The sequence below is a fragment of the Hypomesus transpacificus genome, chromosome 4 (assembly GCF_021917145.1).
Source record: "Hypomesus transpacificus isolate Combined female chromosome 4, fHypTra1, whole genome shotgun sequence".
NCBI classification, from domain to species: domain Eukaryota; kingdom Metazoa; phylum Chordata; class Actinopteri; order Osmeriformes; family Osmeridae; genus Hypomesus; species Hypomesus transpacificus.
The window spans coordinates 884,184-940,450 of NC_061063.1; the positions used below are offsets into that span (position 1 = coordinate 884,184).

A 56,267-nucleotide genomic window follows, 5' to 3' on the forward strand; every position below is an offset into this window, starting at 1 on the left:
AGATCCCTCCTGGACAGGACAGCTCCTCTACCTAAACCCTGACTGGATCGGGGGCAGTCCTGACTGACACGAGCCAGACAGAACTGATGGACTGGGACCTCCAGGGTGGAGCGGGATAGAGAGGCTGGGGAGGGATGGGGGTAGAGTGGGGTAGAATGGTGGGAGTTTGATAGAGAGGGTGGGTGAGGCATTGAGAAGGTGAAATGGAGTGGACAGAGTGGGGGGAGGTAGAGAGGGGGGGGGGGGGGGTGAGGGTGTTGGTGAGATTTGTTGTGCTCCAATATTTAACCAAACAAGCGTTAGTGTGTCCACCTTCGTAGCACGCTTGTGAGCAGAGAGGCATCCAGGCCCCAGGAGAGGGTGACATCAGATCCAGGCTCCAGCACCGCCATCCTGGCTCACATCCCCCCAGTCGCTCCCTCACACCTCCAGCACTCAAGGTCTCCTGAAGCCTTACGTACATCCAGCTAGGCTGGTGACAGACTGACTGCCTGCCTGGTTACTGGCTGCCTGGTTACCAACTGCCTGGTCACAGACTACCTGGTTACAGACTGACTGCATAGTGACAGACTGACTGCCTGGTAACAGACAAACTGGTGGCAGACTGCCTGGTTACAGACTGACTGCATAGTGACAGACTGACTGCCTGGTAACAGACGAACTGGTGGCAGACGGCCTGGTTACAGACTGGTTGCTGGGCAGGAAAGGACAGGACTGAGCATGCCTGGGTGGGGCTGGACAGGAGGGGGCAGTGGGGAGCAGGGAGAGGCGGAGGGGGTGAGGAGGGAGGGGTGAGGATGAGGGGTGAGGAGGTCTATAGTATGACACAGTCCGAGTCCTTCTCTCGTCTTCTCGATCCTCCCTGTTGACCCGAAGCTTGACCTCTGACCTGGAAGGAAAACAGACACAAACAACCGCGTTGACACCTGTGACAGCATGGTGATGGACCGGGGCTAGTCTTGTGAGCAGTGCTTGTGCTTTGGGGCTTGTTGTTGTTATTATCAGTGACCTATGCACTTTGTAAAGCTCTCTCTTGGAAGTCGCTTTGGATACCAGCTGAATGAATACATGTAAATGTAGTCAGGGAGGTGTCTGTGCTGGGCAGAGTCATGTCTTCACCTGCTGTGTGTGGGGCTGGGAGGGGCCCTGTTGTTGCTGCTGCTGCTGTTGTTGTTGCTGCTGCTGCTGCTGCTGTTGGTACTCCTCCTCCTGCAGCTGGCGAGCTAGCTCCAGGTCACTGAGGGGCCCCGGGGCCTCTCCCTGGGCCTGCTGGAGAGACATGGCTACCAGGTAGTCCTGAACACACACACACACAGGTACGCACACACGCACAAACAGACACGCAGACACACACACACAAGCACACAAAACAGGCAAGCACACACACACACACACACACAGCCACACAAAGTGGCATGCGCACATACACACACCAACACACACACACAAAGAGAACCAAAGAACAAAGGCTGGCGTTATTGTCCTTCTCCTTTTCACTGCTGTCCCATTAGCATTAGCATCACGGTAGCCTGTAGCCTGACCTGGTCTATCTGCCTCTGCTGCTGCTGCGGGCTGGGCAGGGAGACGGGCGGGGCCAGGGGCCGCTGGGGCGGGTGGCAGAGGCGGAAGTCGGAGTCGCAGAAGTTCCCGTCCCCCTCCACGTTGTGGAGGCTCTCCCACACCAGCCCCTCCTCCTGCAGGAAGCCCTGGTCCGTCACCAGCAGGTACAGGTGACCCTGAGGGGCAGGGAGTCAGGGGGGCGGGGGTCAGGGGGGCTGACGCACAAACGCACCCGCCGGGAACATACACGGATACACACACGCACGCACCTTGTGCTTGATCATGGTGCTGAAGTGGTTGTTCCTGAAGAAGACGGAGATCTCTCCCTCGGAGGCGGTGGCGTTGAGCTCACACAGACCGTGGTACGACAGCTGGGTGGCCGTGGACTCCAGGAACTGCTCCGACACCAGGCCTGGGGACACGGGGTCACAGTGATGGGTCAGGGGTCACGGTAGGGTTAGGGGAGAGTCCCAGTGGCGTCAGGATTAGGGCAGGGTCAGAAGGATTTGGGTCAGGATTCAAAGGTGAAAGGTCACCTTCACTGACGCGGTTACTGTCTGTTGAGTGTTTGTAGTCGATGATCTTCTCCACCAGCTGGTTATAGCTCAGCTTCCCCACAGCTGACACTATCTCTGGACTCTGAAGAGAGACAAGAAGAAACAGTATTATCACTCTAGACGACATTTACTGTGAAAAGACAAGAAACGACTGTTAAATGGGAAAATACTTGTAGTGGGACTCTTATTGTGGAAATCCCTCAGGAGGACTCTTATTGTGAAAGCTCGTACCTGTGGGTCAACCAGCCAGCCGTGGTACAGCGGGATGTTGAGCAAGTCAAACACAATGCATTCTGGGGTATACTCGAAGTCAGTAACGCCCGTGAAACGCACGTTGACATCCAGACCTGTAGACAGTTTGGGAAGGACTGCCATGGCATCACTCATGTTCTGGAACACACACACACACCCCAGGTTAACACACACACACCCCAGGTTAACACACACACACACACACGAGGTTAACACACACACACGGACGTTATTAGAGGATACACATACTTCATAAGGATAAGTGGATTTATGTTGGTCGTCTACAGGGAGTAGGTGGGTAACACTGCTAAGTTTGAAAATACCGGAAATACTGTTTGTCTTATCACCTTCACCCTCACAATTTCTACCTCCCTTTCTCTCCCTCATCCTCCATTTCTATATATATTCCTCTCTACTCCCCTCTTCTCTTTCTCGACCTCTCCTTCTCTCGTGTCTCCTAACGTCTCTCTTCTCCCCTTCTGACCTTCTCTCTTTCTCTCACCCCCCCTTCTCTCTTTCTCTCACCCCCCCTTCTCTCTTTCCCTCTGGCTGATTCCGGTCCTATTAACAGCAGAGTAAACAGCCGCTGGTCTGAGTGTTTATGTGTTAAATACCTGCTGGAAGTTCAGCTCCATGCCTTCTGCCTTCTCTCTGGGCTTGACAGATAACACACATTCTCCTGTCACACACACACACACGGTTAGAAATTAAGCATTAACCTCAAAGGCCCACTAACCCCAGTCAGGAATGTGGACTCTTTATCTCCCAGCTGTTGCTAACGGTTTAGTATCAAAAGTGTGTTTAATACACACAAGGCATGTTTCCATCGGCTGAGTCAACCATGACAGAACTGAGCAATCCTGCAGCCTAACCCCAGAGTGAGTCAGAGCCAAGACAACACAGTCCTTCTACTGTTACAGAGGCCACATGGGAGTCAAGACAACCCAAGCCTCCATCTCCGCTCCCTCACCTAGGTGGGCCATCAGGTCCTCTGTGGTGATTACTTCTGTCTGGGCAGGCAGCTTTGCCTGGGAACAGAGCACAGAACACGTAAATCCGAAGATAGAGGTGTGTTGATTCAAGCTATGTTCCACACCCAAACCACTAAACTCCCAGCTTAAATAACTATCCGATAACACTTAGTTTGGGCCAGTCTAAGATGATAGTATATTATTATATTGATACTAGTGATTACATATGCTAAGGATAAGGTGAAAATGTTGAGTGAGAATACATAATAAAGCGTGCATTAAAAAAGTGTGGTAATGCTAATGTTTGATTGTGCTAACAGTAATGCACGATAAAGTGCATGACGATGTGTGATAATGTATTCTACTGATAATGTGTCTGATAATGGTAGCATGCTAATGTTATCGATAATCTTTGATCATGTGTCTGATAATGATAGCGAGTGCTAATGCTAACAATAATCTGAGATCATGTGTCTGATAACTGTGGCGAGCGCTAATGCTAATGCTAGTGAGCGTACCTTCCACCTGAGGAACAGGGTATTCATGATGGCCAGCAGGGGGCAGGGCCCGTTCTCGCTCTGCGTGATGATGGGCGTCTTCTTCTCCTTCCACGTGATCCACTTCACAAAATAGTAGGCAGGCGCAGCAGGCTCGGGCTCCAGGGCAGCTGTGGCACCCCCTGTGGCCGGTGGGGGAACTGCAGGGGCGGAGGTGAACCCAGGTCCTGCCCCCGCCGGGGCTTCTTCCTCCCCCAGGCAGGGAGCGTCTGCGGAGGGGGAGCGCCCCTCCACGCCCAGGGCTGAGTAGGAGGAGGACAGGGGTTCGTCCAGGGAGTTCCCAGGGGTGATGTCCGAGAGCTCCAGGCTAGGGATGGAGAAGGAGGCGGAGTCGGAGGACGGGCCCAGGTCCTGTGAGCCCCCAAGCGTGGTCTGGGACTGGGAGCGCTCCTCCTCCTCCACCCCCTTCCTCTCTTCCTCCTGGGGTGCACCGTTTTCAGACACGGGAGTTGTTGTTTCCTTGGCTGGAGTGGGAGTTGTAGTTTCCTGGGCTGGAGTTGTAGTTTCCCTAGGTTTACCTAGGCCCTCCGCCTCCACCAGAGGGGTTTTAGAGGCCGGGGGCAGTTTGACTGGGTTTTCGTAACCCGGGAGATCCACCAAGGAGGTGGAGTCTTCCGTCGCCGTGGAGACTGCTGGTTGAAGGCTTCCGTCTTTGGCCTGGGTGGATGGCAGTTGAAGGTCCTCTTTGCACACGCTCAGTAACTCCCCACCCACTCTATCATTGCTGGCGTCTGACATCCTGTCCGTAGCACTTAGTTGTCCAGAGATTAAAAATTAAGGCCAAGTCGGCTTCAAAGACTACCCTCTGAGAGCGAATAAAAAGCTGCAAAAACACACAAACTAAACGTCTCTCAGAGCCCTTTACACGAGATTAGTGGCGTTTGGGAGGTGACCTGGCAGTGTCGGACAGGGTTTTTACCTTGAGGGAGCGCTGTTTCTGTCACTGCTGCATTCCTGAGGAGCTCCCTTGTTTGGCAGAGCGAGGGCAGGGCGGGGGGTGACTTGACTTTCGCCACTTCTGGGAGTCACATTAGACAGAGGCTTGTACAAAGGACCTAATACAAAGGCCCATTTGCTCTCAAGTCAAGTTTGGGATCCCAGGTGCCAGAGCTCTCTTTTTGACAGAGAGACACAAGATTCACTGCAAATACAAAAGCAGGTTTGTGACAGAAAAAAGTAGTTATTCCAGAAATATTATCACAAAATATCAGCCTTCAACGAGACAAGGCAGCCTTTTCGTGTTCATGTTACAGGAAGAAGGTAGTTAGGTTTGACTATGCTTAAAGCTCCTAGTCAAATAATGTCGTTCGGTAGCTTCAGGCAATAGAACAACCGAAGTGAACAACCACAAACATGGAATCGGTCAAATGTTGTTTGACCTTGCCAACTACGCAGTCTTCTGTTCAGAATCAAATAACGCCTCAGATGAATGTTAGATAGTGTCTGAGTTTGTTTCGTCAACGCACAGGTCACCGTACAGTGGTGGTTAGTCAGACTCCTCCTCCCTTGGTTTTTACTTCGTGACAGTGATGACTAGGTAGGATTTCAGCAAGTTGCTCAGTGGTGAACTGTTAGCCTGAATTCTGCTTTGTCCGAAGGTGAGAGCTAACTAACAAGAACGTACTTTTCAGGCGTGACCATAATCGGTGATAACAGACCTGCAATGAAAGGCACAACAATTTCAACAATGTAAAATTTACAAAAACGTGATTCTTACTGGTGATTACAGTGAGGTTACAATCCATGAGCTAATTTCAATTATAAATTCAACGCCAGATCGTAGATATACATTTGCTTGACAAAACTACTGTAACAACAACATATAGCAAAAAAAAATTGTGCTACACATTGTTAATGTAAACCATCCCAATGGAGCTAAACCTTACGAAATAAGCATGATGTTCCAACATTACTGATTAGGCAACAGCTGGCAAGCTACCTCCCTGACTCAATAGTTTGCATACTAGCTGGTACTAGGCTAGGTAGAGCTAGCTATCTCTAGCTTCTGGGCTAGCCCGCTAGCTTAACGCTGATGCTGACAGAGAACAACTCACCATAAAGCCACTAGCGACACCGCAAATTACCCACTTGTTTGAAAATTCGCCTTGCTGTTAGCTAGGTTCATCAAGAATAGCATACGCAAAAAAAAAAAAAAGGATCGGACTAACTAGTCCACGTTTTCAAGCTTTGCTGACAGACAGATGACCATGCTATTTACATTCCTCGTTCGTAACATCAAATGCGTGTACTCCACATCCGGAAACCACGGTGGGTAAACAATGATGTCACGACGTTTAACGGCCACTGCAAATGAGCGTGCACGTCAAGTCGTGATTACACTCATCCGATGGCTTTGAATCTACAACAGGGTTGGTCGTACGGACGTGAACGGTGCAGCTACGGGTACATTGTTTTTGGGATCAGTGTTTGGGACAATCTTGGTGGAATATTCACCAGGGGGTGACCACGCCCACTTTTCACACATGATAGCTACAACAGCACCGCAGACGACTCCGTCCCCCTCACCCTCTTCTATCTCCCATCTCTCACCCCGTTAGATATCTGTCAAGTTACTGCAGAGGACTCTCACCGACAATAAAACTGTTATACTGAATATCCCAAGTGTGTCCTGCTCAGGCGAAAATGGAGGAGTTTCTACAGAGTTGCAGTGCTGCGGTGAAGGTAAGGAGAGATGAAACATCAACACTTTGACAAGACTCGAATTGTACAGGAATCCCTTATATGACTTGAGCTCTAGAAGGAGTACACTTAATACCGCGAGCGAGGGCTGTTTGTCACGCGCCAGCCTTGGTGGGTTGCAAACACAAACTGAGAAGCCACAGTGGACGTGCGGATGCATTGTGCAATCTTGGAAAATAATCCTATGTATCCTTTATTGCAAAGTATATCTTGGAAACTCGTCTTACATATTTAGTTTTCTTACTTGTGTGCGCTTCAAACGGAATACTTATAAAGCATGTTATTATGAATGTAGCATGGCTCGAGCTGAATGCTTAGGGCAAAATCGGACTTGGAGCGCGCAGAAGTGCACCCTTCAGGGAGAAGTCAGCGCGAGGAACTAGGACACAGTAGTTGTCTTTTACCGCAGCTAATTGGGGGGGGGGGGGGGGGGGGGGGGGGAGTTGGTAGGATGCAGAGAAAAGCATGGAGAATGTCTCTGTGTGTGTGTGTGTGTGTGTGAGAGAGAAAGAGATAGAAAGAGAGTGAGAAAGTAAGTGTGTGTGCTTGTGTGAGTGTCTGCGTGTGTTTGTGTGTGCATTCAAGCAAGCCCACCAAGAATCCTTAGGAAATTGCACGCAGCCTTGTAACAGCTGCCTGGGCCTCTCATGCTGTCTATACATTTCACTGCACTCCCCTTTACATCAGGGTCATACAAAGAGGTACACGTGGTAGGACTGTTGGATCTGAGAGACAGAGAAGGAGAGAGAGCGGCATGCAGGGGGAAAAGCCTCTTCCAAAGCTCTTGACATTTCATGGCATTTATACACATCCAACTCATCGAATTCTAATCCACCATGATGCATCCTCCACCCTTTCTGTCTTGGCAAGGGTGCAAGGTGTCTCCTACGAGGATGCATCCTTCGAGGAGTGACGCTCTGCCAGCTTCCCTCTCTCTCCCAAGCAGACAGACAGGCAGACAGACAGGCAAGCAGGAAAGCAGGGATGCAGACCCAAGCTTTGGCTTCCAGGATCCTGTGGTCCTACAGCCTGATAGCCTGGTGGTCTGCTGGCTTGTTTGATTGGATACTAGATTGATGTGGGGTTGGGAATAGTGGTAGAGAATTTTTCTACATTTCCCTGCAAAGCAAGAGTTCCAATGTTCCAATCCCTGCTTAATGTCTCATTGGATCTCATTGGTGTTTAAGTTAACAAATTATTATTACATTGCATTATTATTTGTAGGACTGTTTCTATGGGATGACTTCAGAACGATACTATTGCTCTATAGTACTTGCTGTTTAGGTCACCTCTAGTAAAATAAAAAAGCTTTATGAAGCCTTAATGGGAGCTCAATGGAGTCTTTAGCTCAATATTACAAAGGCTGCAGACTGCTCTATGAAGCCTTTATGCTGCTCTACAAAGTTTGTAAACTTCTATGAATTTTCTAGTTAAGGGCAGCTCTATAAAACCTGTAGACGGTTCTATGAAGCATTACAACTGCTCTAGGAAGCCTTTATGGCAGCTCTGTAAAGTGTGTAGGACAGCACTACACAGCTCTGTGAAGGTCTATAAAAGTCAGGGTTCAAGAGCAGGTTTCTGGTTTCACAGTTCTTTTTCTCCATAGTACAGCCGTGGCCATAAGTATTGGGAGCGACATACATTTTGTGTTTGCAAAGCCTGCTGGGCCTTGGCATAAAATGACTGCTAAGATAATTTCAGTAAGTCATATCATCAGCACAGGGAAAGTGTGAACTAGTTCTAGGTGAAATCACTATATCATTCTGATTGGAGTTTAAGAGCAGATTGACTGCTGTAAAAGAGGGTACTATTTGCATACATTGAACATTTTGAAATATGAAATGTGCCATATTGTATTCCAGTGTTCTATAGAAACATGTGAAAATGTTTCCTCAAATACTGAACCAGCAAACTTTGCAAAACACAACATTTATCATTGCCAAAACTTATGGTCACAACTGCAGTCACTCTGTATAACCTCCAACTGTGAACCGAAAACAGACCAAATTCAGTCACTCGTTCTCTACTCAGTCACTCGTTCTCTAATGATATGTACCTACTACCTACTGTCTGTGCCAGACTGGTAAACACTACCAGTCTGGGCTGTTTTGAAAGCCCTTAACTTTCCTGACTCATTCAGGATGATACAGCACTTTGTTGTTGTTGAAATGTGAAGTGCTGTTTGCCCACTGGGAAGGCTCTCTACCTCTCCCCCCGCTGAGAGCTTTTAGCACTACTTAGCCCCTCTGTCCCCTCATAGTCTAAGTGCTGGTTTCACAAGCACAGCACTCAACTGAACAACTTCTTGTTATCCCTCCCTCCTAAACTGGGATTTACTTTTTGATAGGTCTTAAATGAATATTCTGTGTTACCCTTCCTGTCATTGTTCATGCAGGTTTGCAAGCCCTGCTCCAATACTGTAGAAAAGCCTTCCTTCCTTCCTTCCTTCCTTCCTTCCTTCCTTCCTTCCTTCCTTCCTTCCTTCCTTCCTTCCTTCCTTCCTTCCTTCCTTCCTTCCTTCCTTCCTTCCTTCCTTCCTTCCTTCCTTCCTTCCTTCCTTCCCTCCCTCCCTCCCTCCCTCCCTCCCTCCCTCCCTCCCTCCCTCTGTCTGGCTTTTATCAGATGTTTCTGTGTGTTCCCTTATAAAACACTTGTATGTGTCTGGGTCATCACACACACACAGCGGGTCTCTGTCTTCCTGGCCCGTCTCAATTTAGCCGCTACTGTTTTAGACTGCATTAGAGCTTTCTTGCATGGACGACCACTGCTGATGTTGATCTGCAGGTTGCCCTTGACAACGCGAGCGAGCTAACTTGTTGTCTTATCGGAAGGGCGAATCTCCAGCCCAGCGGGCGGTAGACCGTGGTTCATTCCCCCCCCCCCCCCGACAATCTCTGGATCCAAATAAGGATATTAGGGACAGGAGAGATTTACTGTTGTCCTCTGCTCCTCTCCCCTCCTCTCCTCCCCTTCTCCTCTCCTCTTCTCCGTTACTCTAAATCCCCACCTCCCCTCCTCTTCGGCTGTCCGAGCACCCCCACATCCGTCCATCCGTTCGCTCATCCATCTATCTATCCATCCGTCCAGAGAGGGATGAGAGAAACCGAAAGGGCAGGGCTGTGTTTACATCGACCAGATAGAAGATGACTATAAGAGGCACTTAGAGACAAAGAAGTATAGAGACAGGGAGAAACAGATAGAGAAAAGGTTTGAGAGAGACCAGAGAACAAAGGAGAGAGAGAGAGAAAGAGAGAGAGAGGAGAAGCACGTCTTGTGTAAGGAGGATCATTGTTTAAGCGGGAGCGTTCCACCCGAGGGGTCGCAGAACCCAGAAGAGAGGTCTTCTAAATATCTAGTACCCGTGCTCCACGCAAAGGTGCAATGGCTGTACCACGGGCATGCCCTCTACACAGTCCCCCTCCTGTACAAGAAGAGGTGATGGAGATCCCTCCCTCCTCCTCTCCTCCATGTCCCATTTTCATAGTCCCTCCTCAGCCATCCCTCCATACCTCCATCCCTCCACTCTCCCACCAGTCCAGTTCACACACAGGCAAGCTATTTCTGTGTGTTTGTCCTTGTCCCTTAAAATGGCCACAGTAATATAGGACCGTCGAATATTCTAGCTGAGAGAATACTACATTAGTATACACTCCAGCTGAAAGAGTACTGCATTAGTATACACTTCAGCTGTGAGAGTACTACAATCATACTCCAGCTGTTGAGAACCACAGTGTAGTAGATCCAACAGACAGAGATCCGCCTGTCAGTTGAACTTACACTTCAGAGTTAATTATAGCCTAGCAAGCCCGCGACTCTCACACTCACACTCACACTCACACTCACACTCACACTCACACTCACACTCACACTCACACTCACACTCACACTCACACTCACACTCACTCTCACACTCACACTCACACTCACACTCACACTCACACTCACACTCACACTCACACTCACACTCACACTCACACTCACACTCACACTCTCTCTCTCTCTCTCTCTCTCTCTCTCTCTCTCTCTCTCTCTCTCTCTCTCTCTCTCTCTCTCTCTCTCTCTCTCTCTCTCTCTCTCTCTCTCTCTCTCTGTCTCTGTCTCTGTCTCCGTCTCTGTCTCTCTCTCTGTCTCTGTCTCTGTCTCTCTCTCTGTCTCTGTCTCTGTCTCTCCCTCCTTCTCTCTATCTCCATCTCTCCCTCTTTCTCTCTATCTCCATCTCGATCTTTCTCGGTTGCTTGTCCTGTCCATTATTTCCCCCCGTCCCCCCTCCCTCCACATCTCTGCTTTTGTCTTCCTTATTGTTCCCTTGCTCGTCCTATTTCCCTCGTCTTTCTCCCCTCCCTTGCTCCCCTCCCCTCCGTCATGCCTCACCAGGATCTGCTGGCTGCTAAGGCTGATGGGAGGTGACAGGGATGCTCGGACATGGGGAAGGAGAGAGAGGGGAGGAAAAGAGAGGAGAGCAGAGGAGAGCGGATAAGAGGAGGGGGATGTTGTAGGATAGGGGAAGAGGTGAGAGGGAGGAAAGGCATTGAGAGAGCAGGAAGAGAGGAGTGGAAAAGAGAGGAGATAGGAAATAAAGATTGAGGTTGATAGCCTGGTCAGCATTGATTGAGTAGGTTAATGTAAGTTAATCACAGTAGGCTTAAGACTGGGTGTAGCCTGGTTTTGGTTTATCATGTTTTCTTCTTGTGTTCCCTTTTACCTTCTCCCTTCCTTTTTACCACTCCCACCCCTGCTTTCTCTCCTCTAAACACCCTCTGTCCCTCCTCCCTTTCTCCTTCATCCTACTTCTCTCTCTTTCCTCCCTCCTCTCTTCTTCCTCCCTCCTCTCTTCTTCCTCCCTCCCCCCTTCTCCTGCAGGGCAGTTCTCAGGACGGCTCTGCTGGGATCCACGTTGTCCTTGGCAGCGAGTCATGTGACCTGGACTCCATGGTGTCGTCGCTGGCCTACGCCTACTTCCTGTTCCGTGTAAGACCTCCCCCGAACCTCAAGGTTCAGCCAATCACTGCTTCTCAACCCCCAGTTTCAGCCAATCACCGATATGCAACAGTTTCAGTCCATCGTCTCTTAGGGACAAAAACGAAGCTCAAACTTTCAAATGGGCAACAAGCTGTGGTCAATTCAAACTACACTCTGTCTGGGTGTGTCTTAAATTCCAAAGATTACATTCAATTAAATTGAGACTCTGTGTGCCACTGTGTGTGTGTGTGTGTGTGTGTGTGTGTATCTCTGTGTGTGAGTCTGTCTCTGGTTCACTGTGGGATGTGATAATGTAGACATATAAATAGTGGCTGTGGTTCACAGAAGGTCAGTGTTCGGAAGTACTGTGCTCCAAACCATCTAGTCAGCTCTCACAGAACAACACACTGGCCTGGTCCCAAACCCAACAGTCTAGCTGTCTACACTGTTCTGGCCTAAACCCAAACTGAACAGCCCAGCTATCTTCACAGCCTGGTCCCAAACCAAACAGTCTAGCTATCTACACGGCCTGGTCCCAAACCCAACAGTCTAGCTATCTACACGGCCTGGTCCCAAACCCAACAGTCTAGCTATCTACACGGCCTGGTCCCAAACCCAACAGCCTAGCTATCTACATGGCTTGGTCCCAAACCCAACAGTCCAGCCAACCTTTTGTTGCTTCCCTTGTCTAGATGGCAGGAGAGGGTACAACGGACATGTCATTGCGGTCATATAACACAGTGACAACAGGATAAACTTTATGCCATGTGGATAGGTTTATTCCCCTTTCTCTCCCTCTCTCCCTCTCCATCTCACATTCCCCCTTTCTTTCTCCCTTTCTCTCCCTCACCCCTCTCCACTTTCTCTTCGCAAGCCCGCAACTGTCTCTCTCTTCATCTCCTTTTCCACCCTTTCTCTCTCTCTCTCTCCTTCCTTCTCTTTCTATTCCCCCTCTCTCTCCCTCTCTTTTCTTCATCGCCTCATCGATCCAGTCGTCCTCCACCAGTCTTGGCTAGTCTGCCCTTCTTCTTTGCTCATGAAATATTCACACAGCGTCAGATACCCTAGACCCCCACAGGAGAGGGGGAACGACAGACAGGTCGACAGACAGAGAGATAGGTAAGAGAGCAGACAGACAGACAGAGAGAGAGACATAGATAGGCAATGAGAGAGACAGTTGGCTGAGAGACAGGCAAAAAGACAGTTCCCCTGTCTACATCACCTTGATATCATCTATCCTTCTCTCCTCCTCTGCTCTTCCCTCTGCTTTCCTGTCCTTTTTTGAAACCTTTCCTCCATGGCCTTACTCTTACACGTCAACAAACTTGACATCTTCTGTCGCCCCTGCCCCCCCCCCCCCAGACTTCCCCTCGTCCCCATGGCACCCCCGTGGCTGTGATGAACATTCCGAGGGCGGAGTTTCCCCTGCGCTCCGACAGCGTCCTCCTGCTCAGGGAGGGCGGAGTCTCGCCGGACAGCTTGGTGTTCCGAGACCAGCTGGACCTGGCTCGTCTCCATGGGGACAAGCGCCTGGCGCTCACGCTGGTGGACCACAACGTTCTCCCCAGGTCAGAGGTCACCGGTGGACCTAGTCTCTGTCTCTCTCACTTCTATCCCTCTCTCTCTCTCTTCCATCTCTCACTGTCAGTCTTCTTCCCTTCCTTTCGCTGTATCCCTCTCTCTCTCTCATCTGCATCTGTAGCACCTCAACTTCCTTTCTACCGTTTCTCCCCTGCCTCTCTCTCTCTCTCCCTCTCTTCTCTCTTTCTCTCCTCTCTCTTTCTCGCTCCTCTGTCTTTCTCCTCTCTCTTTCTCTCTCTCTCCTCTCTCTCTTTCTCTCTCTATCCTCTGTTTCTCTCTCCTCTCTCTCTCTTCTCTCTCCATCCCGTCTCTCTTTCTCTCTCTAATAGACAGTATTTCCTCCTCTCTCTTCTTTCTCTCTTCTCTCCCTCCCTCTCTCTTCCAGGGCTGACAGGGACCTGGAGGCAGCCGTAGTCGAGGTTATCGACCACCACCACCTGGAGCGGACGCCCTCCACTTCCTGTCGGGTCGCCGTGGAGACAGTGGCTTCCTGCGCTACCTTGGTGACGGAGCGGATCCAGCTGCGAGGACCGGAGGTTCTGGACCCCCAGCTGGCCCTGCTGCTGTACGGTGAGGACAGAATCTGCCCCTAACGAGTGTTCAGATGGCGGATGTTGCCTGGCAACCAAAGAGCTCCGTGGAAACCATCCCCTCATTGTTTTACTAATCCGCTGCCTGGGGCTTCCGGTAATGAATCTGTTCATCGCCAATGACAAAAGTTGTGAACTGCATTTCCCATGATGCACTGGGACTGTGTGCTTCCAGGTGCCATCCTGCTGGACTGTGTGAACATGGTGCCCGCGGCAGGCCTGGTGACAGCCAGGGACAGCCAGGCGGCTTGTTACCTGGAGACGCGCTTCCCAGACCTGCCACCGAGGGGTGCTCTCTTCCAGTCCCTGCAGAGCGCCAGGGCTGAGCTCTCAGGTGAAGACTACTGGAGCGCTGGTGCCTGGGATGCAGAGCCATGGAAAGAGACTCCTCTATGGGACTCTATGGCTATGGTTGTGGTTGTTATCACTACTAGGTCTCACACAAACTGTTGAGCTGAAACTCAACACAAAACTCTGTCCTCAAACTAGGTCTACTGTGTGTGTGTGTGTGTGTGTGTGTGTGTGTGTGTGTGTGTGTGTGTGTGTGTGTGTGTGTGTGTGTGTAGGTGTGTTTGGTCTGGCTAGCTCTGAGTGTGGATGTGTTGCCTTGCCTGTATGTATTCAGCCTGTAGCTGTATCACTGAGTATGTGTGTGTTTGTGTGTGTGTTTGTGTGTGTGTGTGTGTTGTAGGTCTGTCTACAGAGCAGATCCTGATGAAGGACATGAAGAAGATCTCAGGGGAGGACCTGAATCTGGCCATCAGCACCGTCTACATGACGCTGGATGTATGTAACTTCCTGCTTCCTGTCTCTACAGGAAGTTAGACCCGGTCCATTCTCCCGTCCTAGATCCATCAGCATTTACCAGCCAGTATTAACATATATGTCCTACACATCTTACATCTATGTTGTTGTTTATTGTTATTCACTCTTGGTTATTGTTTACTCCTGTTTACTGATGTAAACTTCAGTTTGTTGTTGTGTTACCCTAGATGTTCCTTCAGAGGAGGAGCCTACAGCAGGAGCTGTGTGAGTTTTGCCACAAGCATCGCCTGGGCGCACTGGTTGCCATGACAATCTCCTTCCGTGAGGGCAGCAGCGAGCCGTGTCGCCAGCTGGCCGTGTACAGCGCCAGCACCCTCTACAGGGAGGAGGTGGGTACTGCGGTCTGCCTGTTCTGCCTGTAGGTCTTTCCTGTGGGTGTCTTTTGTTGTTTCCTTTGGAGAAATGATGTGAAACTTAGACTTTGTTCTTAGTGTTTCTTCTAGACGAGGTTTTGAGTGCTTGCCGTTCTTGGATGTGAGAGTTTGCTGTTCTTGGTTGTGAGAGTTTGCTGTTTTAGGTTTTGTGTATTTGTTGTTTTATGCTACTGCTGTGTCTGTGTTCCTCAGGTGAGCCAAGCCTTGGAGCACGCCCACTCCCCGTCGCTCAGCCTATCACCAGTCAGCAGCCCTTATAAGGACGTAAAAGCCTATCACCAGGACAACACCTTGGCCTCCTGTAAGAAGCTCCTCCCCGTCCTCCGAAACTTCCTGCAGGAGTGGGACAGAAAACAGGTGCATTGTGGGGAGGTGGGGGAGGACCTCGACGACAACTTCGACCAATCGTTATCCCCGGGCATGGACGGGGAGCCCCGCCCCCGCGTCTACTCCGCCTGCCGACACCACCGGCGCCGGCTGCAGGGAGCAGAGAATTGTGGGCCGGAGGAGGAGCTGTGGGTCCCGCCCACGCCCATGAACAGCCTGGCGGAGGGTTGCCCCCTGGACGGGGGGCTGGGACGCCTCAACCACGACGCCATCTTGGAAAGGTTCAGTCGACTGGGGCGGGGCGACGAGGAGGAGCAATCTTGAATCGGAAAAAACGTGGACGTTTGTATCCGACTCTTGTTAGGTCACCGGGAGTCTGTGTCTGGGATGCTGACTGTTGTGAGCAGCAGCAGGAACGAGGCCTTGGTCGAGGGATTTCGAGGTGTTCCTCTTTGCTATCTTAACAGAGGGGTTCTCTGTGGGATCCATCCATGCGAGGGGTTCCTCTCCACTCTCCATCTCTCCACGAGACACACAGCAGGGCTAGGGAATGGGAGCGTTCCTCTGGAGAGAACAGAAGATGGAAGGAGGTAGAGGAAGAGAGAGATGAACTGAGAGAAAGGGAGGGAAGGAGAACGTTTGGAGATATTTTACAGACTTATGCATGAAGTTGTTTGCCTTTTTGCGAGTCAGTTGATTCTGTTTGTTTTTTATTGTTGTTTTTTTCCTCCCAAAGTGTCAATCAAAACACATAAGTTCTGTTGAAATGTTTCATGGGAGATGTAGTTTGTGTGATCAATGCAATGGCCCAAGTGATGTCACTATCTTGCCTTCATCAGTTATCTTTTATGGTCACATACACAAACATGCACATACACACACCCATACACACTTTCTCTCACTCACTCACACACACACACACACACACACAGGCAAACACACGTTCTTAAAAGTTGTACCTGGATGTTTCTTTCTCAACCAGTGTCCTTCTTGCAGATTTTGAATTAATGTCTTAAACCCAGAGTTTTTCCTTAGGAACACTTCCTTAGCAACCTCCTTCTTCATAAAAGCTATTGTCTTCTAACAGGTGTAACCATGAGACATACCCTGAGTAAATAATTAATTAATGTTGCCATGTCCTTTCAGGCATTGGTCCTTCCCATAATGCACGGCTGTTTCTCTGTCCCCTGTAAGACAACCAGGCCCCTCCCCCATTCATCAGGCCCCACTTCCCTGTATTAGGCCACGCCTTCCCTGCATCAGGCCCCACTTCCTTGTATTATGCCCCGCCTTCATGCATCAGGCCCCAACTCCTTATATTATGCCCTGATATCAGGCCCCTCAATTTTGATATTAGGGTCCCCCTCCTTAAATCAGGCCCTACCTCCCTGTATCAGGCCCCACCTTCTTATATTTGGCCCCGCCTCTCTGTATCAAGCCCCATCTCCTTATAATAAGCCCCACCTCCCCATGTTTGCACCCCTTCCTGTCTCAGGTCCCGCCCCCTGTCTCAGGTCCTGCCCCCTGTCTCAGGTCCCGCCCTCTGTCTCATGTCCCGCCCCCTGTCTCAGGTCCTGCCCCCTGTCCCGTGTCCCGCCCCCTGTTTCATGTCCCGCCCCCTGTCTCAGGTCCCGCCCCCTGTCCCGTGTCCCGCCCCCTCTCTCATGTCCCGCCCCCTGTCTCAGGTCCCACCCCCTCTAGTATGCAATATGAGCAGTGCCTGCAGTCTGCACAGCCGCCTGTATGAAGAGTCGACAAGACAATATGCAGTTCTAAATAAAGAAGGATTTATAAAGTGTCTCTTGGTCTCTGTCTTTCTGTCATCTCTTTCTGTGGCAGATTCAAACCAACAACCAAACAGCTGGTTGCACAGGAAGCCCCGTGTTCTGTGTCCTTCTTCATAAAAGCTATTGTCTTCTAACAGGTGTAACCATGAGACATACCCTGAGTAAATAATTAATTAATGTTGCCATGTCCTTTCAGGCATTGGTCCTTCCCATAATGCACGGCTGTTTCTCTGTCCCCTGTAAGACAACCAGGCCCCTCCCCCATTCATCAGGCCCCACTTCCCTGTATTAGGCCACGCCTTCCCTGCATCAGGCCCCACTTCCTTGTATTATGCCCCGCCTTCATGCATCAGGCCCCAACTCCTTATATTATGCCCTGATATCAGGCCCCTCAATTTTGATATTAGGGTCCCCCTCCTTAAATCAGGCCCTACCTCCCTGTATCAGGCCCCACCTTCTTAAATTTGGCCCCGCCTCTCTGTATCAAGCCCCATCTCCTTATAATAAGCCCCACCTCCCCATGTTTGCACCCCTTCCTGTCTCAGGTCCCGCCCCCTGTCTCAGGTCCTGCCCCCTGTCTCAGGTCCCGCCCTCTGTCTCATGTCCCGCCCCCTGTCTCAGGTCCTGCCCCCTGTCCCGTGTCCCGCCCCCTGTTTCATGTCCCGCCCCCTGTCTCAGGTCCCGCCCCCTGTCCCGTGTCCCGCCCCCTCTCTCATGTCCCGCCCCCTGTCTCAGGTCCCACCCCCTCTAGTATGCAATATGAGCAGTGCCTGCAGTCTGCACAGCCGCCTGTATGAAGAGTCGACAAGACAATATGCAGTTCTAAATAAAGAAGGATTTATAAAGTGTCTCTTGGTCTCTGTCTTTCTGTCATCTCTTTCTGTGGCAGATTCAAACCAACAACCAAACAGCTGGTTGCACAGGAAGCCCCGTGTTCTGTGACCAGATACATATGTTAACGACACACACACAGGTACACAGGTACGATTTCTGGCTCGTGAAAAGCCTCGAAAGAAATTTGAAAACGCCACCACAACCTCACAGGCTTGGGGAGAATGGTATGCTCCAGAGGGCTGGAGGCTGGAGAGCTGGATGTGTTCTGATGAGTCTGTCAGCAGCCAACACCCCTTCAGCCCTGCCCGCCGGGTGTCATTTCACACAGGGCGTGGCCTACCACTGTTCCAACTGTACACCGTGAGTGTGTGTGTGTGTTCTGGGACGTGTTGTGCGAGCACTTGTGTTTGCGTGTGTGTATCTGTATGTGTCTGAGTATGTTTTGCGATTTTCCTGTTCATGTATGAGTGTGTGTGTGTATGTGTGTGTGTATCAGCCCATCCCTAGTCATGCCCCTGCTTGCTCTGTGATTCCATCTCAGGGAGAGAGCGGAGCCGTCAGACTGGCTGAGTGAGTACGCTCCAAAGGTCTTCCTGGAGCTGTTTATAGGAGCAACAAAACACTCCCGTGACTATCCAGTTCCACTATCATACTAAGACATGGACTACAATGTTGCTGAGGGCAACAGGAAGAAAGGTTTTCCCCACTTCCTGTCCAGAATAGGACCCCTGTGACACTATCGTCTTTGTCTGTCTTATATGTCCTGACTCAGACAACATGAGTTCTCAGACATACCTACCTGGCTGATAATTGACCTGTGTGTGTATTTAGTGTGTGTGGTGTGACTATTATGGTCTGGTGTATTTCCCAACCAGAAGCCCAACAAAGCGCAGATAGAAATGTGTTTCGAAATGATGCTTCCAAAGCGTGTTCCCAGACTACGTTCCTGGAGCGTGTTCCTTGTACATGCAGGCCTCTCACCCCCCCCCCCCCCCCCGCCAACCCAACTGGCAGCCCTTGTCCGGGCCGGGCCACGTTGCCGTGGTTACAGGGATAGGCCGGCGCACGTTGACGGCGCACCACACCCCCGCCTTCAGGTGTGTCGCCCGTAACAGCTCACCTGCTCAGCCGCCGTCCTCAGCCTGTCTGGATGGAAGCTTCTCTCTCACCTGAACTCGTCGATCCAGAAGGCACGGTTTCCACGGAGACGAGACCTCCGTAGGGTACGACCAGACAGACCCCACAGCCCGAAGCCCAGAGAGGTAAAACCACCAAAGGTTTCTTGTTCTCTACCGGAAGTCACATGGCTCCCAGCAGTTGATTGTGTCACTGCAATGTTGTGGTTTTGAATGTCCGAAAATACAGTAAGTCATTTCCTTAAGCTGTGAGAAATGGTTGAACATTTGTAGATGACAGGAATTTGACTTTGAAAACATATATGGCCGTGTTGTTGCTGTTGTTAAGCTTTGTGTGTGGAAGGTTCAAGACCACAGGAGTGTCTGTAACCTGTCTTCTCAGGGGAGAACATTGACACCTCAAGGCCACAGGGGGGCAGCAGAGATAGCGTCTGTGATTGTAAATACTTTTCTTCAGATCAGACAGGAAAGTACAACAACAGCCACAACCAAAGCGTCCCCATGGAGACCGGCGGACAGGCCGAGCACAAGGACGAGGAGGACACTTCCAGGTTAGAGGTCGATCCCCATAGCAACGTACCGGATCATCAGATCAACTAACTCAAAACAAAGACTGTGTTATGTTCAGACTGTGTTGTGATGATCAGTTCATAACACCGTCTGTAGTCTTTTGACGTACCCTCTGATGACCAGTGATCCTGTCTCTCTCCCGGTCCACACCTGCTCAGTACTGCTTCCAGTACGTCAGATGAAGACTTGTCAGATGAGACCTTGGAGAGGAGCACCAGGGCAGCAGGGACGAAGCCAGGTAGTGACACGCACTCTGGCAGTCTGACCTCCAGACCCCTGACATCTGCTCATGTTTGTCTATTGAAAAACATATTTGTATCTCAATGAAAGATTTGATGGCATAACCAACTGATGAAATGTCAGTGTAAAAAAAGACATCAGCTACAAGGGAAAACGTAAACTGTCTGTATCGGTAAATAAACAAATGAGACAAACTGTCCGGTTTCATCCACGCTAGCCTTGATCTGAGGTCAAATAAATACAAATACATAGTGAATAATACAGAGGAAAGGTAAATATTGATGATGTCATGGTATGAAGCCCAGATGAACACTGATGATGTCATCGTAGCCCCTCCCAATAGCCTTGCGCTGGGGTCAGAACCCAGGAAGCGCCGCTTGATGGCCCCGGCTCTCAGCCTATCACTGGGCAGGAGTGAGTCCGTCGTCTCGGAGGAATTCCTGTCGGCCGCCATCTCACCCTCCATCGACGAGGAAGGAGACCTAGCGTTGGACCTCGACCTGGACGCCATGGAAACGCCCTCGGACAGCGAGTCCCTCCACTTCCCCTCCCATGACCTGGACCTGGAGGGTAAGGAGGGGGGTGGGGACGGGTCAGAGGTCAGTCTGGATAAAGGCCAGACTCCGTTCGCGACCTCTTTTCCTCATGGACATTTGATCAAACATGGACAATCATCATCAACTCCTCCTCCTCTCCTTCTCCACCTCTTCTTCTTTCCTCCTCTTCTCCTCCTCCTGTCCGCCTCTTCCTACTTCTAATCTCCCGCTCCTCCACCTCTTCCTCTCCTTCACCTCTCCCCCTCAACCTCTCCTCCTCCCCTCCAGATGACTTCCACAGGCTGGGCGTGGCCACGGGTCGTCCCAGGGTGCGTTCGCCAGTGGCGGGGCCGGAGGGCTCTGAGGTGGGGTCCCTGGAGCAGGACCAGACTGACAGCCAGGGCACCAGGTGGCGCTGTTTCACCACGGGAGACCCTCCTCAGAAGAACCGGGTCAACATGAGCGTCCTGGAGCCCTACCTGAGGGTGCTATCCCACGGAGGTCAGCACTGGGTCTTAGTGCCCTACCGTTTTACAGCAGGGCTGGGTCTGGCCTATACTGTTGGCCCTGGGGGGGGGATGAGTGTGTGTGTTTGTGTTTTTTTGTGTTTGTCTGTCAAGCTGTGTATTGTTGGGTGTGTGTTGTGTCTGGGCTAGATCCGAATACACAACAAGCCTTCACTTTCCAGAACCAGGAGTGTTCTGTCCACCTTTCACATGCTCCTCTGGGTCGCCCTCCAGGTTACCATGAAGACGGGCCAGATGACATCATCGTCTTCTCCTCCTGCTATCTCCCTGACAACAGCGTAGAGAACTACCAGTACGTCATGGATAACCTCTTCAGGTACGCCTCGCTCTCTTTCTCTCTCTACTTCTCTTTCTGTTTGGCTCTCTTTCACTACCTCTCTCTCTCTTTATCTCTCGTTATCTCTATCCTCACACACACAAAACACAACCACTAATAGTATATTAATGATTAACAGACTTGTTTCCAGATATCAATGTACAGCCTTGGCTATAAGTTTTGGCAATGACAAATGTTGTGTTTTGCAAAGTTTGCTGGTTCAGTATTGGAGGAAAAAGTTTTCACGTGTTTCTATAGAATAAAGGAATACTATAAGGCACATTTCATATTTTTTTAAGCTTTTTTGGGGGCGAACATTTTCAATATATGCAAATAGTCCCCTCTTTTACAGCAATCAATCTGCTCTTAAAATCCAATCAGAATGATATAGTGATTTCACCTGGCTAGAACTGGTTCACACGTCCCCCTGTGCTGATGATATGACTTACTGAAATTATGTTAGCAGTCATTTTATGCCGAGGCCCAGCAAGCTTTGCAAACACAAAATGTATGTCGCTCCCAATACTTTTGGCCACGGCTGTAATCAAAATATCACATTTGAATCCCAGTGTCCTGGGTATAGAGATGTACATGGTTCTAATCTCCGTGGGTCCAATTATATGATGGAAATGGTTTGACAACACATTCAGCAATAAGATATTACATTAAAGTTACATTAACTACCATGTTACTGTATAGCAGCACTTTATTTGGGGGATTTGGAGGATTTGGGGCTAATTTGGGCTTTCCAGGGGGAAGTGCATGTCAACACTCATCTTCTATTAACGTGAATCTTCAACTGCCTCTTTACAACATCCACTTACCCCTGACACCCCTCCCAGAAACTCTGCCTCCTTACACTTTCGTACTTTCGACCTAAACCGCAAACACTGAATACCATTTAATTACATTTCAATTCCCATGTAGCTACAATGTTGTTACTATACAGGTGTATTGTTGTGTGGTTACCGTCACATGACATCTAACGGTTGCAGGTACGTGATTGGCACGTTGGAGCTCATGGTGTCTCAGGATTACGTTATCGTCTACCTGTGTGCTCTGACCCAGAGGAACAAGCTGCCCGCCATTGGCTGGCTCAGAGAATGCTACACCGCTATCGACCGCAGGTAGGATCTCATTGGACGGCTGAGGGACAAGGTAGGCTGTGATTGGTTGGCTGTATCCATTGAGAAGATGCTTGATGTGACTGGCATTGGGTCAGAGACAAGGACGTACCGGTATGCTCTGATAGGCTGACGCAAGGTTTGCTGAGTTGTCTAAACCACTTCCTGTCTGTTGTCTGAGAGGCCCCTGGAGGATGGGGAGGGTGAACCCTTACTCAGCGTTTTGGATGAGGTCACACAGGCAGTTAGGGAAGACGAAGCTCTCTAGAAGGAGGAACCTCTGACAGACTGACTGACCGTGTGTGTGTGGAGCATGTGTGTATCTGTGGAGTGTAGGTATATCTCTGTGTCAGTGTGTGTGTGTGTGTAGTGTGTGTGTGCTGCTACTCAGCATTTCTTGGATGTTCCCAGGCTCAGGAAGAACTTGAAAGCTCTGTATGTGGTCCATCCCACCTGGTACATCAAGGCCCTCATCACCATCATCAAACCCTTCCTCAGGTCTGGACCATCACTATCACCATCACCACCCTCATCATCACCATCACCATCATCGTTATCGTGCATCTGTATTATTCTGTCGTTCATACATCTCCCCTCCCCTCCCCTCCCCTCCTCGCCCCGCCCCTCCCATCCCCTCCCCTCCTCCTCACCTCTTCTCCCCTCCCCTCCCCTCCCCTCCCCTCCCCTCCTCTCCTCTCCTCTCCTCTCCTCTCCTCTCCTCTCCTCTCCTCTCCTCTCCTCTCCTCTCCTCTCCTCTCCTCTCCCCTCCCCTCCCCTCCCCCCCTCCCCTCCCCTCCCCCCCTCCCCTCCCCTCCCCTCTTTTCTCCTCTCCTCCCCTCCCCTCCCCTCAGCTCTAAGTTCAGCAGGAAGCTCCAGTTCGTCTCCAGTCTGGAAGATCTCTCCCAGCACGTCCCCACAGAGGGGCTGCAGATCCCAGACGGTGTCCGACAGTGAGTATCCCTCCTTCCCTCCCCCTCCATCCCCCTTCCCTCCCCCTCTCCTTCCCTCCCCCTCCTTATCCCTAACCGCTAAGACCCAACCCTAACCCAGACTAACCCTAACCCTGTCCCCCAAATCCCAACCATAACCCCTTACCCCTAACCCATAACCCCTATCCCCAAACCCCACCCCTAAACCATGACCCTAACCCAAGACCCAACCACTAACCCCTGACCCTAAAGATAGTGTCTAACATTGACCCCTGAACCCTAAACCCTGAACCCTAACAGGCTGTGCTCTCTGCTCTCTCAGGTTTGATAAAAGCATGAGCAGGTGATGCTGGACACCCGTGCAATCAGGAACAGTCACACAAAATGGTAGATGGAATCGCCCACCTCTGACAGCCAATCCGATGGCAGGACACATGGCCGACAACCAGTATCATAAGTCCAATGTCTACAGAGGCTGGTCCCTCCTGCTTTCAGCTCGTACTTAGAAGACCCCTCCCCTTCCGCTTCAAACATTCATTATATAAGTTCCAATATGGCTGTCGTTACCATGGCATCGGCCTGGCAGAGTAAACAGGTTCCTACCTGAGGTTCCTCTTGTTCCTACCCGGTAAGAGTCTGATAAGAGGTGCAGAAACAGCCCATGTGTTCTGATTGGTTCAGGTGCACTTTTTCCTGGCAGTTCTGTCGTTGTTTTCATGTTCTATCTTTTTCATCTTCTGATATCTGTTATCTTCAGACTGAATGTGACAGACAGTTCCTAGTTTGGGCAACCGACAACGCATTTTTTCTTTTGTACAGTCTCTTTTCTTCGGTCTCTCCATCACAGTCTTTCTTTAGATCTTAGTCTTTTACGGTCTCTGTAATACTCACCTGAGGAGGGAGCGGCATTTCAGTTCCTTGTAAAGGCGTCTCGCAAACAGAGATAACTTATCTCAATGTGATTAAGCTGTATAAAAAAATAAATGTTTAATAAACTGTCCACTCTTTGTAGTCTGACACTGTTTCACGAAAGTCACCCTTTGGAAACATGACATCACTTATGAATCCAAGAAACGTGTTGGTTTCTTACATATCTATCTGGTTGTTCCACTCCATATTTAGGGAAGGGTTGTGCTGGCGTAGCACATTAGCGTTCACAATTTATAGATTTTTCTTCAACAAATACGCTGTTGTTTGTCTACTTTAGTACTGAAAGTGTGTGTCCTCTGAAGAGGGGGGAGGGCGGTGGGCATCAACGAAAAGAACGACTAATACTATCTTCCTTCTCACGGACGTCTTTATCGTCCTTGTGTTTATGTCTCGGACAACAAACAACTGGAAATAAAAGCCCAGCCTCTTCTCCGATGAAGTGGCCTATGAATAGCGACCTGTTCCTTGGTAAGCGGTTGCAGCGTATGAATTAATGCCTTTGTTTGGTCCTGCACTGCACGTCACAGGCTGTAGCTGGTGCTTGGTTGCCACACACACACACACACACACACAGGTTGTTTTTCCAGAGTGTGTGAAAATGGATTGTTGTTGTTGTGAGGTGCTCTGAGGAATGAGGAGTGGCTGTTTGGCTCCTCACCTCGCTCTTCATCAAGACAGGGCAGCGAGGGGGAGACGGGGGGGGAGGTATGGATGAAGGGGGAGTGGGTGAGAGGGGATGGAGCGAGAGGCGGAGAAGACAGAGACTAGAGGGCGAGTACGAGGGTTGGAGGGATGGGGAGAGAGGAAAAGAGACAGAGAGAGGGGTAGAAGGAGAGAGCGAAGAGAGGAGGGAGAGAGAGGGAGAGAGAGGGGGGGAGGTTCATGTGTGAACCTCCCAGGCGAACAGGAAACGGACCCTGACAGAGAAAGGAAGTGAGGTAGCAGTGCGGAAACTCAATAAACAGGAAGACAGAACAGAGGCTGAAGTGTGAGGCTGGGACCTGCACTCTATTTATCCAGGACCGACATGCACACACAGTCGTTTACGGTTATTGGACTTGGCATGTCATGCAGTTCCGTGTTGAGTTTGGTCACTTAAAACTCTGTGTTGTGAGACTGCAGAGAGGTGAGCTAAGTGTTGCTGCTGTGGCCTGTGCTCAGTCAGTCAACCAGCCAGCCAGTCACTCAGCCAGCCAACAAAGCAGTAAAGAAGCTAGCCAGTCAGGACACCAGACTCAGGTTGTGCATGAAAGTATGGAGCTGGAGAGGGCTGTATAGTTATGTATGAACGTTGTGTTTTAACCTGCTTGGTGCTGGCGGAGGCTGACAGAACCTGTGATCTGGTTCCAGAGCTGATGTTATCTCCCAGCAGCCCTGGCTGTAATCAAGCAGCACAATGGGCCTCAGATTTCCTTCATGAAGCCCTCAGAGGTTTCACTGCCCTCTGCCAAGGACAGACCCTGGTTGTGTGTGTGTGTGTGTGCGGTGCTGGACCATGCCCAGTGGTTTATATAGGAACTAAGTCCATTGTTAAGGAGGAAGTGGAGTGTTTTGGAAGGTTTAATTTCCTCTTAAAGCAGAGAGAGAGAGCACCTTTGTATTAATAAAGAACTGAGAAAAACCCCTTCAACATTTCTATGCACAACACGTGTGCATGTGTGTGTGTGTTTCAGTGATGAGCTTCGAAAAAACAGATGAAAAGAAGTCAGACAAACACACACCTACATAAAACATGACTTGTATTTTCAGAAGCAGGTAAAAAGACTCAACGCAGTCTGTGACAGTTCAGAGACAGTTCAGACCCTCCATCCTCAACTCTGGGAGCTGAGGAAACAGACTTCCGGGTTGCAGGACTGTGACATATAGTTGCCATAACAACACCAGCAAGATGGAGACAGATAGCCTGGTCCCAGTAGCGTGTCCGTTAAGATTATGGAACATCCCTGGACTAGACCAAGACAAGGAATGTGATAACACAACCCAGCCTCGTGTCTAGACTTGGAAAGAGATGAAACCTGGGAAGTCTTCGGTCAAGGAAAACATGTACACAAAATATAAAAAACATCTAAAACCAAAAAATTCATTCCTACTGTTCAGTCAAGTCAAATAACTGTTCACTGAACAGTGGAAATAAACAATAAAAACAAATACACTTCAAAAATACAAAGCCGGCATTCGTTGTGAACTTGCAGAAGAGCGTCTAAATCTAATACTAAAGAGAGAGATCGAGATCTAACAGACGGTCCAATCAGAGACCAGAAGGCCAGGGGCCATGAAACACAGTCACCCTATCATGTACTACATCTGGCGGTCCCTCCCAACCTCACTGGTCCGCCGGGTTCACCAGAGGAATCACAAACAAGCCCCCACCCCCCCTGCCAACAGACTCTCCGGAAGCGGTGTTTCTCAAACCCTGCTGTTTCTTACAGTAGGTTGTCATAGAGACGGCTGGTCTCTGTGACCTGTCCAAGGGGGTCACGTGACAGGGGGCCGGTCTCCAGGGTCATATGACTCAGACGGGAAGAGCTCCAATGGACTGTAGTTCAGGGCGGGGGAGGGATATTACAGTTGTCTGTTAAGAACGATCCTATGTGATCAAAACGGAAGGCTGACAGTCTGATAATCGAGAACTGCTATCCAGGGCAGGCATGTGTCTAATTGAGGCTCATCGTGTTTACGCATGTATGAGAGAGAGAGTGACGGACACACAGAGCCAACTCGCGTCCACCACCCAGGTCTCCTCTAAACCTGTTACTCAATGGATTCTAGGTGGAGCAGAGCGTGATGCCATATCCTGTCCCTGCATTGAGCAACACACACACATCCAACAGCAGCAGTCTATCAATCGGCCATGTAGCACAACACTGATGTGTTGCCATGCTGCGAGAGAGGGGCAGTGTGAAACGTCTGGACGTCTTCTGGATGGTTCCGCTGGATTAGGTAGGACGGCACCATGTAGTCTAGAGGGAAGAACACAATCCTGGGATACAGAGTCCATGGGGAAGAACAGGATGCTGGGATATAGAGTCCATGGGCAGAACAGGATGCTGGGTTATAAGAGTCCATGGGCAGAACAGGATGCTGGTATATAGAGTCCAGGGGCTGATGTGATGAGGCTGGGACTGGGGATCAGGCTAGGGCAGGAGCTTGGAGGCTAGGAGTGGGGGTGAGGCTGGAACTGGGGGTGAGGCTAGTGCTGAGGATGGGAAAGGGGATGAGACTGGTTCTAGAGGTTTGAGTGGGGATGAGGCCGGGACAGGAATGGTGGTCCTAAGTGCTCTCTGTGCAGGAGGGGGGACAGGCTTGCTTGATGCTTGACCAAAGGCCAAGGGTCAGGGGTCAGAGAAGAGGGGCCAGGGGTCATCAGGTGAGGCTCTGGTTGGGCTGTGCTCCTGAAACAACAGGAAATCGTGTCAGACAGGAAGGTTACTGCACAAGAAGTTTAACAACAAAACCAGCCCCTCTTCGTCAACTGAACGAGGAGAGATGGAGGCGCGGAGAGACTGAGAAAGCGTCACGGTCAGACTGCGTTGTCAACACTCAACAGGAAGTGAGAAAGATCCCGAGACGGCAAAACCACGCATCTGAACACCCAGCCGGCTTCTGAAACAAACTAACTTCCCAGTTGGAGTCAACTGACTCATCTGACTGGTCTCCATGGCGTTTACGGCCAGACGCTGGTCAGAACCCTGACCTCATCCTGCTCTCCTTCTGACGCCAGGTAAACACTGGAAAGCACCCCTCACATGACAGGAAATGGGCTTCGACATTCTATATGAACATGTTCTGAGCTCCTTTTGTTATGAATGCTGTTTGAGTGTGTGTGTGTGTTCTCACCAGCTATAAGAGGCTGTTCCTGCCGTTGATGCTAGGTCCTTTAGACCTCATCTGTTCCTGGACTGGTCCTGACTGGAAAAACAGGAAACACACACGTTACATGACCACAACCTGCTCAAACTCCCTGGAAACTCTCTGGACTGAGTCAGACCAGGCCAGGCCAGACAGAACCAGGCCAGACAGACAGAACCAGGCCAGACAGAACCAGGCCAGACCAGGAAAGGCCAGTGAAGCTACAATGACAACATGCCATAACCAGGGTGATGGTCTGTGGTCTATGTAGATCGATCTAACCCCGGCCCCTCCTCCAGGTCACCCCTCCTGTCTGTCTGGGGGGGGCGGGGGAGGGGGGGGGTGTCGCCAGGGCTCTGGGAGGGGGAGGGGGGGGACAGGAAGAAGTGACCATAGTCACTTCCTGTGCTTGGTGACAGAGGGGATCCTCTGTGATCAATGACACACACACACACAGAGGGTCTTTCATGCGTCTGTCAAGGCCTGCAGCTGGGTCTGTGTGTCGGCCCAAGTCTTCATCTCAGAGAGACACAGAGAGAGACAGAGAGAGAGAGGACACGTTCCCGACCGTGCTTCCCTTCCTAAGTGACATGGCTCAGTCCTCCCCCATATGACCTGGTCGGAAGGTAGGCAACAAGGAAACAAGGTAGGAGACAAGTTCCTGGAGTGAAGGATATGTCCTTAACGGACGGATGTTATTGCTGGGAGGGGGGGTATGGAAGTGTGTGTGTGTGTGTGTGTGTGCACGCGGTCTGAGGGCTGGTACAGACTAGGCCTTGTTCCTCAGTGGGCCTGCAGGTGGCTGGATGGAGGAGGGAGAGAGGGATAGTGAATCCTAATGATTTCCCCGACTCACTGAGTTGAAGGAACGGTCAGGGTCTCGTGACAGCACGTAGTCCTCACATCTCCATCACTCACAGAGCGTGAGGGCGAGCGAGGGAGCGTGGGGAGAGAGAGAGTGAGGGAAGAGGGTCTGAGGGGAACGTGAGGAGGAGTGAGGCAGGGTGTGAGGGGTGTGTGTGTGTGTGTGAGGATGTGAGGGAGAGTGTATGTGTGTGAGGATGTGTGGGAGGGATGTGTGGGGGTGTGTGAATATGTGTGTGAGGGTACATACAGGGGGCAGTCCTTCGGCCATCTCCCCAGAGCCGATGTGAGTGAGGTGCATGAAGTTGGTGGGCTCTCCGATCATGGTGCGGTCAATCTTCCTCCTCTTCCTCTTCTGGAAACGCAGCACACATTCAGGGTCAGAGGTCACGCAGCAACATGCTTTAACTGTGAAGACACCTACTAAGACGAAGCTGAGGAAAACACCTGGTATACCAGCTTGTTTAAGGTTGTTGTTTTTACTAAGGTGTGACTGACATATCCTGTATGCTGCTGGAGGACAAGGAAGGGGTGGGTTTTTTGTGTGCGCATGCGTTGGTGTGTGTGTGTGTGTGTGCGCGTGTTCAAGCAAGAGAACATGGGCGTCTTTCTGCCATGAGGTCATGAGCTACTGAGGATGTGTTGATGCATGTCCACATACTCTCTGACTAACACACACACACATATTTCAACATAGTCATATATAAACCCATATCACTGCTGCATGACACGTTGTTTCTCTACACTCTGAAGTTGATTTGCAGCTAAGACCAAAACACGGTTCTATCTGAGGAACTTCCAGACCGGGGTCCTCAGAAACACATTAAGCCGAGCTGGAAGGAGAACCAGAGAAGTGTTCTGGAAGCGGTCCCGGAGTTCTAGCACGTCTTGGCCACCATTGGAGAAAAACCATTCTGTTTCCAGAAGCTGCTGTACTTTCCCTACTCCAGTACTCCAGTATGGGCCAGGGAGAACACAACATTAGAGATAACTTCTTAAAGAAACAAAGTGCAGTCTTACTTCATCCTATGCCAGCTTGCCAAGAAAAAGATACTTTAAAACATGTTCTAAACTGTCTCTGGTGTTCATCCAACAAGCGTAGAACCCAACTCTACCTTACCTTTATATCAAACAGTAAAACATGCAAACTTGCATCTTGCTTTGATTTAAAACGTTAGAATATACTGACAACTATTCTGCTTTGATGTAAAACATGTTAACAACTATCAAGCCCTGATAAAACATTAGAATGCGTGAACAACCCTAGCCTTCCCTGATAAAACAATAGAACAATTCTATCCTGCCCAGCTAAAACACCCAACCCAAATGCTAACATGCTAACAATGGCGTCATGTTTTGATATAAAACATACCAAGATGCTAGTAACTCTAGTCTTACTGCTAACATGCTAATAGCATCCTGCTCAACTGGGCGGCACCCACAGTGATGGTACGCCAGCCATGCATGACATCAGTCACAGCTAAACAACTCAACACTGCCCATAACTCAACACTAACCCCACCAAGAACCTAACCCCACCAAGACCTAACCCCACCCAGAACCTAACCCCGCCCAGAACCTAACCCCGCCCAGAACCTAACCCCACCAAGAACCTAACCCCGCCAAGAACCTAACCCCGCCAAGAACCTAACCCCGCCAAGAACCTAACCCCGCCAAGAACCTAACCCCGCCCAGCACCTAACCCCGCCCAGCACCTAACCCCGCCCAGAACCTAACCCCACCCAGAACCTAACCCCGCCCAGAACCTAACCCCGCCCAGAACCTAACCCCGCCCAGAACCTAACCCCGCCCAGAACCTAACCCCGCCCAGAACCTAACCCCACCAAGAAGCCAACCCTGCCCTTACATGGAGGACCAGTGAAGATGGAGGACTGGGAGACAGGCGGCCCTGAAGAAGCTGAGGCTCTGGGACATCGGCTAGCTGAGAGATGGGCGGTCATCTACGTGTGTGTATGTGTGTGTGTGTGTGTGTTTTACGCTGCCTTCCACACAGGAAAAAATTAATAAAACCTGTCTCCGAGCAACTTATTCTGGGTGATGCCATTAGTGAGAGTTGCCTTATGTTAAGTAATGACATGCAGACCCTCTGTACTGGTGTGGGTGTGTGTGTGTGTGTTTGAGTGTAGGGTGCTCATGAGAACGCTCTGGCAGGGACCCTGTACTGTTCTTTATTAGCTAGAACCTCGTTATAAAGTCTTTAGGAACACTCGTAAAAACGCTGGGCCAACATGTTCACTCCAGATGGAGAACAAACTCTTCCCACCAACTCACCCTGATCCAGCCCAGGACTGCCAGTTCTGCCCTAGCTCTAACCCCAGCCCCAACCCAAGCCCCAACCCCAGCCCCAACCCCAACCCCAGCCCCAACCCTAGCCCCAACCCTAGCCCCAACCCTAGCTTCAGCCATGTTTTACTCTCAACTGCTTTTCTGTACGTGTGTGCGTGTGTGTGAATGTATGCATTAGAACACGTGCATGTTTATTAGAAGCGGCGTCTCTGTGTATTGTTGCTGCCCACAATAGAACAAACACAGACCCTAAAAATAAAGGAGGGGAAGAAGGGATGGAAGAGAGGGTCCCTTGGGGCCTAGAGCCAGCACACTCCCTCTCTGTGTCTCTCTGTGTGTCTCTCTGTGTGTCTCTCTGTGTGTCTCTCTCTGTGTCTCTCTCTGTGTCTCTCTCTGTGTGTCTCTCTCTGTGTCTCTCTCTGTGTCTCTCTCTGTGTCTCTCTGTGTGTCTCTCTGTGTGTCCCTGTGTCCCTCTCCTGAGCTGTGAGGTTGTTGGGGTGGGGGTCTGTCATTGTTGACTAGAGGGAACCGACACAGGCCCCAGTTACGCAACGCCTCAATCCCTGCCACACCATGACCCCTGAACCAGGAAGAGGCTTGGGTCAAGAAAAGAGAGAAAGGGAGAGAATGCGTGAAAATCTGTGTGTGTGTGTGTGTGTGTGTCTTACCGGAGGAGGCTTGGCCACCACACAGCAACCCATCTTGTGCCAGAAGTGGCTCATCCCCGGCCCCGACGCGTCCAGCCCCCTGCTCTCTGTCACCGCCCTGCAGGACCCCCTCTGTCCCTGCACCCTGGACTGGTCCTGGGGCATCCAGTTACGCCTGCCGTCCAGCCTTCGTCCTCCGTTCCCCCGGGCCCTGTCCCTCACAGTCTGCTCCAGGGAGTTCTCAGTCCAGATCCAGTCTCAGGGAAGATGTTCTGATGGCAGTCTCTGGTCCGTCCACACACACACACACACACACACACAGATCAGTTATTCAGGTGATCCGAACAGCCTTGGATGTCCCGAGGAAAAAGTTTTGTTTGAGCGTTCTGCATGTTTGCATTTTCTATCACATAGCTAGCTGGACAACTGAGGCAGCGTTTGCCGAGATGATAATCTTTCATGAAACTAGCTGAACAAGGCTGTGTGTGTGTGTGTTCCTGCTATGGAGGACTTTGCTCTTGCAGGGTTTACTAAGGTATCTCTGCCTGCCTGGCTACACCACTGGGGGCTACTTAGGCAGAGATTAGAGAACTGTAAAGTATTCTAGAACCATTAGAAACCTTACTGAACTGTATAGCGTTCTACAACCATTAGGAACCTTACAGAGCTGAGAAGGGTTCTAGAACCATTAGAAACTTTGCAGAACTGTGGAGACTGAGAAGCCAGTGAGGCTGGCTGAGGGATTCTCTACCCAGCAGACAGACCAGCCTCATGACCCATCTCCCCATGACTGCAACCACAGACAGGGAAACAAGGAGAGGGGGAGTAGGAGGAGGAGAAGGGAGGAGGGGGGAGGAAGGGGACGCACAAGAAGGCAGCTTAAATGCTTGTCCCGTGAGGTAAGGATTAACGGAAACTCCCGCTCTTAACGGGACGCTCCTCATCCAGTATAAATAAACTAGGCTCCCTGGAGAAGCTGGCCAGACCGGGTCAGTCCACTTTAGGGAGCCCCCTCTTGACCCTCCACCCACAACTGTGGACCAGGATGGTGCGGTCCAACTGGCTGGGGAAGGCCAGAGAGTTCGACTCTGTCCCTGCTGACGTCACGAAATACAGACGGGTAGAAAGAGTGAGTCAGGGTGCCGGCCACTCTGGATCAGGTCTGTGAGACAGAGGTTCTCTAGATGAACTTTGTATAACACACAGACAGACCCTGTACTCTCTGAACTCATGATCAGCCGGTGATCAGCTGTTATCAGACTTTGGTGAGGGCAGGGGGGCAAGGTAAGAACAGACTACAATGGCAGCTCTGTCAACTCACAATCTTCTGCTTCAGCTCATGTGTGTGTCATATATGATGTTGCTCACACACACAAACACACCCACAGCCTTCCAGTGAGCAGGCTTTGAAGGCTAAAGTACCTCAGTCTCGTAGCTAACAGCTCCCCAAACACATTAGCATGAGGCTTTGTATTTAAACGAGACACTTGGCCTGACCAATGAGAAGTTTGTCTTTTTGAGAGATGCACCATTTTAGCACAAACTTGAATGGTTTCGTAGTCCACACAAACTTAAAATGGGGCTAGTAGTCCACACCTGCAGTTTAGCACGATGATTCAAGCCCACAAGCTATACTCTGCAGCTAAGCTAATACAAGCACCAACACAAGTGTTAAACCCTGAATATTACACTGTGTTCATCCATATAAGGCATTGTTCTGAGCTTTTTGATATCCAAAACACCATGAGTCATGGTCAAGATCTGTGTTGCCCAGCCCTGTTCTTGGAGAGCTAGCAAGCATCCATGTAGACTTCTCTTCAACCTTAATCGAGCACACCTTTCTCATAATGAGCTGGTTGCTAAGCATGAATCATGTTAAAAACAACTGGGGTTGGAATGTACACCTACAGGAGGGTATCTCTCCAGGAGCAGGGTTGGAATAGGCTATGTGACTGGGGAGGAGGAGGGTTCACAATGGGCCCTTTAATGCAAGGTCTCTAGGTGGGAATGCTGGTTAACGGCACCTTTAAAATCATGGCAGGTGTTAGAGTTACACCAACCCCTTGGAAAACAGGCGCAGGAGCAGGACACGGATCGGGCAAGACTGCATGGGGAAAGTTTGGGATTAAATAACGAAAACAATGAATTGGTGTGTGTGTGATGGTGATCTGCAGGCCTTACAGCAGAACTCAGACCTGTAGGGCCTGTAGAAAGAGCCTGATGTGCATAGCTGTCTAAACATAAGTGGTTACAAAGGGGAAGCACAGCATTGAGACATGCAGATTCACGTACAGACACCCCAATGCAGTCATTATGACTCAATGCTGCTGACTTTTCATTTTGGTCTATTGTGTGTATAGACAGTAACCTAGGGACTTCCAGAAAAGCAGGAGGTGATATCCCTTCGCGTGACCCTCCGACGACCTGTTAAAGAGCCAAGGTCTTCATGAAGACTCCCAACATCATGTGTGGTGTACAGTATAGCAACCATAACTAGACCCGATAGTGGGAAAACCAAAACTAGTTATAGCTCTCAAAGAGCAAAATGGAGACACACACAATTACTAACCCTAACTAAAAACGGATCTTCCTGACATAGACCAGACCACAATGATGACTATCCTGCTGTAGCCGCGGGGCTTCCTTTCAGAGGCTTTGAAACCCGCAATATGTAACCGTCGAGAGGGTTTGTCACGTCATACATGGACTATGTAATTTGGCACAGAACTTGTGACAGTATCTTAAAACACAAATGGTTCTACAATAGAGAAGTTCCACTATATACGCACATGTTCTTCTCTGAATGTAACTCTGCCGTACAAGGCAACAGCTTTTGAATTGGGTTTTAAATTGTGCAACTCAGAAGTATGTTGTATAAATATATAGGCCTATTTTACAGCAGTGTTTGCTATGTGGCCAGATCGCGGTAGCCTAGTGTTTTAGATTGGATCCCATCGGACACAATGGAGTCAAATACTTACCAATATCCCTCAAGGCAAATGAGAATAGTATCACTCATGACCGCATTGTATGGATCTCCGAGAGCAAAGTTAATTCAAACATGTCACCATAAGGATCTTCATACACAATTCCCGAGTCATGAAACGTAGCCCACTTTCTAGGGTAGCTTATAATCAAGTGAGCAAACTGATGTTGGAAATACCGGAGAAAGAATAATGAACTTCTGAGACTTGTTGTAGCATATGAAACTAAATCAGTAGTAGGGGTTTCCAGGGAATAAAACTGCTCATTTAAAGCGTTTTGACTCAACACTAACCATGCGCTCTGCCTGTCTGATAACTGCCGACCGTCTCATTCAATTAATCTCATATTTGAAACTTTGTTGCTAACCTCGATGAATAGAGAAATTGGCGGCTAACTCACCTCCGGTTTAGTAAAGAGTCCAAACTACTTTTATGGAACAGCAGTGAAAGTATCCGTTTGACATCTAAACTCCTCCAAAGTCCAACGCACTGAAGCTGTTTAACGCCGTGTTTGAGGTGTGGTTCTATTTTCTGTCTTACAATGAGGAAATTGTTGGCTTTTACACCGCTCAGACCTCGGGAAACTTTCTCACCCGTTAAAGTCAAACAGCACCCCTTATGGGCTAAGATGCACTCCGAGTCTTGCAATTACAATAATATAAGAAGTGTTTCTACCGCCATCTCCTGGAGTTATATTATATATATTTGCTGCCTGTTTTTTGGTGTTTCATAAACGGATGTGCTGGATTGAAATGTTGAAACAAAACTACTTTAAATGGGGTTAAAAGCTTTAAATAGCTTATAATTATTATTTTTTGTTTGTTTGTTAGATGAGAGTAAAATTCTGATATAGATTTTCGTTGTTGTGGTTTGCTACAGAGTAGGCCTAACTAATTCAAATCCATCATATAATCAAAGACCGGTCTGTGCACTTGCTTGCGTGTGTATTTGTGTATGCGTGTGTGTGCGTGTGTGTTGGTGTGTGAGTGTGTGTGTGTGTGTGTGTGTGTGTGTGTGGGAGTGGCTGCCCCTCACTGAAAAAAGCCGGCTGGTGAGCGAGCTTTACAGTTCCTACAGTCGACAGCACGAGCACAACTTAAGACGTCTTTGTCACCCCAAGGCGATTTAAGAGAACGAGGTTTTTGTTAACAGTCTTTTAACTGCCACCGATTAAGGTAAATCTATTTCTATATGTTTTAGATGCATGGCCACCATGTTCAGCGTGCGTGTGTGTCCGTTTTGCCTATGGTGATGATGCACAATGCACCTGCACCCGATCCACAGCGATATGAAATGCAACAACGGTCGATTCGTTTTTAGTCTTGAAATAAAAAATTTAGCCAGGTTTAACGCAAATGGCTGCATGTTCTTCTCTGTGTTGATCTAATTGTATTCAGGTTCTATCTCCAAACAAACACTGAAGGATAGGCTATAGCGTGTGTTTGAAACAGGGTTTTAGCTTTGCCTGACTCACCAGTTACTTCAGTAACCAATCATCAACGGCTCTGTCTTAATGATAATCGTGTGATAAAATAAATGCGTTTCATGTCGTTGTCCGGTGACAATCCCTGTCACATTTTGTCAGATATATTTAGGGCCGTGTGACCCAATTGCTCAAACGGGTCGTCATCGACTGCGCAGATGTCATGCTGCAGAAGCAGGTTAACAGGAATTGAATCTATATTTACGGGATTGAACGGAAGGGCATATGGGTCCTAATATAAAACTAATGGTCATCTCTGGAAGCCCAGGGGCGTCGCCTCACGCGCTCCATCCTCACAACCCGTTTTAATGCATACGTCATCCCGGTGGATAGTCTGTTTTGTGAGGGCGTGGTAGGGCCCGATGGATAAGGCTTCATGAGAATAATCAACCATTACAGATTTATGCCTAAACATAGATGTTTCAACATTCACTCTACCATGTCCGCGAAATGTCGCGGATAAAATGTGTCTTTATATAGAATCATGATGCGGACACGATGGGAAACCATGAATCATGAGTGTTTCAAGTTAAGTGCAGATAAAGCGATTGTATAACAGTAAGCTAGTAAACCCAATTTTCTTTGAGTTTTTTCTTGTCTTCTCTGAAGGTTTCAGTTGGGCTGCTCAGTGGGCTAATGTGACATAGCTTATAAAGGGCTGTAGGCCTATATACATGTAATTTGATTTGAAGCTGTCAATAAAAAGTATTTGATCCTTGTCAAGGTTCATTAGAAGAGATTGTAAAGAGATTTAGACAGGATTAAGATCAAACATGGTCAGAGCTTTCTCCGAATTTTCCTGATGTAAACAAGAACTCCTGTAAATAGAATGTCCAGGCCGCCGCCGCCTATAAATAAGAAGAAAACAAGCCCTAAAATATCTTGACATGACAAGGTGCCTATTGCTGTCCCCAACTCTCACACTCATGTGATGTCGACTCAAAACATGGCCTTTCATAGAACCCATTTCATAACAGGAGAGTCAAACCCAGCTGAAATAAAGTTCCAGAACTCTGTGTTCCACGATTCTGTTTGGAATGCTGGGTAGTTGTTTGTGAAAATGGCTCTTTAGCCTAAGGAGGCTTGTTGCTGGTTTGTACTTAACCCTGTGCAGAGCAAGTACTCATTCCTCCCTGCAGGTGGGGTTTTATAAGTATCACTACCATGGAGATAAGATACGAACCGACACAGCACGGCTTATCCACAGCTACGGCAACGTTCACACTGCAAGCCTTCATTCTCAATTCCGATTTATTTATCAGATTCGATTTTTTGGCGGTTTGTTCACATTATCATTTCAAATGTGGCCAATATCCGATCCGTGTGAACTGGTTGCGGTCCTGAACCGCCCCGCATGCGCAATAGAACAACAACAAATGCCTCGTATGTAGGACGCTCTCACACCTGTTAAATGGAGGTCAGTGAAGTTTTCAAGCATTCTATTTCATAAAGTCATGTTCTGTGGAACCCAGCGAATGTGTGAGCAGGTAATGGCCTACGGAGGACGAGAAGAACCAATTTTTTAAGACCATTTAGAAATTTAAGACCATAGCCGCGGGAACATATTTTATCAGGGGGGTCGTGGGGGGTAATTTCATTATTAGTCATTGGAGACTATTACACATTATTTATGCTATATAACTAATATATGTTATTAGTTATAGCTATGTTTGGTCTCTGGATGTTAGGACCAATGAACTTGAATTTAAGATAGATTATCTTCTCATAGACTGAGCAAAGAGAAGCGAGGTCCTTGGGTTTCTGCCTATAACTGGTTCTTGTGCTTCTTGTGTGAACTCCCAGGTGCTAGACTGCCAGGGTAAAATAATGGGCTGTGTCATTCAGATAAGTTCGTCTCAGCTGGAACCCACTTTAGTATTGCAGGCCGATAAAGAAAGGGATTTACAAGGACAAAGGGCTCCAGGTTGCATTATAATTAGCATACAATAAGCACTTTCTGTCTCTTTTGGAACGTGAATAAATAGTTGATGGGGAGCAATCGATACATATCTTTAATCTTGTCATATCAACTGTGATCCCATTCTAACTCAACAAAACTCTTTATCATTCAGATACCAACATGCTGCAGAAATCCAACAGCCAATACGATTCCTTCCTGTACTGGAGGCAGCCAATCCCAGCCCTCGACATGTCCGAGCTGGAGGACCTGGGCCTGAAGGACAGCAAGCCGGCCAATAGCAACCAAGCTGGGAAGAACAAGAAGGAGAAAAAGTCCTCCAAGATGGCCAATCAGAGGAAACAGAAAGAGGAGGAGCTCCCAGAGTACACCACCTTCAACTACTGGAGAGAGCCCATCGCTAGCATCGACACTCTGGACTTTAACCTACTACTGTGATGTTCCATCTCTCATCCCTACATTTCCATCCTCTGTCCCTCTCACCCTCTGTCCCTCTTTCCCACTGTCCCTCCCATCACTGGCCTTGTCTACATAAACCATGCCTTCGGTCGAGTCCCTGGTCCACCTTTGATTCAGTACTGGCTCTGTGTGTGTGTACTGTAGATGTAGAATAGCACTAACGCTAAGAGGGGTATGGTAAGCTGACTGGCTGACACTGTGATTGACAGCAGCATCTATCCTCCTATCTAGGTGTAGCTTGCAGTATGCATTCAGGACATCATTCTGCAGTCAGAGATATGACACATCATTTTGTGGTGTAAATGACCTGTGTTGAGTCCGGTCCGTAAACGCACACCTGCATCACTATAGAAACGCATATGTAACATTCTTCATGTGTGGAACATAGGGGAACCACAGTGCACTAAAGCCTGTTCTGGTCCACTCCGGACACATAGTGGGAACAGGTACAGATCACCTGGGCTCTATTGTGAAGAGAGAGACATGACACCTACTACACATTTCACACATAGAAGACTAGCCCATTAGTAGCGTAGCTCAGTAATTAGAAGGGGTCACAAGTTCAAATGACCCCTTGTCGGTCGCCTTGGGGAAAAGTGTCTGCTAAATGAATACACTACATTTGAAAACATTTGTTCATACATGGTGGCACCATATCTCAACTATGTTTTCTATTATCACAGCCCTTGTTAAAACCTGCTTGTCAGGCCCCAGTGCCAAAAGTAGTCAGTAGTTTTAAGCTCTAGTCAAGAGTCCAAGTAAGCATCTCCACAGAATGGGTTAGGCTCTTTGAAAGTCGTGTTTTCTTTACATAGTTGCCTTTCCGCCCATGAACGTCTCTCGCACATGCTTATTTAGGCCTTATTGAGGATGCTGCTTTCAGTCTGCGCTGAGCAGGACTCAACTGAGTGCAATGACTGATAGGAAATGTAGTGAAATCATTCATATGGCGTACTGGTCACCCTTTATATTTTGCCATTGTCGTCTGCAGATATCAGAGGTTAAGTTTGAATGTTGAGGAAAGGAATGATTTATGAAAGTCAAGGAATGTTTGGATGGTCCTACATTGTGCTGTGTGCACATGGTTTGCGAAGTAGCCTACAGTGGCGAATACATAATTATTTAATAATTTTATGTTTAACATTTTGAGCAGTCAACTCCCAGAAGTGATCTTCTATTGAAATAAAACATTAACAATACCATACACATTTTCCCGTGTTGTTTTATTTGGCTCAAGTCCATGATTCACTCATTACAAACAGGGTTGCAACATTATGCAACATTAACCACCATATTTGCAGAAAAAGATACTTCCAGAAACAGGAGCTAAATGCTGCATTTCATTTAATGACTACAAGTTCCCAGTCCGACACGTTTCTTTAATACAGGCCGAATATAAAACGGACATTTCCCTCGTTAACATGGAAGGCCTACACCCATTAAGGAATGTTGATCTACGGTCAGTTCGGTTCGAACCGCCTCTCAGAATATGAAGACTGCCTTTACTGTCGCAGGCCGATCTCAGAACTGCGCATTGAATCCAGATTTTTTTCTATCGAACTTGTATGCTTGCAATGTGCCCGCCCACGAGGGAGGTTAAAAAGCTTTGGTTTCCACCTCCGGTGTCGAAGAGCTGCCATCTTTGTACCCGTTTATATACAAAAATAAGTAATAATTCCAACTAATTAAGAGGGAAAACTTATTTCAAACGTGAGACAAGTCAAGGGACATATGCTCGGTTCATAATAAGCACTTGACGCCAGATCAAGGTAAGGAATGAACGGCTTTTACAGCTACCAACCCATGAATGTAATCTGGCTCGCGTTAGCTTGCTAACTAGCAAGATCCCCGCATCTAAAGTAACATGCTATTATAAAATCAAGTCTTTATAGCACGGCAACACAGCCGCATGGTAGCAGCAGACACGGAGACGATGTGTAAATAAAATGCACATGGCAGAACGTTTAGTAAACAGGACATAGCTAGCTACTTTAACTATGCTGCATGGTCTCCCACTTGAAAGAGCGGACTAGCTAGCCATTTTAGCCTAACGTTAGACGCAGTTTTGTTTTGCCAGCAAGCGAATACAAACAGCGTAAAGGGCATCAAACGACGGGTGCCATCAGTTCACACAAGACGGTAAGCAACTTGTGCGCATACATATAACAACAACTTACAAAAAAACACGATTACTTGTGAAATGCGAATAAAATGTTCCATAGCACTCGATGAGGCGTGCGTGAAAGAATGCTGTTAACCGGATGTGGAAGTAGTTTTTTCTCTCCGTGTAAAATAGGAATTTCTCTACTGACTTCCCCCGGAAAACCAACAACTTAATATCAAAGAGTTTCCTGTGTTGTATTTAATGTTGCCGAGGGGGTTTATTAAATGCTTGTGTTGGAAGTGTTGATGGGTAATGGACACATGGCCGACTCTATTGCGTTTTCACCACCGAGGCGCGTAAAATGGCTACTCGGGACCAGGCTCTGGCTTTCACCCCGAAAGAGAGCCGCATTAGAGTGTGCTTGGTTACTATGTTGCAATCATAAATCGTCGACTTTTCCTCAAGCGAGCGATATATTTGCCTCAATATAAAACGCATAACATTTTAGTAAATATCGTTTTCGTTGTCGCTTGTTATATCATTTGAGTTCAATAATGTTGTCGGATAGACTTGCTTTATTACTTTTCCAAAGAGATAACATTGTTTTGCGCCAATGGATTATCAGATCGTCATGTGCAAAGATGGTTTCCCCGCCCTCGGCGGCAGTACTGCGTCAGTCCATCCATGTGTAATACACACCAGCGTTCCCTCCAGCGTCGTGGCGCTCTCTTCCACGAGACACTCCTGTTGAGAGTTCTTTGTTTGTGTGTGTGTGTGTGTTTGATTAAGATGTTTGTCAGCTTTCTGCAAAATTGAGTGTTTTGACTGATAAGCTACAGGTTTACTCAACATCAATACCCTACGTTTTGTATTTTGAAATGTTAGTATGTTAAATAAGTGTTTACCCTATAATCCTGTTCATTCATTTTAACCCCAAATCAAGGGAGTAAAGGGAACTATATGATGACAATGAACACATAAAGATCTACATTAGTCAGATTTAGTACATGAAATAAAGACAACATAGATTGACAACTACGAGGTGTCCTGGCTTTGGCCCTAGCCGAGTGCTTCAAACTTTGACCCGTTGTTTGCGGCGTGTCCTGAAGTCCCCCCTCTCTCTCTGTCTTTGTGTGTCCTGATGCCCTCTCTCTCTCTGTCTGTCTGTCTGTCTGTGTGTCAGATGTCGCTGGTGGACCTAGGTAAGCGTCTGCTGGAGGCGGCTCGTAAGGGCCAGGATGACGAGGTCCGAACCCTGATGGCCAACGGTGCGCCCTTCACCACAGACTGGGTAAGAGACTGTTTAATATCACACCAGACTGGATAAGAGACTGTTAAATATCACCACAGACTGGATAAGAGACTGTTAAATATCACACCAGACTGGGTAAGAGAGTGTTTAATATCACCACCGACTGGGTACGACACTGTTAAATATCACCACAGACTGGGTAAGAGACTGTTAAATATCACCACAGACTGGGCAAGAGAGTGTTTAATATCACCACAGAATGGGTAAGTTCAGTTGACTGGAAGTTCCTTCAGCACTGTGTGTAATCACAAGCAGCAATAACATTTCAGGATATTGAAGTGTTTTCCTATGCATACCAGGCTTACTTATACCAATTATACACGAACATGTGTGCCGGTATGCAGGGTTTGAAATGCGGTTTAGCCCGCTAATATAGGTAATGTGTGCTCGAACTTGACCCGTTCTAAACTTTTAAACAACGGTTTTTCCAGTTCCAAACGTCCGAGGCTGGTACCAGCGTGTTCAAACAGGACCCCACTTTATGGCTGTTTATAAGTGTTCCAACGAGTTATACAGTCGAAATCAGGGTTATTTTTTTTAAATATAAAACTGTGAAATTAGCGGTATCAGCCGTGAGAAATCAAATACCGGTAGTTTTGTTGGCTGAAAGAAAAAAATCATGTGAAAAGTACAGCAGAAAATCAAGCATCAGAAGTGCATCGATCTACCAGTATTTCGGTGGTCAAAGTTCGGAGTCTCCCTTCTCACCCACAGTATTGTCTTTAGCCCGTCTTGACCGCATTTGAGGCATTCCGAGCGCCATTTTGTTCATTCCATCTCCCTCCTCCTCCTCTGCCTTTGTCTTATTCCATAAACACTCATCCCTGGCTCTGTCTCCCCCCCTCTCTGCCCCCCCCCCCCTCCAGTTGGGGACGTCCCCCCTCCACCTGGCGGCCCAACACGGTCACTACTCCACGGCTGATGTGCTGCTCCGCGCGGGCGTCAGCAGGGACGCCCGCACCAAGGTGGACAGGACCCCTCTACACATGGCCGCCGCCGAGGGACACACACTCATCGTAGAGCTGCTCGTCAGGGTGGGCAGTCTGGAGAGGAGTGTGTGTGTGTGTGTGTGTGTGTGAGAGAGACGGGGGGGGGGGGATAAGCAGTAGGAGAACTATGTAGGACTTTGATGAGCATTTGATAAATGTGTTTACACCATCTCTCCCGCCTTCTATTCTCCCTTTCTCCTTCTCTTTCTCTTCCCCTCTGCATCGTCTCCTCCCCTACCACTCCCCCTCTCTCTCTCTTTTTCCTCTCTACTCTCCCTCCTCGCCCTGCCTCCTTTCCCCTCTTCCTCCTCCTCCCCTCTCCCCTCTCCCTCCCCCCCTTCCCTCCTCCAGAGCGGAGCGGACATCAACGCCAGGGACATGCTGAAGATGACAGCGCTCCACTGGGCGGCGCAGCACGGCCACCAGGGCGTGGCCGAGATGCTGGTGAAGCACGGCGCCGACGTGCACGCCGTGTCCAAGTTCGACAAGACGCCGTTTGACATCGCCGCCGACAGCCAGAACGCCGACCTCATGCTGCTGCTGCAGGTCGGGAAGAGAGATGGGGGGAGGAAGGGAACCACTTCCGGGGGTCAACGGTCACGTCACAATACTGATTGTGTGTGTTTGTGGGTGCGTGTGTGTGTAGGAGGGCATGCAGAACCAGGTGAACCTTAATGAGAACAGCGCCACTTCCCCCCAGTATATCATCCAGGGCATCCCTGGACTGCAGGGAGGCGTGGTCAACCTGGCAGACCTCATCAACAGAGCCAACGCAGGTACACACTCACACACTCACACGCATACACGCATACACACATACACACATACACACATACACACATACACATGCACGCGCACAACAGCCTCAAGCATTTATTTGTTTTTAAGCATCCCTTCCATCTCTTTTTGTGTGTGTGTAGTTGAATCGGAGGACACCATCGCTGCCAGCTCCCTGGACCCCAGCATCCAGCGCGTGGTTACCGAGGGAGGTCAGAGGGTCATCACCATAGTAACAGACCAGCATGGCAACCTCCAGACTACAGGCGGGCTGGGTCAGCAGTTCTTCCTCACCATGCAGAACGGACAGCAGAGTAAGTACATAGAACACGTTTAAAGCACGCCCAGAACATGCCTAAAGCATGCCAAGAACATGCTACACAGTGATCTGATCACTATGCAGAGTGGACAGCAGAGGAAGAACACAAAACACGCTTAGAACATGCCCAGAACACGTTTAAAGCGCGCCTAGAACATGATACCCAGTGATCTGCTTGCTCATTGGTCGACTGTGTTGCAGTGTTGGCGGTGCCGGCCAATCAGGTGACAGAGGAGGTGGTGGAAGACGAGATCCAGCCGCCGCCCACACGCAAACGGAGGCTGGAGTCCTCGTCCAATCACACGGATTCTGGAGACACGGTAAGTCATGAGACAGACAGGCGGTGACTCATAATTCCCTCCCTCCCACCCTCCCACCCTTCCTGTGTCCCCTACTTCCTCTAAATTTATCCATCCCTACCTTACCCATCAACTTCCCTCCCTCCCTCCCTCCCTCTGCCTTTCCCCATCCCTTCCTCTTTTCTCTGACTCCTACCGCTCTCCTTCTCTAACTCCCCCTCCCCCCCCCACCCTCCAGGAGATGTTACAGAAGCAGCTACAGGAGGCCAACAGGAAGGCACACGAGTACCGCACGCAGCTCCACAGGAAGGAGCAGGAGGCCGAGGAGTACCGCGTCCGCCTGGAGGCCATGTCCCACGGCCACACCAACGGCAGGGCGTCCCCCGGCCCGGAGGAGGTGGTCCTGGAGGAGGAGGAGCTGGAGGAGGAGGAGGTGGTGGAGGAGGAGCTGGGCGGCGTCCAGGTGGAGCCGGCCGACGGCCAGGAGGAGATGGTGCTGCTGCACGAGGGGGCGCTCGTTTTGAAGAGCGGTCCGGGGCTGGACTGCGGCGGGGAGCAGGTGACGCTGGTGGAGACCACCTGCGGGGGCGAGGACGGCTCCTAACGCCTGGAGGCTCGGGGGAGGGATGGAGGGATGGACTGGAGGAGGAGGAGGGAAATCATAAACACGGACTCGGGCTGTTTAAGGAAAGCCTATACCTTTTTGTCGCAGTTCTTAATCCTTTACTATCTCCTCCTTGTTTTGCTCCTTTTATGTACAATAGTTCTACTTCCTTCTCTGGTTACTATGATTATTATTATTATTATTGTTGAGTTGGAGGTCAAGAGGACTTTAAATAAAGGAAGTGACTGACCGGTCTTCCTGTGCGTCACACTAGTTGCCTGGGAAACGTCTGTGCTTCCTGGAGAAGGTGGGCCATTGAGCATAGAGATTTTTTTGCATGGAGCCAATCACCAGGGTGCCACACTGATGATATGTACAGTGAGGGGGCGGGACTTTGAGACTTACTGCAAGCGTCTCACCTGGTGACGGATGTGTTTATTGTGACCAGGTGTAGTAACTAATGGCCAGGTGTGTTGATGAATGCTCCAGTTTGTTATTAACAGGCTTTCTCACTGTCAGCTCCCTCTCCCCTGTCCTCCCTCCTTCCGTTCTCTCTCCCCCGTCCTCCCTCTCTCTCCCCACCTCTTCTCTCTCTCCCCTGGCACAACTTTATCTCTCAGGCTGTCTCCTCACCCCCCCCCCCCTCTTGCTTCCATCAATTCACCATGACCATGATGATAGTATTTTTATAAGCTCCGTAAGCCTTTTTTTATGTAAATATCAAATTGTATTTTTGTATATGTATGATTTGGATGCGTTGGGATATATTCTGCCTGTGTGTGTGTGTAAATGATAAAGTGCCCATTTTAGCCATGCTCGTCTCACATGCACCAATGTCTTTCAGGGACGTGTCTGTCTCGTCGCCTTTCCTTTTTCTGCTTCGGTTTCTCTAACGAGCCGCCGAGACGAACTTGCTTTCGGCGAATGAACTCTGACCCCCCCCCCCCCCCCCCCCCCCCCCCCCCCCCATTTGCTTTTTCGAGTGCGTTTCCCTGTTTGGCCTGCTGTTCCTTGTGTTCTCCTGCAGGGGGCGCCACCCTCCTGGCAGAGCTCCTGTGTCGGGCGCAGAGCTCAGGGGAGCTTCCTGACACCAGGAAGAGGAGTGTGTGCTGGCGGGAGGGCGCTGTGTCGTCGCCGATCTCGCACGCCAACACTTTAAACGCATTCCTTTTGTAACCTGCACCTGTTTGACCTCTTCCGTACACCAGCTTCTGTTACTGTTGTCTGACAAAAATGAGAATTTTCTAATAAAAGGAACTTCACATCCCAAAACGGAGGGAGACATCCCCTTCTCGAACGTACTCTGAATCTTCCTTGTTAGAACATGAAATAACTCACTTCAATAAGGGTACCCTCGCACGGAACGTTAGCGTGTCGAGAAACTCGGGGCAAGTTTGTTTTTGTCTTATATCCTTGGTTTTCTGATGGACATAAAACTAATCCTCCGTGAACGAGATCCTCTCATCCCGAACACCCCCTGGAGGAGCAAGGAAACAGCCACAGAGAGAGGGGAGGGGAGAAGAGGAGGGGGGCAGGAGAGAAAGGAAAGGAGGAAAGGCAAGAAAAGTTGGGGAGGAAAAAGGTGAAGAGCGTAGGAAAGGGGGGAGGAGGGGGAGGGAACAACAAAAGCTCCTCTGGTATATTGTCTTGTGTCAAGAGAGCGTTCCGTTGACATTGATTCCGAATCCCTGAACTGAATAGGAAGATGATTCATGACGGGGTGTAATCGGATTGAGTGTCATGCTTAATAGCACGTTAAATCAAACTGGAATTTGATTTCTTCTTGGAAAGTGGAGCAGCATGCTGAATCGAAGCTCTGTAGACGTGCAGATGACAAACGGACTGGTTAGATACACCTGGAACTGGGCGGAAGGTTGCCGTTGTGACAAACACATTTCCCCTTGGGGTTGATGAACTGATCTCTAATCTTGTCTAATCTAGACCAGGCAGGGTGGCCTTAGTGGGCTTGTGAACGGGGGTCGTTGGGGTCCGACGAGGTCAGACGAGGTCATGGCGTCTGTCGAGGGAGGGGACACGGGCAGGAGAGACGCAGGGATTTCGCGAGAAGATGCTGTTGGAGGCCATCACTGTCTCCTGACTCACGAGAGAGTGAGGAAGCAAGACAAGACAGATAGATGGATGAATAGATAGGTAGATAGATAGATAGATAGATAGAGGGATGGATGGATGGAAGGGCGGACGGATAGACAGACAGACGGACAGACGGATAGATACAGAGTAGGAAAGAGAGCGACGGAGGGAATGAGCAGGAGAACGAGAGATAGGGGGACAGAGAGAGATGGAGAGCCGGAGAGAGTGACACAGATGGTTGGTGGGTTTGAAAGACATGTGTCGAAGCATGTGATGAACTATCTGTGTCTATCAGGGATTGATGAGAGTTATCGATCTTAGCTGAGGCCTCAAGAAGAGAAAGAGAGAAAGAGAGAGTGATGGTGACATAGAAAGATGGAGAGAGACGAAGAAAGAGAGGGTGAGAGGGGCTGGGAGACAAATAGAGGGGGAGGGAGAGAAGCGGACGGGCGAAAAAGAGAGGAGGTGGAGAGAGAGATGGAGATGGAGACTGAGAAAGAGAGAGACCAAATGGAACTGTCAGCTTGCCTCTATGGGGTGAAGGAGTGTTTTTCATCACCACGGCGACAGGAGCTGAACTAGACAGATTAAAGAGATTCTTTCGATTCCATCCTGAAACCATGCACTTCATTTCTGCTCTTCTTCTCTACTTCCTTTGCCCATCCAGACAGAGAGAGAGAGAGCGATGCCTACGCAACCCCAGTCTGTGATGGAGGGACCCTGCAGGTCGAGACAATAACAGTCTTCCTGTTCTTCAATCTCTGGTTTCTCTCCAGTATACTGATCCACACCAGCTGAACTAATGGAAGAGAGAGCGAAAACCAGAGAAGAAAGAGAAAGGAATGCAGAGACAGAGAAAAAATAAAATACCTGGAGTGAGAGTGCAAAATAAAGAGGTAGAGAAAGAGAGAGGTAGAGGGGTAGAGTGAAAGAGAGGGGTGGAGAGAGACTTCATGAAATACCTGGAGCGAGGGGAGAGATAAAGAGTTCTACAGAGAGAGAGAGGGATGGAGAGAGAAAGAGAGGTATAGAGAGAGCGAAAGAGAGGGAGAGCAAGAGAGAGAAAGGGAGAGAAACAGGAGTGTGATTTTTGGGAGATGGGAACAAAGTAATTAGCCCTCAGCCTGCCCTCAGGGAACCGCTCCAGCGAGAGCGTCCGATAAGGACCGGTTCCCACGGCGACGCTCCTCCACGCAGCCCGGCCAGGTGGAGCCAATCAGAGCCAGGGCAACTTTGTTCTTAAGTAGCAGGAAGTGAGGAGCAAGAAGCTCTTACAGGTCAGCACTCGCTAAAAAGCTCTTCTCCGAAAAAGGAAATCAAATGAATTTGTTTCCCCTCCTGGGAGTGTGAGTGTGTGTAAGAGAGGGCAACTGCTTAAAGGAAGCTTAAAAAAAGTTACACAGAATTACCAACATGGGTTGAAAAAGGCACCTCCAAGTGATCTTGCTGTAAACACGTTTTGAAATACCTTTTTCGGTGCTATTGACGTTCAGGACAGCATTAGAATTCTGTGGTTCGAGGTTTTCAGAACTCAACTGGATGACAAGTGTAGTGGTGAGGACAGGAGAAGCGAGGTGGGGAGAAGGGGTGAGGAGAGGAGAAGGGGTGAGGATAGGAGAGGGAGCAGAGAGGAGGGGTGAGGAGAGGAGAGGGGAGGGTGAGCAGGTTGGCCATGCATCATCATGACACACTTGCAGAAACGTGACTCCGGGGCTGACAGCAGGATACGACCGGAGCAGAGGAAAAGGAGAACGACACCTGAGAGCCATGTATGACAACGGGGTCAGGAGTCAGAGGGCTGATGACATCGAGGAACAACGCAGAACATCACACGCCTGAATGAGACCCTTCCAGATCAGAAGTGTGAATCCCATCAAAATGAAATATTGAATTCATAGTTCTATGCCCCTTTTAACAGAGTAGGCAGAAATACGTTCCCCACATGTTTGGAAGATGGACTTTGTGTGTGTGAGCACCTGTGGCCTGGGGGTCACTGAGGGTGTGTGTGTGTGTGTGGGGGGGGGGGGGGGGGGGGGGGAGTCTCATGGCAATGGGGGTTCAAGTAAACGCAGTCGCAGGAGCTCAAAACACTTAACAAACCTCCGGCTCACGTCAAAACGTTCCCTCTTCCCCAATGTGTTTCAGGAGTCACAATAAGCGCCTCCGCGAGAGGGCCATGTCTTGCCCGTGTTCCGACGCGTTGGAGTCTGTTGTTCCGTCCCATGCGTCAGCTCCGTCGCCGTGCCTCTCAGCTGTCGCGTGACGTGGCTGGCAGACGCTGGGTGCTGGGGGGGCGGGGGGGCGGGGGGGGTCTGAGTGGCGTCCTGTTGTCGTGCAGTTTGGGCTTTATCGTTGTGTTGGATAGTGTGAGGGTGTTTGCTCGTTCTGTTTGTTGGTTTCTCATGGACGTTGTTGTGTTGTTGGGGCGTTCTCAACACAGAGATTCCTAGAGACAGAGAGGGGAGAGGGAATGAGTGAGAGACTGAATGCAAGAGGGATAGACAGAGAGAGAAAGAGAGGGAGACAGTCGGCATCGGCCGCCTATTTTAAGTGGCGGTTACCATGGGAACCGCTGGATTGGTGAAACGATGGACCGATCATGTGTTGGGCTGCTCTACGGGGTGGGGGTGGGGGGGAGCTCTGGGGAAGGTGTGTGTGTTGTGGAGATGTGGGGCGGCGGGGTGTGTGTGGGGGTGTGTGTGTGTGTGTGTGTGTAAATGAACACACACACTGTTGCTCACCTGCTAGGACTGCTTTCTGGAGAGGAGAGAGAGAGTAAGACAGAAAGAGAGAGAGAGAGAGAGAGACAGAGAGCGAGAGACGATAGAAGGAGAGAGAAAGACAGAGTTCCACTGTTGGTTTGGCAATATGAACATTTGTCTTTACGTGCCTATAGAGCCCATTGACAATGAATTGACAGACAATATCTCAGGACTGCTCCATACAGCAAGAAGTTCCTTGCTCTCTGACACCTTGTCTCACCCTGAGCTGAAATACCTCCATCTGGTAATTACCTGGCACCTTAACGACCTTAACAACCTTAACGAGCCTTAACAAGCTGTAAGGTGAACAAGCCCAGTTCGCAGTGTGGTTGTGTCAGGGTTATTACTGTCTAGTGTTCCTGATGGATGCTCTCTCGGTGGGGTTGTGTTTCTCTGGTACTCCTTGTCCCTCCTTCCCACACACACACACACACACACACACACACACACACAAAACACAACACACAACACACAACACACAGGCCTCCACACAGGCCTCACACACATGGCTCACCCCCCCCCCCCCTGGTTCAGGACCCACACACACACGTCAGCGTGGCCTTGCAGTGTTACTGGCCTGGTGATTCTGTTGGGCTGGGCTCTGTTGCATCCCACAGATGGTTTCCACCCGCTCCAACTGTAGCAGTGCCAGCCGTCTGCTAGGGTTTAATCACAGTTTTTTTCAATTGCTAAAACACATTCCTTGAATGTGTACTGTGTTTTTTCAAAAGTCTAAACACACATCTTCATACTTACACTGTTTTGGCCAAACCCTTGACTTTTGACCCCAAATCAAACACTGTAGTCAAAACCATATTATCTGTCATATAAACCTTCTGAATACCCACGCAAACTGCTGGGAGGAATTGAAAACAGTATTGTAAAAAGGTTTTCCTGAACCATTGACTATAACACGTCCCTGAATTTTAGATATGTTCCACCTCATGAGTTTGAAAAATATTACAGGATGTTTATTTTCTATTTACATTATACAGCAATTGCATTTTTGAGCTATTGTTTCTGTAGTGGTCACAGTATACAAATAGTAGTATTGTTATAGTCAGCAACACAAATCCATTGCTGTAATTTGGGGAACAAAAGCTAAGAAAACAAGGAAATAAACAAAGCCTTTTCACCTGGGTAACAGGGCTTGAGTACGCCACAGTACTGTTCACTCTGGGTCAGCATCCTGTCTCTGAGCAGGGTCAGGCCAGAGATTTATATCAACATCATAGGCAACATCTCTAGCCAAACAGCAGGGAAAAATGCCCTTTAATGCCTAAGCCATTACTGACAAGACTCCAGAGCAATGTCCCCACAAGCTTCTTCCATGGCTTGGAGAAGGTGGTTCTGTACATAAGGATTTCTGTCATAGTGTGGCCAAATCTCATTTGAGATAGTTGTTCTTCTTCCTCTGCCTCTTCCTCTCCATTGTCCACATCCTCTCATTCTGACAATTCTGCATCTTCCTCTGATATTTGCATCCATGATTTCAAAGTACAGATGAGCTTACCTTTATATTCATTCCAAACCCCTGATTGCTTGTTGAGTATATTTGCTTGTTAGGGCCTACACATGGATAATTGGTTGTTAAAGGTGTTTGAATAGCGCTGGTTTGAGTTTACTTATCAAACGGCATTTTTTTTTGAATGACATAATGGTGACAATTGTGTTTTAGAGTGAGAGGTGTGTTTAGACTTTTGCAAAGAAGGGTGAATGAACCTGAGAAATGTGTCAAGAAGGGTAAATTGTGTTTAAAGACTGGGGTACATGGTCATTCTGCTGGGAATTGGCAAAGTGGTTTTGTGAGGATGGCTTACACACACAATTTTTGTGTGTTAGCAATCGAGAAAAATTGTAATATGGCCATGGTGGTGGCCTCGGAGATAGAGACCCTGTATGTGTGTGTGTGTGTGTGTGGTCTGAGGTGAAGCATCTATCACCATATGCACAACACTACTATGAGTAGAATCATGTTTACAGTTTTTTCCAATTGCTTAAGCACAATTTTGAAAACAGGGCTCACTTTGTCAAAACACAACCCACGGTTCACACAACTAGACACACAAGTAGCAGAACACCTCCAATCTTTTGCAAACACTTTGTTCAAAAGTATACAATCCACACACATGGTTCATAAAATTGGACTCTGTTTGAACCAGTTACACACTGTTGTGCACAATTTCAAACACGTTCACTTAGTAACTATTATTTTCTAATGATATAACCTGCTTGATTTTGTTAGAGATATTGTTATAGTATTTAAGTCACTTTAAATGCACAATACTGTAATAATGTATTATATAAATAGAAAGATAATCAATACAATGATAATGAAACATCATCAAATACAAAACATACCTTCAGAGCAATGGTTACAGTAACAAAGGTATTCACAATGAAGACTATGCACCTAAGGCACTGGAGCTGTATCATAAACAGAACTCAAAGTGATTGGTAGAAAAGTGTGTCTTCTTGTATACACCCAAACCTGGCTAAAATGGGGACACTGACCATATGACAGAAAAGTTGTCATTGGATCATTAATCAAGGCTGCAGTAGACCAAGTGGCTTCCTTGCAAGACAAGGGAATATGTTAAACACATGTTGGTCTGGTGCAAGCACAAACTCTGTAAATGAACATTGTTACAGCATTAAAAGTATTACTACAATGTAATACATCAAATACAAAACAAAATCCTATCACCCTGCCGTCCTCCAGAACAACAGACCGGTATCACTGCTACCCTTCTTCTAAAAAACAATTGAACGTGCTGTATCTAACCAACTGTCTTACTTTCTCTCTCAGAACAACCTGCTTGACCCCAACCAATCGGGCTTCAAGACTGGCCACTCCACAGAGACTGCCCTTCTTTCAGTCACCACTGCCCTCCAGTCTGCCAGAGCGGCTTCCAGGTCATCCGTCATCAATCTGCTGGACCTTTCTGCAGCGTTTGACGCGGTTAACCACCAGATCCTGCTCTCCAGACTTTCTGAGATGGGCATCACTGGCACTGCACTCCAGTGGATCTCATCCTACCTGTCGGGAAGATCTTACCAGGTCTCCTGGGGAGGCAAACTGTCAGGCCCTCGCCAGCTCTCCACTGGTGTCCCACAGGGCTCCGTCCTTGGACCCCTCCTCTTCTCTCTGTACACCACATCTCTTGGATCAATCATCACCTCCCATGGCTTCTCCTACCACTGCTACGCTGACGACACGCAGCTGTACCTGTCGTTCCCCCCGACCGATCCGGGGATCTCAGCTAGGATTGGGCTTGCCTCACAGACATCTCCGCCTGGATGACCGAGCACCACCTCCAGCTGAACCTCGCCAAAACAGAACTTCTCATCATCCCGGCTAAACCCTCCATCTCCCATGATCTGTCAATCACCCTGGGATCTGCGACGGTGACCCCTTCATCCTCTGCCAGGAACCTTGGGGTTACCATGGATGACGAGCTCTCCCTCACGGCCCACATTGCCGCAGTCTCCCGGTCTTGTAGATTCACCCTCTACAACATCTGGAAGATCAGGAGATACCTGTCTGAGCACTCCACCCAGCTGCTAGTCCAAGCACTGGTCCTCTCCAAGTTGGACTACTGCAAATGCCTGCTCGCTGGTCTCCCAGCATGTGCAACCCGCCCTCTTCAGAGGATTCAGAACGCAGCGGCCCGCTTGGTCTACAATCTACCCAGACGCTCCCATGTTACCCCGCTCCTCATCTCTCTCCACTGGCTACCCATCATCGCCCGTATCAGATTCAAGACCCTGGTACTGACCTTCCTCGCAGTGAACGGGACTGCACCCGACTACATCAAGTCTCTCCTACAACCTTACACCCCCACCCGTCACCTACGGTTTTCCTCAGACAACCGCCTGGTGGTCCCACCGCTCAAGAAGGCCCGGTCACAACACAAGCTCTTCTCCTGCCTGGCCCCCCAATGGTGGAACCAGCTCCCCACCTCCATCAGGGACACTGACTGTCTCCCCACCTTCAAGAAAAGGCTCAAGACGCACTTGTTCCGGTAGTACAACGGCACTTAGGAATGCTTGGCTGGACCTGTTGTTAGTTTCCTCCAGGATCACAATGACTCTTATTGAGTGACTTGTTGCTCTTGTAGGTTAGTTATAATGAAGTTAAGTCTAGTACTCGCTGTGAAATATTTTACTGTTGATTGTTCTTCTACAGGTACAGTCCTGCACTTTTTTGTGGTTCATGTTGTTTTAATTTGTAACTTGTATAACTGCATGCTCTTATGGGTCTTCCCTTTTGGTACTTGTTTAGTTTTTTCACAATGTATGCTTCATGTTTTGGCTACCTCGTTGTTATGATCAGTGACCTATGCTCTTTTGTAAAGCTCTCTCTTGGAAGTCGCTTTGGATAAAAGCGTCTGCTAAATGCATAAATGTAAATATCAAACATGACATTAAAAGCAGTTTAGAACGATATTTACAAGAACACAACTTGTAATGATAATTTCAGAGTCTTCCTCGGCCCACCTTCCTCTTCAACTGTTGAGATCACCTCTCCAGAGTTGTGTTATTAAGATGTGATTGTCATTTTAGCATTCATGCAAATCAAGGACTGTCCCAGAGGGCTTGCCATTACAGCCCTACAAAATCCAGTACATTGTTTCAATCATGGACTGCAGTGAATGGGTAAAGAAAAAATACTGATGTAGTGCATATAATAGGCTACATTTTACTGTATTGTAGACAGTAGAGAAAAGTAGTTTTCACCTGTGCTCTGGTCGAAATGTCCAAATTACTGTTGCAACAGTATATTTGCTGAGGTTGGACAGAACTCTCTGTCCAGACTCTCTCAATGTTGCCCCATGGTTCACAACATGGTCAACCAATGTTACTTGAATTTCATTAGATACTGTCAATTTGGCCCTATTTTTCCACGGCCTCCAAGTCTACCTCTCCCCCTCCCTACCTCTCTCCCTCTCCCTCTCCGTCTCCTTACCACTCTTCCTCTCCCTCTCCCTCTTCCTGCAACATTGCCTTCCATCTTTGATGAGGACAGGTACACTGACCTATGGCCTTTTTACAGTGCAAACACCTGATTGGTATGTTTCCAATTCAGTACTTTAGTGCTTGTACACCTGAGGCCCGTGTTTGATCCATCGGTTCACATGAGGCATTTTACAAGGCAGTGTCTTGAAAAGGCAATTAGGTGACATAAGCATCTTTTTCTGTGTCTAATGTAGAAAAGTGTGTTTAGTGGTTTGCAAAATAGTCATATTTTGCAGGATCTCTCTCACGTCTGTCTCTCTCTCCTCCCCCCCCTTCTCTATCTCTCTCTCTCTGTCTGTGTCTCTCCTTCTCTCTGTGTCTCTCTCTCCCTCTGTCTGTCTCTATCTCTCTCTCCCTGTTTGAGCCAGCCCCTGTGTGGTTGAGGAACAGCAAGAAGGAACACCCAGCCACACTCAGGAACTTTATTTCTTTAGAAAACAGGAAAATGTACTTGAAAAGAGAGACCTGACAGAAAAGAGAGAGTATGCAGGAGCGTGTGGGCACACAACGGACAGTAACACAGAAAGATGTTCTCCAACGTTCTCCATTACACCTTAACAGTATAGAGTATGGTAAACTGTGGATATGGAGTTAGACTCAGTGACGAGGCTAGAATAGTGAGAATGAACTGATGTTGGGGAGGAGAAGACAATACCACAACTCCCATCAGCCACCTCTTCTATGCACCTGATCGCCATATCAATGACACACCTGATCCTCATCAGCTGAGCCAACATATAACTCAGGCCGGTCAGAAGCCTGCTTTAAAAACAACCTCAGCAACCCCTCTCTATCTCCTCCTCTACTCTCCCCTTCTCCTGTCTCCTCCTCTCCCCTTCTCCTATCTCTTTTTTTACTCTCCCGCTTCTCCTATCTGCCTACCTGCCTTCCGTCTCCTGCCTCCTGTCTAACTGCCCCCCCCCCCCCCCCCCGGGGGTGCCGCCCCCCCACAACACGGACGTGGGGCGGCTGGCGCCCTTTGCTGGTAGTGCGGGAGGGTTAATCAAATGGATGCACTTCGGAAAATGCGCCCCCCTCTTCATGCCTCCCTAGGCGGCTTCCTATGTCGCCTATAGGAAGGACAGGCCCTGCCTGTATCTGTCTCTGGAGGAGGGGTATACCTGAGGTATCTTTCATTTTTCTCTGTCTCTCTGTCTTCTGTGCCTTGCCTCCTCTGAGGGTTTTAGGCTGGTTCTAGGTGCTGATGTGCGGGCTCGCGGGAAGCCCTCCGTGGCATCGCTAGCCGTACGAATAACGCTGGATTGGATGACTGTCCTAAGCACACGTCGTCACACTGA

The 56,267-nt window shown here is 49.1% G+C and overlaps 6 protein-coding genes across 12 annotated transcripts; 4 read left to right on the forward strand and 2 right to left on the reverse strand.

Moving 5' to 3' along the window:
* Positions 1 to 313: 313 nt before the first annotated feature.
* On the reverse strand, positions 314 to 6,149 carry mindy1 (MINDY lysine 48 deubiquitinase 1). Its single transcript, XM_047019894.1, has 11 exons — positions 5,952 to 6,149; positions 5,364 to 5,555; positions 3,859 to 5,038; positions 3,340 to 3,397; positions 2,984 to 3,048; positions 2,349 to 2,507; positions 2,097 to 2,199; positions 1,830 to 1,972; positions 1,542 to 1,736; positions 1,120 to 1,296; positions 314 to 889 (listed from the first exon to the last, which is right to left on the reverse strand). Exons 3-11 carry the CDS (start codon positions 4,633 to 4,635, stop codon positions 815 to 817), a joined length of 1,752 nt encoding a protein of 583 aa, XP_046875850.1. The 5' UTR covers positions 4,636 to 5,038; positions 5,364 to 5,555; positions 5,952 to 6,149; the 3' UTR covers positions 314 to 814.
* A 117-nt stretch (positions 6,150 to 6,266) lies between these two features.
* On the forward strand, positions 6,267 to 16,805 carry LOC124467575 (exopolyphosphatase PRUNE1-like). Of its 2 annotated transcripts, XM_047019896.1 has the most exons (9): positions 6,273 to 6,300; positions 6,456 to 6,579; positions 11,458 to 11,565; positions 12,919 to 13,124; positions 13,523 to 13,707; positions 13,903 to 14,061; positions 14,419 to 14,513; positions 14,720 to 14,881; positions 15,119 to 16,805. In XM_047019896.1, exons 2-9 carry the CDS (start codon positions 6,541 to 6,543, stop codon positions 15,575 to 15,577), a joined length of 1,413 nt encoding a protein of 470 aa, XP_046875852.1. In that variant the 5' UTR covers positions 6,273 to 6,300; positions 6,456 to 6,540; the 3' UTR covers positions 15,578 to 16,805. The 2 variants fall into 2 exon arrangements, with proteins under 2 accessions (XP_046875851.1, XP_046875852.1); XM_047019895.1 differs by having other exon boundaries at positions 6,267 to 6,579.
* Positions 16,806 to 18,905: 2,100 nt separating this feature from the next.
* Positions 18,906 to 24,252, forward strand: LOC124467494 (BCL2/adenovirus E1B 19 kDa protein-interacting protein 2-like). The gene is made up of 10 exons (XM_047019795.1): positions 18,906 to 19,136; positions 19,468 to 19,561; positions 19,739 to 19,818; positions 20,151 to 20,390; positions 20,645 to 20,857; positions 21,097 to 21,199; positions 22,195 to 22,326; positions 22,735 to 22,821; positions 23,175 to 23,273; positions 23,575 to 24,252. Exons 2-10 carry the CDS (start codon positions 19,512 to 19,514, stop codon positions 23,597 to 23,599), a joined length of 1,029 nt encoding a protein of 342 aa, XP_046875751.1. The 5' UTR covers positions 18,906 to 19,136; positions 19,468 to 19,511; the 3' UTR covers positions 23,600 to 24,252.
* Positions 24,253 to 25,904: 1,652 nt separating this feature from the next.
* On the reverse strand, positions 25,905 to 35,405 carry LOC124467171 (CDC42 small effector protein 1-like). Its single transcript, XM_047019334.1, has 5 exons — positions 35,234 to 35,405; positions 31,871 to 32,134; positions 29,146 to 29,250; positions 28,020 to 28,091; positions 25,905 to 27,574 (listed from the first exon to the last, which is right to left on the reverse strand). The coding sequence occupies exons 2-4, from the start codon at positions 32,012 to 32,014 to the stop codon at positions 28,023 to 28,025; spliced, it is 318 nt and encodes a 105-aa protein (XP_046875290.1). The 5' UTR covers positions 32,015 to 32,134; positions 35,234 to 35,405; the 3' UTR covers positions 25,905 to 27,574; positions 28,020 to 28,022.
* Positions 35,406 to 35,827: 422 nt separating this feature from the next.
* mllt11 (MLLT11 transcription factor 7 cofactor) lies at positions 35,828 to 38,786 on the forward strand. 3 transcript variants are annotated; one of them, XM_047019258.1, is made up of 2 exons: positions 35,828 to 36,008; positions 38,389 to 38,786. In XM_047019258.1, exon 2 carries the CDS (start codon positions 38,397 to 38,399, stop codon positions 38,670 to 38,672), a length of 276 nt encoding a protein of 91 aa, XP_046875214.1. In that variant the 5' UTR covers positions 35,828 to 36,008; positions 38,389 to 38,396; the 3' UTR covers positions 38,673 to 38,786. The 3 variants fall into 3 exon arrangements, with proteins under 3 accessions (XP_046875214.1, XP_046875215.1, XP_046875216.1); XM_047019259.1 differs by lacking the exon at positions 35,828 to 36,008 and adding an exon at positions 37,468 to 37,733; XM_047019260.1 differs by lacking the exon at positions 35,828 to 36,008 and adding an exon at positions 37,489 to 37,803.
* A 1,117-nt stretch (positions 38,787 to 39,903) lies between these two features.
* Positions 39,904 to 45,347, forward strand: gabpb2a (GA binding protein transcription factor subunit beta 2a). 4 transcript variants are annotated; one of them, XM_047019254.1, is made up of 8 exons: positions 39,904 to 41,106; positions 41,981 to 42,088; positions 42,976 to 43,143; positions 43,450 to 43,644; positions 43,745 to 43,874; positions 44,019 to 44,189; positions 44,396 to 44,514; positions 44,732 to 45,347. In XM_047019254.1, the coding sequence occupies exons 2-8, from the start codon at positions 41,981 to 41,983 to the stop codon at positions 45,095 to 45,097; spliced, it is 1,257 nt and encodes a 418-aa protein (XP_046875210.1). In that variant the 5' UTR covers positions 39,904 to 41,106; the 3' UTR covers positions 45,098 to 45,347. The 4 variants fall into 4 exon arrangements, with proteins under 4 accessions (XP_046875210.1, XP_046875212.1, XP_046875211.1 ...); XM_047019256.1 differs by having other exon boundaries at positions 39,904 to 40,832; XM_047019255.1 differs by having other exon boundaries at positions 39,904 to 40,462.
* Positions 45,348 to 56,267: the final 10,920 nt, after the last annotated feature.

What these genes read in the sequence shown, in the direction of transcription:
- mindy1 (XM_047019894.1), bottom strand. Translation starts at nt 4,635, where the DNA reads ATGTCAGACGCCAGCAATGATAGAGTGGGTGGGGAGTTACTGAGCGTG. An exon ending in TGGAGCTGAACTTCCAGCAG is followed by an intron (nt 2,508 to 2,983) that starts GTATTTAACACA and finishes TGTGTGTTCCAG; the next exon opens with AACATGAGTGATGCCATGGC. An exon ending in CCCAGCCCCACACACAGCAG is followed by an intron (nt 890 to 1,119) that starts GTGAAGACATGA and finishes TTTTCCTTCCAG; the next exon opens with GTCAGAGGTCAAGCTTCGGG.
- LOC124467575 (XM_047019895.1), top strand. Translation starts at nt 6,541, where the DNA reads ATGGAGGAGTTTCTACAGAGTTGCAGTGCTGCGGTGAAG. An exon ending in GACCACAACGTTCTCCCCAG is followed by an intron (nt 13,125 to 13,522) that starts GTCAGAGGTCAC and finishes TCTCTCTTCCAG; the next exon opens with GGCTGACAGGGACCTGGAGG. An exon ending in GCTGGCCCTGCTGCTGTACG is followed by an intron (nt 13,708 to 13,902) that starts GTGAGGACAGAA and finishes GTGTGCTTCCAG; the next exon opens with GTGCCATCCTGCTGGACTGT.
- LOC124467494 (XM_047019795.1), top strand. Translation starts at nt 19,512, where the DNA reads ATGGAGACCGGCGGACAGGCCGAGCACAAGGACGAGGAGGACACTTCC. An exon ending in GACGAGGAGGACACTTCCAG is followed by an intron (nt 19,562 to 19,738) that starts GTTAGAGGTCGA and finishes ACACCTGCTCAG; the next exon opens with TACTGCTTCCAGTACGTCAG. An exon ending in GAGGGTGCTATCCCACGGAG is followed by an intron (nt 20,858 to 21,096) that starts GTCAGCACTGGG and finishes GTCGCCCTCCAG; the next exon opens with GTTACCATGAAGACGGGCCA.
- LOC124467171 (XM_047019334.1), bottom strand. Translation starts at nt 32,014, where the DNA reads ATGCCCCAGGACCAGTCCAGGGTGCAGGGACAGAGGGGGTCCTGCAGG. An exon ending in TGGTGGCCAAGCCTCCTCCG is followed by an intron (nt 29,251 to 31,870) that starts GTAAGACACACA and finishes CTGCGTTTCCAG; the next exon opens with AAGAGGAAGAGGAGGAAGAT. An exon ending in TGGCCGAAGGACTGCCCCCT is followed by an intron (nt 28,092 to 29,145) that starts GTATGTACCCTC and finishes CTGTTTTTCCAG; the next exon opens with TCAGGACCAGTCCAGGAACA.
- mllt11 (XM_047019258.1), top strand. Translation starts at nt 38,397, where the DNA reads ATGCTGCAGAAATCCAACAGCCAATACGATTCCTTCCTGTACTGGAGG.
- gabpb2a (XM_047019253.1), top strand. Translation starts at nt 41,939, where the DNA reads ATGCCCTCTCTCTCTCTGTCTGTCTGTCTGTCTGTGTGTCAGATGTCG. An exon ending in CGCCCTTCACCACAGACTGG is followed by an intron (nt 42,089 to 42,975) that starts GTAAGAGACTGT and finishes CCCCCCCTCCAG; the next exon opens with TTGGGGACGTCCCCCCTCCA. An exon ending in TCGTAGAGCTGCTCGTCAGG is followed by an intron (nt 43,144 to 43,449) that starts GTGGGCAGTCTG and finishes TCCCTCCTCCAG; the next exon opens with AGCGGAGCGGACATCAACGC.